Here is a 70,740-nt window from a genome sequence, read left to right as displayed (position 1 = left end):
CACCTAATTTGTCATTTTGCTACTCTTTCTGTCCAACTTTCGAGAAGTTTTAAGAAACCAAAAACTGAGGACAGAGAAATTCTGTTGCTTGACACCATATCAGCCTTCATGCATCACAGGCGGGACTGGGATCCTAGGACCTACCGCAGCACACATCTCTGAGCCAGCGGGGTATGGTGTAGCTGCAGAATAAGCCAGCATCCTTCGTGCAGGACTGCCAGAGGGAGACGAAACACGCTTTGTCTGTGAGTTTCACACGTGTTTCCCAAGCAGGTGGCAGAGGACCACCAAGCATGTCAGCACACCAAGATCAGTTCTGGCTTCTGCAGGGGAATACGCTCCGGAAATAACTAAGTTCTTTTGTTCACACCTCTGTTCCCAGTTTCCTTGTCCATCCTTCTCACAGTTACAACCCACAAAATCTCTGCTCTTGCCCTTCCCCACTTCAACCCTGACATCTCGGCATCTGAGCAAAGCATCTGTTTCAAACTCCCAGGTGGATCCTCAACACTGTGCTGTAGCACTGAGGCCCCAGTAAATCCTTGCTACTGGGAGGGCTGGTGCATGTCAGGAAGAGTGAAAATTTGGCTGCCAAAGAAACCTTTAACCTGATTCCAGGAAGAAGATGAAAAATTTTTGCTCAACTGCTAAAACAACCTACCGACCGACCCCCAAATCTTCAGTCCAAAACAGACAGCTGACTTGTCCACTGGAAGACTTCAGCAAAAAAAAAAAAAAAGTTTTGGAATAGTGGTGGGATAACTGTGACCAGCCAGGTGTGAGGCAATGAGCAACCCTAACTATAAATATGTAACGCCAAAGTTACTGCTGTAATAATCCAAAGTGCACAAACATAACATCACTAGACTCACATGAGGAAAAACCAATCCCCTGTCACCTTTATCAAACCGTACCTACGACCTCTGCCTGCACCGGCAATGTTGATGGGAATCTTCATGTTTTGTTGCCACAAGAAGGCAGGGATAGTGGTAGGGGGCAAGAACAAGGCTACGGGAGGAAAAAACCCGCATCAGCATCGTATCTCCACCTGTGCTTTTGGATATGCCTGTTACAGCTCTATGAAACTGGCCAGGACCAGCGAGCTCGAGGAAATCCATGATTCAGTTATCAGGTCCCCGCAGCGATGCGAACTATCGCAGCGTTACAGAAAACCTCATGAGTCACCAGGGCACTGACTACTGGCACTCGGCAATTTCAGGCCGTATTTTAGAAAGCAAAAACTAACACGTGTTGGCACTGGGGCTCTCCACGCAAGCTCTCTTTACGCCCTCCAGCCGGGGGTGGGCTCTGTCAGCCAAGGTGCCAAACGCAAGAGGAAGGGAAAGCGGCGCAGGGCAGCGCCCGAGCAGGGTCTCGACTGCCGTGCTCTGGGCAGCGGACAGGACACGCTGCCACACAGCCGGCGTCCTGCCGAGCCAGGCTGCCCGGGGAGGCTGGGACGCAGCACCACCTCCGCGCCCGCCACTCCAACGCTGCCCCGTCAGCGTTTCTCGGAGGATGCTTTTCCCCGCTTAAACGACTCCTTTCCAAGCGCCGAGGCAGCCCGCTTCCCCGCAGCCTCCCTCTCCCCCTCCGCCCCTACCTGGTTGCCCAGCACGGCCACGGCGCAGGCGGTGGAGACCTCGGTGGGGCCGAACCAGACGGAAGCGATGCGCGAGGGCAGCCCCAGGATGAAGACCTGGGCGACGGCGCAGACGGCCTGCGCGGCCAGCGTGAGGGGGTAGCGGCCGGGGGCCAGGCTCCCGCACTTGAGCCAGGCGCCCAGGCCGTTGAGGCCGGCTCCCAGCAGGGCGGTGAGGCGCAGGCCGCGGGCGTCCAGCAGCCAGGTGGCCGGCAGGATGAGCGGCACGTAGGCCACCATGTAGACCATGGAGAGCCAGTCTATCTGCGTGAAGGAGACGCCGTAGAAGCCGGCGAAGACGTTGCTGAGGATGCTGTACTGGATCCACTGGAAGGCGTTCACCAGCGAGTAGCAGCTGAAGACGGCCAGCACGGCCAGGCGCCGCCGCGACAGCCGCGTCTCCGGCCTCCCGCCGCCCGCCGCCAGCATGGCCTCGGCCTCCGCCCGCGCCCCGCCGCCCCCCGCCTCCTTGCCGGGGAGGAAGCCGTTGCAGCGCTGCGGGGCGGGCGCGGCGGCGGCCGCCGGCATCTCCCCGCTCTCCCCCTCCGCTTCCTCCTCCTCGCCGCCGTCCTCCACCATCTCGGCCGTCTCCCCGCCCAGCTTCCCCAGTGGCGGCGGGCGCAGCCCGGCTCTGCCCGCCAAGGTCACCCGGCTCCCGCTCCGCCGCCGACCCCGCTCCACCGCCGAGCCCACGCCGCCGCCGAGCCCACGCCGTTGCCGCCCCGCCCCGGCCCGGCCCGGCCCGACCCGGCGCGGCCGCCCGCCCCGGGGCTGGGCGGAGCGGAGCGGAGCGGGAGGCGGCACCGGGGAGCGCGGGGGGGCCTCGCCGGGCGGGGAGGCCCGGGGCGGGTTGGAGAAAGCGGTTGGCGCAGCCCTGGTTGCTGGGAAGGCGTTAGGTGTCTGTAGGAGTGTGTGTGTGTGCACATATTTTTTTATATATATATATATATATATATACACACATATACACCCGCACACACACTGCTTACACTCTGCTAAACCGAACCCATAAAGCCTCCCCGTGCAGGTGACTGAGAACCGAGTGAGGGTGGAATAGTGGCTGAGAACCATACCAGGCTGGAACGGTGTTAACAACCCTGCGACGTCCCCGAGGAAGGAGCAGCAGCAGCATCTCGTCGCTGCGGTTGCTTGCTTGGCCGGTGTGCCCTGCGCAGGCCAGGCCGAGCGGCCACAGGCGGCTGGTCCCTCGGTGGCTGTGGCGGCGGCTGTGCCACGGCCACACAGGCCATGCCGCTCGCAGCACGTCCAGGGAAAACCGCCGGCCTTCCCCTGCGATCACAAATTTGTCTCTTCTCATTCGTGGTACGGAGAAAGGTACCGATGTGTTGAGACAAGCGGCCAGAACTGCAGCGGAGGGTGGCCAGGACGGCTGGATGGCGAGGGCACATGCATCCGCCCCAGCCCCTCATTGCCTCCAGAGCCACCGGCAAAACGTTCCTTGTTTCAACTCAGCCCCTGAAAGCTGGTTTGACACCTACCCCAGAAAACTGGCTGGGCTCACGCGTGGAGGCGGTTAGATACCACTTCAGTAAGCAATCTGCCCTCAAACCCCGCTCAGTACGTGTCCACACAGGAGCAGCGTCTGGCAGCCCCCATCACAGTTTGCATACCACAGTAAAAAGATGGATTGTTCTCCAAAGAGCATTAGGAAAATACAGAAATATTTAAGTTTGTTAATGCTGTTAGAACTATTTCTCTGGCTTCTGTGGGAAATCATTCGGCGTGGGTTCAGCAAAGAACATACTGCACATTGTTCACGGGTATGTCGGAGCCTAATCAGATCTGTGTCTGTGCGGTAGATGCGTGTAGCCACCAGTCTTAAGTTCCCTCACAAATTAGAAGTTGGTATTTTACTCAAGATCAGGTGATCTATGTAAGCCACAGCTCCTGATCTTATTTACAGCATAAATAGTAATATGAACACATGCTTCAAAATATCAATTTGGCAGTGTTTGCTTTCCCTGAGCACTTTGCTGAGCGACAGTAGTGATGACTGCAGGCACCATGGATTTTTAGAGACTACTGGAAGTGAATCCTGAATTTGCATATCACAGGGGTGTGTTATAAACCTGCTTTTTTAAAAGCAAAGTTACCTATGTCAGATTCAGGCCCTTTTTGCCTCTTTCATTCATACCAAGGAAAAGTCTGATTTGTTTTTACTTTTCCTGCGTAAGATCAGATGCTGGGTAAGTTCTTCTGAATTCCTCTGCCTGACTTCACAGTTCTAGTACTATGTGCTGTATTTGCAGCCTTTTTAAAAACAGGACTTCAAGAGGAAGAAGTGAGGTGGGAACCGAAACAAACATTATCAAAGCGACAGAACAGCCGGCTTTCACTTCAGGAACTTACATCCATGTTACTCGTTGGTAGAAATAAGCTGAAAATACACCTGAGACTATATGCTACTGCTTCCAGCAATGCCAGTTCATGGTCACTGGGACCCAGTCATCCACACTGCTGAACTGCCACAGCGATCCCTGGCACTGGCTGTGGATGGGCCTGGGGGCTGGGGAAAGGACTGTGACACCTTGGTTGGGCTGTATAGATGTAGTGTTTGCATCCTAAACAACACTTGTTTTTCTGAAAGAAGGTGTAAACATTGATCTACATCTGACTTCACTTAATATTTTTTTTCTGTTGCATTTTGGATGACCTCAAAGTCGAACCAAAGAAACATTTACTCCTTAAAGACAGAGGAAAAAAGGCTTTGCTTTTCTCCCATTCTTCCTTTCCCCACTATTGTACTCTTGGCTCGGTACAGCAGGCAGAGCTGCTGCCAGCCAATACGCTCAGCATGAAGTCCGAATTCAGCGTGCTCTAGGATGGCCGGCACGCCTTGGGTTTCACTGCCACAGCGCCTGCAGAGCATCATCTCCTCTATCCGCCTGACGGTCCAGCACGCAGAGCGTCTTCTGCTCCCTGCACGGGGATCCTGCATGGAAGGAATAACTAGACATCGGGGAACTGTAGGGAAAAAGACCCTAAGCCTGGCAGTGGAAGCAGCACCTGCGTAAAACTTAGCTCACATAAAGAGAGGAGGCTTTTTTCCAGAAAGAAATAAGTTTATTTACAACAGATCAACACAAAGCCAAATCCACCTCTGCCACCACTGCCCTGGTCTTGGTGAAGTAAAGCTAGGTTGATTTTGATGAGGTACGGTCAATAGAATTCCATCTTTGAGGGTGTTTATTTACCAAAAGTACCTTCCTAAACAAGAAAGGAGAAGGCAAAACAAATTGACAGCATCAAGGCAAAGCTCTGATACTTAATCTCCTGACTTTTTGCGCAACTGTATTTCACAGGCTTCACAACCATTACTTCTGATTTGCATCCATTCATATGAGAAGCAGGGCCAAGGACGTAGCTGCCCAGCAAGAAAAGTTATCCTGTGAGAAACAGCTATTGCAAGAGTTCATTTAAAATGTGCGTCCTTGGATTTCTACATTTCATGGACAATTTATTAAGCTAAAAACAGAACACTGACGTCAAGGTCTACAGCACAAGTTTAGCTTCAGGCTGCTGCTATCCTTTTTTAGTTTACCCTTTAACTGAAAATTTAGGCTCTCCCTGAATATTCTTATTAGTGATAGAGCCAGGAATTACTGATGTATACTAAAACATTAACAAAGCTGTTTTCCTGAATGCACTAAAAAAGCTAAAATGTCTTATGCATCAGGCAGTCACTGGGAAGTAGCTGATACTAATTTACACCACAGCTATTATTTTCTTCTGCCCAAGTAGCAGATTTATTTGGACTGTGACTGTAGAATGTTGCCAAAATACCAAACATCTTCTAAAATAAAACTATAATTTTTATGTACAGCAGGCACACAGTTAAGACCTCCTGGCTCTTCTTTTTTTAATGTTTCAAACCATGTATTTCAGTCTCTACAGGAAAAATCTAAACATTATTTTGTAATGCATTTAGCTCTTGGTTATGGTTCTCAATGCAAAAATTGATCTCTCAGTGCAGGGAAAACTTCCATGTCAGGAATGCACCGGGTACTTGTCTTCCAGATGAGTCATTTAAACAAGAAAAATACAGCAGCTTCAGAAAGGGATTACAGAACAAAAGATCTGAAGTTCCAACTGAGCTAGAAAAGAACTATTCTAGCAGGATATTAAACAAACCTCAATAAGCTGAACTTGAAAGAAAGTAGTCAGAGAGTTACATGTTTAAATTTCTTGATTGAAAACTGTTAGAGAATACAGGGCAAAATGTAAACATCCTCTTCCTCCTATGCAGTCCTCATTCCAGCGACATTTGCCCACTGTCCCCACAAGATAAAGCCATAATCCCATACGGAGAATGAGCGCTTGCAACACAAGGCACTTAGCTGAAATTTGTTTCTGGCCACCTCAGTTTTGGAATATGACTGCCCACAGTAGGCAGGTTTGACAATGGTTGGATTCAATTTTTGATGTACTGACAGGAATATAGAAGTATACTCTTAAGTATCAGAGAAAAGTTCTGAATCACAAAATATGGGTAATGAACTCCTCTACCGTAAACAATAGAAATTTATGTTTCTGGGTGTATCAATCCATATGAAAGATGCAGAAATGTACATCTGGTACTTCTGTCGGGCTGCCAGCTGGTTTTCCTTTTGTAGTTAGATAACCATTTCATAAACGTAATGGAATTTTACCCCTGAGTTTCTCTCTAAAGCAAGCTGGGGAAAAAATTACATAAACAAAATAAATTTTGTGTACAAACAAATAATCATGTGAACACATAAAGTAGGTAAAATTTATTGGCGTCTTATTTGCCAAGATTAATGGGCTCTTCATGTATTACAAAAAGTGTAACTTCCATCTGAATCCTTTATACACAGTAAGAAAAGTGTATATGCCCACATAAATTAATAAAAAGCATGATCTACAGGAGGGTTGTCTTGGACGAACATTCTCATTTTTGACAAGCACTCATTCACTCAGGAGTTGGTTAACTTTGGGAAAAGCTTTGAGGCATTTTTTGTTGTTAGTTCACAAACTCCTTCTGCCGGTACTTGCCCTTCACCGCAGCAATGTGCTGGCAGACAATCCCAACTTCTCTGGTTCATTTCTTTCCTAAAAGATAATCTACAAAGCTCTTTTGTGAGAGAGATTGAGTGACATCTACCTGACCCACCAAAGGACCATGGGACAGAAGTGCATCTGAGTGGGTTGGCGCGGTTCACCTGTAGCCCGAGGAACAGCTGGGCTGCAGTTCCTGCCATCCGAAATAGTGCACCGGGGAGATATCGCAGGTTTCCACTGACACAACCCGTTTATCAACTCAGCACCTAAGAATTCAGTACCGTGAGAGGAATGGGTGCCTAAGAGTTTTCACTACCAGCTATAGCTGGATCCCAAGTACTAACTCAGGTGTAGCCTTCTGCGGATGCAGAATTTCCACTGAGAACTCCTGCTCCCTGCCCCATCTGCCTAGGAATACACAGCAATGCTTAAGCAATTAGCTGCTGAAACCACCTCTCAGAGCAACAAGGATAAAATGTCCTCTCCAATTCTAGGAGGTCTCAGATAACTTAAAAGTTACAACAGTTTAAAACACTACACCCATGAAAAAACACCACAACGTAACTTAAATTTTCCAGCTCTCTTTCACTACATGATTCACTGCAACTTACCTGCCCAGTCCATGCACAGACATCCCTCGAAAATGAAACGGAAGGGACATGTGAATTTGGAGCCATTAATAGCCTAATATAGGAATGCGCTTGTATTTTAGAGACAGATTGCCCACCCAAGCTTGGGAAATGTTGCTACTTTTACTACTGAGGAAAACCAAATATTTAGTAACAGCTTGAAGTTCCCAGTTTCTCTCTGAAGAGGTTATCAGCAGGAAGAGAGCCATGTTCTTTAAAGATCTACATCCATTTGATGGGGAAGATGCTGGCTGACCTCACCTTAACTAAAAATCAGCAGGAATTTTTTTGTTTAGACTGAATAACAATAAAATATGCCTGCCCAAGATGCTGGCTGCGACTGTACATGACGGAAAACATATTAACATTCCAGCAGCGTTAATGATTTTACCAGGAAGTCAGCCAGACAGACCCCAACAGGGACTCTCCTTGTTGGAACTCCTGTGTTGGGAAAGCACCCCAAGCATTCTCCAAAGACCCTTTTGAACAGTTGTCTTTTGCGGCACACCTAGCAAAATATAAACTATTTCAGATTAGCTGCAAACCCAGAATCTCTCACAGAAAATCTCCTCCCTTTTATTACCAGGGGAGACAAGCCCAGTGCCCCCATCAGCCAAGCCGTTACTGCCACAGTCACTGGCCAGTGGGCAGCTCCTCTGCTAGGACAACCCCAGAGCATCTAGAGCTTTTTGCATGAGTGACAACATCTGCTTCCTCCAGATGTTTAGAGAGCAGGGGAGAGCCTGGCCTTCTGCTTCCACCTCTTGCCTGCGTGCTGACCCACTCAACACTATGCCCAGTTCCTGATAGCACCACTGGGAATGGAGGGCACGCAGCACCTCCAGCACTCACCTGGCACCTGACAGCCCGGAGGTGTCCATGAATACATTCATCAATGATCTTTACTGGAGCAGTGGTCATACATCATCAGCCCAACCGCTGAAGTGTTGACTTACAAATTGTTTCTCTTTCTTGTGGGATCCCTGTGGCTCTTCCATATATATATAGAATCATATAATTGTTTAGGTTGGAAAAGACCTTTAAGATCACCGAGTCCAACCATTAACCTTGCACTGTCAAGTCCACCGCAAAACCATGTCCCTAAGTGCTCCATCTATACGTCTTTTAAATACGTCTAGGGATGGTGACTCCACCACTTCCCTGGGAAGCTTGTTCCAATGCTTGACAACCCCATCAGTGAAGAAATTTTTCCTAATATCCAATCTAAACCTCCCCTGGAGCAACTTGAGGCTGTTTAGTCTCATTCTATCACTTGTTACTTGGGAAAAGAGACCAACACCCACGACATCCACCCATATGTATATATGTATATTAGTTTTTTAAAAAATAATAAGACCAGGCCACTTGTAAATTTTCATAGCTCTAAGGTTCTTAAAGTGCATGAACTTTAGAGAGAATATGGGAAAAGGATTTTAAAGGAGCATAAACATCAGGACTAATCTAAATGTTTTTGACTATACTTCTTTGTTTGGAGCAAGAGAAGGGGAATCAGTCTCCAAGCAAATGTTCTGCAGTGCAATCTGTATAATTTACTTCTCTCACCAGTGCAGCCAGGAAAATAAATCAGCTAGAATAGCCCATGAGAAGGTCAGTCTCACTACAGCAATCAATACAGAAACATGTAAAATAAGTACCAGCTCTGCCAGAATGGCATTCAGACTGTTTAAGCCTTTGGAGATAATCCTACATTTCCAATGAACTGCAAACACAGGCTGAACAGAGTATTATGTTCCTTAAGACTCCAGACAGTACCAACAGCTTATAGCTTTTAGAAACCTTAGGAGGGAAATGAAGAGGAAATAAGTTGGGTCCTGAGAATAACTCTGCTTTGGGTGCTTACTTTTCTCCACTGGCTGTACAACAACCTTGGGCTCCTAGGAGCTGCATACAGGACAAAAGCGATGTTGGATGCCAGAAAGCAGACTCACAAAGCTGCTGAGAAGACACAGGTCAGTTTAATGCAGTGACGAAAGAACGGCACAGCCATGACCCGGCTGCCAGCCCAGATGCTCAGAAACATCCCAGCATCCCTCCTCCCAGCCTAAGTGAACGGACAGGGAGACCTCATTGTTGCCTCCTTCTACCTAGGCAGATTTGGCACTCTCTGTGACTCTCCTGTCAGCTCAGCCTTTGTCAGGGTAAATGTCTGAGTGCTGGAAGCAAAAGACTTCTTGCCTCCATCAGGCCAGAGGGAGGTGATGGAGCAGCCAGAGCCTGGGGCAAGAGCAGAGCTGGGCAGTGTTGGATAAGTGGTGGTTAAGGTGACAAGGGCTTGGCTTGGGAGGGGCTGCATTTTTGAGAGACCAAAGTTACTCACATGTTTGGGAAACATTCTTTCATTTACAAACACCAAACCATTTCACTGCGAATTTCATACTGAGCTTTCGGTTAGGCATTGAAATGTTAGGATTTTCCTGGGAATTACCGAAAAAAAAATTCAGTCTCTCATTTCAAAATGTGCAGTTTTGTTTGCAACAACAGGCTGTGGGAGGCTCAGCTTCAGGCTGCTACATGAGTTCTCTTTCTCACGAGTTTTTCCAAAATCCAAAAAATCCCAGGGTCTCATTTTCACTCCAAAGGAAAACAAGTTTAAGGGGGCATTGACGTTTTTCACGTTCTCCCTGCAGCCAGCCACAGCCAACCCCCCATCCCTGCTAGTATCACTTTTCCCTCTGCATTGATTCAGGTACTGGAAAATGATAGGTGGATGAGAAGGCAAAAGGCTGAGGCTCATGCAATCCAATTATAATCCTGCTGAAATGGCTTCCAGGATCTCTGCAAGGACTAACCTGATCACGTCTTGTAATGGCTGGAAGAAAAGAAAAATAATAGCCAGCTTGTACCTCTTCCAGAGTGACAGACTGTCTCCCAGCAAAGTTATGGAGCAGTACATCTTGAACATCTACAACGTACATAAGAAACCCAGGGAGCTGGGATCAGGCTGCAGAGTTGAGCAACCCAAACACTGCGTATCGGGTTTTCTTATAGCAGGACAAGAAGACTCCAAGATTACAGTCAGCACTACGGTCACTGAAAAATGCAAAGCTTGGATTTGTTAATCCTGCCCTCCATATGGTCAATGGCTGCTGAGATTCCCTCAGCCCACTAGGTAGGTAGGCAAGTACCAGCAAATTTTCTTCTTGTCAGTTGCCAGAGGACTGGTAATGGGCACATTTTTCAATTAGCACCTACCTGGTCCATACTGGGACTTGCAAATATGAGAAAAATCTTTGCTGTAATTGCTCAGCTACCTCTCTTCCAGGTCCACAGCCCCTTTTTTCTGTCCTGTTGTCTTCTGTGATACTTATATTTTAAGGCATGCATAAATCTAATTGTTTTTAAATGAGCGGAAAGGACATACTTATTTCCCCTTTAGTTAAGTAAAATTTGTAATATACACATCACTTAAAATAGTTCACAGGGAGAAAAAAACCTCATGAAATCATACTTTCTTGCCCTAATTCAAAAAACCCACTGTATTGAGCAATGCTAAGGCAGTAGCCATTTTGCTCCACTGCCTTCACCGTTCTCCCAGAAGTCACAGTGCTTTCCTTGGTCTGTTTCACTGATTTTCCATCTGACATACTTGTTCAGGTGTACTTAGTGATTACTTACATGACTAGGTTATTACTAAGCAGCACCCCTGTGCTTTCCACCCAGCTGTCTTGACATTACTGAGTATTAAGATGTACATTCAAGGCAAGGGTGCATTACCATCACCTCTGTGTAAGCAGAGGCAATGGGTGCAGGTCTTGTATGTGAGCAGAGTCGTCTCACAGATCACTTCCAAAGAATAAATTATTTCTAAGCCCGGGTCTTGTACCCACTGTTAAAAAAAACCAGGAGCAATGCCTACCTCCTCCTTCAGGAAAGCAAGCGCTTGTCTGCCAGCTGAGCAAAGATGCACGTTTCTGCTCAGTGCGAACACATGCCTCAGAAAGCAGGGTGACACTGAGCGAGTCCATTGCTTTTATCTTGAACTCTAGTTTGTTTACTTTTAGAAAGTGGTAGCCTTCCATTAGCAATAAAGAGCAGGTGTGGAGGTGAGCAGAGTTAAACGTGGCACTCGGAGCACAGTGGAGAGACAGGAGCACAGGTCACTCGGGGAGACAGCCACATGCGGTTCAGAGGAAGGCTTTGCACCCACTCTCTGCGAGCAGCCACGATAACTGTGGAAAAGCAACGCAGACCTGTTCTTTTTCCTTCTAGTCTTCCCTCTACTGTCACCAGTTTTGGTGGTGGTGGTGCACGCCACCAAACACAGACGAAGGTGTCAGCACTGAACAGCTGCCACGGAGGGCACTGCTTGATCTGCATCCTTCTGCTGTTGGGAGTGGGAGGGAAAGGACCTCACCTGGTCTGCAGTCACAGCTTGGCTCTACAGAGCAGGCAGTCTGGGGGAAGGATACTATCCTACAACGATTTCCCAAATCAGACATAGACAGACCTCCCTATTCATGGATTCAGATCCCTGCTCTTTGTGGATTTAGCGGCATAACACATGTCAGAAGTCACATGCAAAGGTAGTTTCAAGTCCACCTTTACAGTGACTCTCTCCTGATGCTGTTTTGAGCAGTCCCTTACAGCCGGAGGGCACAGAGCGAGCAGGGGCTGCTCTGACTTGCCCTGGGCCGGACAGAAACCAAAAGCACCAAGCTGAAATAAACACTCAGCCTTTTTCTCCAGCCCCACCTTTGTATCTGCAACGCCACGTCCAAAGGGTGTGGGTGGAATAGCTGGCAGTGGACTACACCCAAAACACCCTCTCCTGATGACTGAAACTGGCTTGTGGCCAGATTACACGGACGGCGCACCGCAAAGCAGCAGTGCTCCAGAAAACCTGATCTTCCATTTCCTCCATATACTTGTTTTCCAGCGATCACTGCTAGCCACATGTTATTTCATTTTTGTTGCTAGTTGCATCCATCTGAAGTTTAAGAGAGTCTTCCACAAGTGCTGGATTAGATTTAATTTGGTTTTACTCTGTCAGTGCCCTGGGCACCTACACAAATACAGCTATGACCCTTGCCCATGTGTATGCACTGCATGCAGCATTCTTACTTACAGTGATACAGTGTGTGCATGAAAACAAAGATCTTGGTACCGCTGAGGTCAATATTTATATCATGAAACTAAAATTAGTTTCTTTGTAACAACGTTTTCCCTAAATACTGATATGTTGGTATAGAAGAAAATCATATCTACAACAGAACAAGGGCTTTGAAACAGACCCAGACCTTACTTACAGCAATCTAACCCCAGTGATTTCTCAGGTTTACACAAAAATAACATAGTAGAGCTATGGATGTTGACGCATTAAGAGGTTTGCATAAGAAGAAAGTAAGTTTCTTTGTCCCATCCTCCCTCCTCCATTGCAAGGTACATATTATCAAGAGCTGAAACCTGAAGTTGAGTCAAGGAATTTTTAAGAATAACTGGACAGGAGGCACATCCATGTGGTGCAGCCTTGCACGGGCAAATAACTAGCAAAATTCCCTTGAGTTGAAAGCAGGCACTCTTTCATTTTTCTCCCCTTGCTTCAGTGGGAATCTTTCGTCTGCTACATCATGTAGCATGGGATAGAAAAGGAAGCCTTCAGAGTAGTTATCACAAGTCTAAATCCTGAGTGGTCATTTTAGGGGAGCATAACCCAGTTACCACTGAAAGGATGGTGTAGGTGCTAACAAAAATAGGTGAAGAACCGTAAAATGAAGTCTCCTTTCGGAGAAAGGCTGAGAAGTCTCCCACATCCTTAGCAGAAGCACAGCTGGAAAGGAACATTTTTCTAGTTCGCGACTGGCAAAGACACCACTCTCCTAGATGTAAGTGCTCGCAAGTATTGTTATTTTTTCATCTCAAGCTATTGAACAATTGGATAAACTCAAACTTCAAAACAACCTCTAGTGTTCTTTAGAGGATGCCTGTGGAGCTGTGATGCAGGAAACAGGTGTCGAGCCTAGTTAAAGTCCAGTGCACGAAGGAGACACTGTGTGAAAGGTTTCTGGCTCACATCAGCAAGTCCAGTGGTTTTGCTGTGGCCAGCTGCAGTGCAAGGACTCTTTGCTGCTCCTCGTGTTGCTGAGGTGTGGACATGAGCCCTGGAGTGAAGTCCAGCCCAACCCACACAAAGAGCCACTGAAGACTTCACAAAACACGATGAACTTCAAGCTGTGGGGAACTAATGACTTTACTAGCTTAATTTTCTCAGGATAGTGGCAGAAGCTCTTAGTAATGAAGAAATAGAGCAGAAAACAGCACCTTCCAAAAGGCAACATACCTGGAAACGTAGTAACACGTGAAGAATGAAAATCAAGAAAACGTGATGTCAGCTATGAAAATACTCCTGGTAAAGATCTAAAATATCTTCCCTAGCTTCCCTACAATATCTTCATTGCAGGAAACAAACGTTTCAGATATCTGTCAATACACCTTCCTTGTGGGATTTTTCAATTTTCATTTTTGTCCTGCATGAATCTTTAGCCATGAAAATAAAGGTTTGGGGTTTAAGCCCAACTCATTTCACATCTATCCGTGCAGAGGAATGTGAGCAGCCAGCAATTACAATGAGTTACACACACCTTAACACAGTTTGCATATAGTCAAATCAAGCAAACTCCAGTTATGCAGAAATCAGAGCAGGTTACCTCGCCAATAGCCACCAGCTTGTCTTTGTACTTCTCAAAGACAAGGAGGACAGATTCCACATCCTGTAATAAGCCGGCTCATGTGCTTTGTAAAGGCTGCTGGGTGCTAAACTGAGCCATGGCAAACAAAACCATGCACAACTGTATTATTGTGCATCTAGAAATGCAAATCATGAAAACAACAGTCCAGCACAGAGGGGACCAGTCTATGGTGTTACTGACAGCTTCTGAATAACTTTGCTCAGCCCTTTGGGAAGAAAATGAAAAAATAGATTCAAAGAGGGTTGAAGAGCTGCTAGTCCAGGTAACTCTGCTAATGAGCAGAGGAAGAAAGACCTCATTCTTCCTGATTTGGCTGAACTACGCCTCATCTTCTGAGAGCTGGGAAATCTCTGAGAAAGACATCTTGGCAACTTAGTAGGTCCCTGGCAGCCTGGTCCTGGGTGGTGTCCTTCCCAGAGCAAAGGCAGTCGTCAGTGCCAGGGAACAGGTCTCATTGAACCAACCTACCAGACCAGTCCCACAAATCAGTGCCTCTTCAGCCGAGCCCTTCACCACTCTGGGCAATTCAAGAGCACGGGGTCACGTTCAGGAGCTGCACCAGCAAACAGAAGACAGACACAACAGTTTCCCATGCTCCCTGTCCTCAGCTTTGGCCAAACTTCACTGTGGGCTTCCATCAATGAGACCTCCATCCAGTGCCACATGGGACAGAGGCTAAGAGGAACGGAGACTTCTCCCCATCCATGGGAGATGGGGGCAAGACAGCTTCTACCAGCAGGGCTCCTGCTGAACCTCAACTCCATCTGCCACTGGTGGCAACAGGATCAGCACTTACCCTCCTTGAGGTATGCCCCAGCGTTCACCTTCCCCTGCCACAATCTGCATCCGCTAAGCCAGCAGGGATGAAGAAAGATCACTGCATGCAGCTGCACCTCTACAAAAAAAAAGAGCGACCCGAGGACTCGAAGAGGAAGCTCTGATCATACTGACACCACAGCAACCTCCACGTGCTGGTCAGGAGAGAACATCTTTGGATAAATGGTGTCGTCCCCCCCCCCCCAGATTGTCAATGGATGTGCTGCACTCACTGGGAGCGCAGATGGGATTATTTCAGAGAGGGCTGACATCTGCTTGTACATATTATATACATTAGCCTGCTGCACATGCTCTTGCCATTGCCTCGAGTCAGCACAGAGATCTTGTGTAGTACAGAGTTGAGCTTCCACCCTGACTTTCTCAGGCAGGAATAATGACCCCCAAAGAGAAGGGAAGTTATCTAGCGATGCTTTGATTGGAGCTCCCCACATAGTGCTCCATTTAACTTCTTCCCACAGCGCTCCATTTGTTCGCTTCCTCCCTCTTTGTTGTGTGTCCAGAAGTGTTCTGAGCACAAAAATGCTCTCTCTATATATTTATAGCAATAAGCCAGTGCCAATCAGGACTTCAAAGCTGCCCTCTCCAGGCAGTGCACTTCACAAAGACAGACCTTCCTGCCAGATAATCCCAGGTCCTTTGCATTTGATGGGTTCACCAGTGGTTGTGTGTTGAGCAGACCCAGGAGGTCCCAAGCAGCAGGTCCAATTGAACCCAGGAGACACAGCATCTGACATACACACATTCCAATGGAAATCAGTTAACATGGTCATGCTGTCTCCTAGTCCACACCCACAACTCACAGTTTTTGACAACGGTCAACAAAATTTGGCAGCCAGACAGAGTTCTTGGAGGTACAAAGTTCCTACAAGGTTTGTGAGAGTTGGTGGCCAGGTAGATGACGCCAACCCTCTCTGTTGCCCCTTGAGGCTACCAAGAGAAGGCACACACCCAACTGCTGAGTCTGACGCCGGCAGCTATCCAAACCTGCGCAGCTCTGGGCTAATCTCAGCATGTGCTATTTCTTGCCCAAACAGCAATCCAACAAACACAGGGAGGCAACACGGAAAAGAGCTGGGGAAACTACTGGGTGGCCACAGGGGCACAGAATAAAGCTGAGGTGCTGTGGCGGGCAGAGACCAAAGGGTACACGGAAAGGCTGGTGGTACCATGGCAGCAATCAGGGACACACACAGGGAGCTGGAAATGCAGCACCGGCAGTACTGGGCCATAACGGGAGCATAACAGGACACAGGTAGGAGACTGAGACTGCTGTGGCGAGAAGGTCACAAATCCCTGGAGGAAAAAAGCTTTATTGGTTGTGCAGCTTGTGAGATAACTTGTCTTCTATCAGCGCAGGACACGTACTTTATCTACGCTGCAGATGGGCACTGACAAGGACCTAAGTGTCTGTTTGCACTCTTTGGTGACAGAGCGTCCCACCCTGGCGCAGCCAAAATAGCAGAGACAAAATCTGAACGTGCGGATTAAAGCAGTTAAACCCAGTGCCCACACCCTGTCACAGAAATACAGAATACACGTGGGAAGAAGCCAGGCACCACACCTGGACTGTGGTGCTGCACTGCCCATCTGCTCTGCTCCAAATCGGATGAATCCCAAAGCACGCCGTGACGGAGTTGGGATGCCTTTGGGGGGCAGGAGGAGGCGGGGACATGTCAGCTGCTATTCCCTGGCAGCAAGCATGGCACAGGTGCAGTAAATGCCAGCAGCTGCAAGGACCTTGTGGCAGATGGAGAGGACATCCGGCACGGCACTACAGGACAGAGCTCTGCTGCTGTTTAGCATGATGGGCTTCGTGGATGGGGACTAAACAGGGTGGGGAGCACCCACAGTTCTCCCACCTCTGCAGGCAGGCTTTTACAGCCAGCCCCAGACGCACTCCATGCACTGACCCAGCCTGCCTAGCAGGTGATACCCCTGGGGCATCACCAGTTCGATCACGCTGCCGGTGCTGTGACTTTTCCATCTCTCACCCCCTGCCCTTCCAAAACAGGGGGATGCAGCCCTGCTCCCTGCCACATCGGTGCTGCTTCGTGGTCTTTTGAGTGGTGGTACTCGCTCCCATGCTAGGAAGCTGAAGGTTTGCTCAGCCATGCCGCAGTGCTGGTGCTCTACCGTGGCAGGCCGGGCTCAGCTGTACGTAGCCACCAACCGTGGGCGTCACGCAGCCACCTCACCGACCCTCGAAGGCAGCGTGCATAGACACATTACCTCACCCAGGCATCACAGACATAACCCATGTATTTTCATGTTGACTGTCGCTTTGGTAGGACATCAGATACGTCCCCAAGCGCCATCGCAGAAGCAACTTGCTCTTCAGATCACAGCCCTTTGAAAACAGGTCAGATCTTCCTGTTCTGTGCATGTGCCACTTCTCCTCTACACTTTTTTTCAGCTTTGCCTTAAGTTCCTTGATGCCACCTGCGCACTTGCTGTGTGACAAGCGCTGCACGCACCAGCAGCTCTGTGCACCAAAGCCCTCTGTGGCAGCCAAGCCAAACGCCAGCACCCCTCATTATGCTGTTTTCTGGGGCAGAGAGGGGCTACACCTTGCTCCTACAGACTCCTCATCCCAGGGCCTTGTTTCTGCTTTTTTGGGTGAACCAAACCACCACCTTCATCAGCAGACCCAGGCGCAGCAGCAGCTCTGATCTTCTGTGTTTGCATTAAGCACCCCGTTGGCAGCATCTCTCTGTGCACAGCACCAAGCATTTGGGGAGATGGGTATCAGTTCCTGCCCCAGGCACGGGTTCATCACGGCCGTGATCCTCACTACGGTTTCTCACTGTTTTGTCATTCGCAGCAGCGAAAAGAGGGGCATCAAAATTTGCCGTGCAGCGGAGTGAGGGTTATCATGCCCGTGCCCCGATCGATTCACACCAATAGAAAAGCCGACCCCAGCAGGGGAAATGAATGCATGGATAACCACCTGCTGAAAAGGGAAACGCTGAGACAACCAGGCACTATGGCAATTCGTACCCTTTCTTTGATCTCAGCTGTATCTTTGTACTGCGTACAGAAAGCAAAGAGAAGAACAACAAATCTTTCTGCTAAGCCAGTAACTCTCAAATTCATTTTCCTGCTCTGTAACGGGAACAGAGGATTGAACCCCAGCCTGCATTAAAAAAACAAACAAAAGCAGAAGTTCATTAGTGATGAAAGTTGCATTTCCAGCCAATTATTTATTTGCTTTTGCCTCTAGAGAGCCTATCTATGCATTGCATAGGAGCCTGTTGGAAGCACCTCCACTGAAAGTCTTTGGTCAATTTGTTTAAACTCTTATCCCAATAAACAGCGGGACTAAACAGCATACCATCCACTTGGCCTCATCACCATCTCCTCGCTTGTTCCCATTGATACCTGTAAATGTAAAATTTATGGCTATCATATAAATGTAAAATTTATGAGTCTTCAATTCTGGCTTTTCACAGCATCACCATGTTGAAATCTGTAAAAACTCATCACCCTCGCAGTTTGTCCCAGAGTTCAGCAGATATGGGCCCTAAAGCAAGTTTCAGAAGAAAGGGCCTGGGAGGACGACCCTCCTGCAGCCTTGCAAAAGCTATTTGAGTGAGCACAGGCAGAGCCCTTAGACTCCTAGCTGTTGGTCCTGGACTCAGAGGGGATTTCCAGGGCCTGAGGCGTTCAAGTGACTCACGCTGAACTGCTACAGCCACTCCACTCTTGCAAGTCACTTGGCCTTCGGACAAAATTACTTCAGTCCTGCGAACAGCTTGGCGTGGGTGGCGAAAGGACGACGACACCAGCCAGCCAAGGAACTGCAATTTCAGTGTCCCTCCAGCCCCTGCTACTGACTCCAGGCGCTCACCGAACAAGGAAGGTGCAAAGCAGCTCTGTGCGATTTGGTAGCCATTGACGGCATGCCCTGGGCCACTGTTTTGTCTCTCTCAACAGACAAATCCACTTTAGAAGCTCTCTAGATCTACAAGCCCCACACCTCAGCCTGTGGAAAGTACCTTTATTTTATTACCGTCACCCTGCATCCCCCTCATTATTTATGCCCGGTGTTAAGCTACGCGCTCACCGTAAGGCCTTGCACGCGTGGGAGTCCCTAGTGCACACGGTGCATCTGTCTGCATTATTTTCAACCTGGAAAGAACCGAGCGACGTGGGGCTTTTTTTGCTAGCAGAAGCTGTAGCAGCCAGAGCTGCATCAGTAGCAGAGTACTGACTAATGAGCAAGGCACTCCGAAGGCACTAGTTATGCCAAAGAAATCACAAACCTTTTGTGATTTTTCTGTCACACCGTGTACATCCTGCAAGATAGAGAGACATGCGGAGTGATACAAAGTGCAATCAGATCTGCTGTTTGCAGCATCCCGGAGAAAGGTGATGGCTAAAGGTATCAGATAGAGCTTGGGACCTACGGCTTCCTGTGCTGCTGCAGACCATCTGTGCCATTCCACCTCTGCAAGACAGAGGTCACCAGGGCTGTTAGCATCCCCTAGGATTGACAGCATGACTGAAAAGAGAACTTGGGTTTCCACTAACTCTGTGCTTTCTCTCTCATTTCCCCTCAGGTTTCCCAAAAGCAAAACACGGCATCCAGCTAAATTTGCACCGGGTCCTTCCCCTGGTATGTCCCTGGACACTTCAGTGTCCTGTGCTACGCAGGAGGGGACGTGGCTTGTCCAGACAACCTGAGAGGCTGCAGCAGGGTTCGGCACGCTCACTGATATTGCTACGGGCAGCCTTTGTGGGGATGGAGGGTTTCACCGTGTGCAGCCACGCAGCTCCCCCACGAGCCACCCTGCCTCCAGACCAGGCGTTAGCCCGGGACTGCAGGCAGAAATGCAAGCTTTACCTTTCAAGGTAGCGACATAGGATGACTGCTTAGGGATCAACGATGTCTTCCAGCTTGGAAGCCACACTTCCTCCCCCTGCACGTTAGGGTTAGCACCACTCCTAAGTCAGTGGCTTAAAAAGTTGGGTTTCCTGTGCAAAGCAACAACAGACATTATTTTCAGTGCCTGCTGCCCCTCGGGCGCTGGCTGCAGGTGGCTGGGGCACAGCTCCACAGCAAAGCCAGCAGCACCAGGGAAAGGGTGGTACTGCTGATCCTTGTTCGATCTTAAGGATGCCAAGACAGCATGAGAATGATACTGTGTTTTCCTTTCGTGGAGCGCCAGGCCACCTAGACCATGACTCAGCTCAGGCGCTGCAGGTCTAAGGAGAGGACAAAGCGGGTCTGTTTTGTCACAGGCACCCTGCCAGGCTCACCCTACCCACGGCTGCTGCAATGCCAGGTTTCCCTCCCCCAGGGAGAAGCAACCCTGTGCCTCCTTCCCCACGCCACCGCTAGCACCTCCGATCTCTCCATGGCCCACGTGGGGCCACGCCAGCCTTGGTGGCCCACTGCCCAGCTAGGAGCTGCGGGACCTGAGCGTGTCGATAGGATTTTGTAGCGCTGCAGCAGCAACAGGGATTTGAGCGATGGGGCGAGCTACCATCTGACCGCGAGGATGAGCCTGAACCAGAGCAACGCTACCACCGCACAGAGAGAGGGATTGATTTTGAGCAGACTAAATAATTACAGAATCACAAAATGGTAGGGGTTGGAAGGGACCTCTGTCGGTCATCTAGTCCAACCCCCCTGCCGAAGCAGGGTCGCTTACAGCAGGCTGCACAGGACCTTGTCCAGACGGGACTTGAATATCTCCAGAGAAGGAGAATCCACAACCTCCTTGGGCAGCCTGTTCCAGGGCTCCATCACCCTGAGGGAAGAAGTTCTTCCTCATGTTCAGACAGAACTTCCTCTGCTTCAGTTTGTGCCCATTGCCCCTTGTCCTGTCACTGGGCACCACTGAAAAGAGTTTGGCCTCATCCTCCTGACACCCACCCTGCAGATATTTATAAGCATTTATTAGGTCCCCTCGCAGCCTTCTCTTCTTCAGGCTGAACAAGCCCAGCTCCCTCAGCCTCTCCTCATAGGAGAGATGCTCCAGTCCCCTCACCATCCTCGTAGCCCTCCGCTGGACTCTCTCCAGTAACTCCTCTTCTTTCTTGAAGTGGGGAGCCCAGAACTGGACACAGTACTCCAGATGGGGCCTCACTAGGGCAGCGTAGAGGGGAAGGAGAACCTCCCTCGACCTGCTGGCCACACTCCTCCTAATGCATCCCAGGATCCCATTGGCTTTCTTGGCAGCCAGGGCACACTGCTGGCTCAATTGATGCTCCTCTTTTTGCAAAACTAGTGCTTTCATCCAAGGCTAAGAATTTCACAGAGCATAATAATAACAAGGCCAAAACTCTGCAAATATTTGGGCATCACCTGGCTTTTTACAGGAGCATCTCCGTACATAACTGCCTTCCCATGCAATACCGGGAGCCTTCCTGTCACACAGGCAGCAGGAAGCATGTGTAAGGCTGCCTGCTATCACCCCTTCAGCATCTCTGATGATTATTATTGTGATTATTAATCATTAATGTCAATTACATTAACAGTCTTAAGACTGTTGCACACCTGTTCCCCAGCACCATCTGCAGGCAAACTCTGTCCTTCACCCAGTTTAGGCGAAACGGTGCCTCTAAATCCAGGATAACAAATGGCTCTGACTACTCTGGGTCAAACATTCAGCAAAGATTCAGGTGTTTGCTGCTCTGAATACCCTTCGTGATAGAAACACATTAGTCAAGCTTGGTTGTTTGCTGCAGTCCGAAAACTGCTGAGGAACATATGTCTAAACTTGGTAAAATAACTCTAGTCAAAAAGCAGAACACCACAGCTGTTCTGCTAAAGACCCAAAAATCCCTCCTGACAATGTGATTTTAAGAAATTGAAGAAGAAAATGTAAAGGAACAACTGAGGAAGGAAATGTAAATGAAAAATGTAAGGAAATGGAAAGGAAAAATGTAAGATGGGTATCACTTCCACTACAAGCTTTTCCTCCCTTTTATTTTTCTTTTCCTATGTGGGAGTTAATACCTTCTCTACTTGCATCCTCCTCAAGACAGGAAAACAACCTAAACCCTTGCCTTGCAGCCCTACACCCCAGCAGGCAGACATCAGGTAATTTCAGAACAGGGCATTACAAACCATTTTGCAAAGGGGCAACCAGTAAGATGCTCTAACCAGGGAGACAGAAAGGAGTCCAATCTGAGACATCACATAGGCACCCGGACCGTAGAAAACGTGCCCAAATCTTAAAGCCAAACGCTCTCACCATCGGCTGGTGTGATGCATGATTCTGTACCTGAGGTGGTCACAGACTAAGTCAATACTTGTGTATTTTCTTCTCTGAGACCGTAAAACTCTCCATAGGGAGACAAAGCCTCCTGTCCGCTTCCCTAGTGGCCCTCAGAACAACAGTGTCATACATAACTCACCTCATTCATTGCTGGTTTAGTCAGCAAAATTTTGATCAGTATTTCAATGGCCCACATCCACACAGGTGCTGCGAGGGACCACAGGATTCAGTTTTTAGGACACCAGCCAACATAGCAGAACCTACATCAGCCAGGTACCTCCAAGACCTCAAAAAATTGGGCTTGTCTTCAACAAGTCCTAAAAGAAGCTTTTGTATCACGAGTGGGCCCACAACTGCATGACTTTTAGCAGAAACTAAGGAATGAGGGGGACATTAAGCACTGCACAGCAGCCATCTCCCAGACTAGGAGCAGCTGAGCAAGCTGTCTGAGAAACAAACCTGACAATTCTATGGTGCTCTTCTTTACAAAGCAGTCATTCTTTGCAAACATTAACATTCAGAGACATGAGAGATGCAAATGAACAACCTGTCTTTATAGCATCCAGGAGATGACGATGGTGCACATCAAAGGTCTTTGAGAAACTCCCTATATTCATCCTATGCATCTATGTAATGTTCTGCTCACTTCTTGAACTTTCCAACAGCAAAACTCCATTTCAAGACAAGATGCACATTGTTTTTATTAACTACACCATAAATAATAGTTTCCGCAATATCACATATTTCAGTTTCTGAATCTATATCCGAAGAAAGTTCCGAAGTTTGGGAAATACTTTCAGTGCATTCTGTGTAGTCACTTCTATAACTTCTTCAACTGGAATTCCTTTAATTTTGGCAATATATTCTGCAGCAATGTGAATATTTTTTGGTTCATTTCTCACCTGAAAAAAAAAGAAAACAAAAACCAGACCAAATTGGAGATCCCTACAGATGACAGGTGATTCAGCCTCAGTCCTTCCCAACACAACTTCAGTCACATTGTGGCATCTGAGACAGAGAAATTACACGTATCTATTATTCTTGGATTATTTTTCCCTTTGCCCATTCCTAGAATTTTTTCTCCTTTCCCAGCCTCAGGAACAGAGACTTTTTAATCTCCACATTTTCACTCGGCAACGTCTTTCGTCCCTTGTCCATGCTTACACTGCTTCCCTCTCCCACACCAGTAACTGACCTCCATATGGCGTGGGTGCAGATATACACACACAGAAGTCTGCTCCCCCCCATTTACCTGTTTTTCAGGCCCCAGAGCAGGAGAGTCAGTTTCCAAGCACATACTTTCCAGAGGTAACAGTTTCACAAGCTTCTGCTTCTTGAAGAAAATAAGACAGCTATTAAATGCTTTATGCACTCAGACTTGTACAAAAAAGTGTATGCACGGAGGATATCCTCTGCATTTAAATGTCAAAAGACTTGGTTGAGTTGGCTGCTCAAAAAGTCCCTTCAAATAAGGATTGTCTTGTTTTCTAAATGTCTGAAGTACTATTATCTAAACACTGAATTTGTTGTTACTTCCTAAATCACGTTGTTATATTGCACAAAATACCCTATATTTAGAGTTGCCAATGCAATATTAATTTGCTGTTTTTCGGTATGTATGCTATTTGAGCACCTTTTCCCCATCTCTGCTTTTAACCCTCAACCCCACTTTGCATTCCTTTCTGCAAGTTCCTAACGTCATCCCATCTATACCCACCCCTCACACCCCCTCCACTTGAATCATGCCTTTTCCTTTCTTACACTTCTGGAGTTTATCAAAGAAAGTGACGATGATGCAGGAAGGAAACAGACTGCTGCCCCAAAATAAGCAGTGAGCATAGCTTGCGGCAGAGTAGAAATTAAGAGAGCAGTCGCACCAAATCAAGGGCTGAACCTTTAAGCAATTTAGCTGCTTCTTTGCTGGGCGCACCTTGTGATAATCACAATTTTTCAAAATGGTCTGTAATTTAGTCAGTTGTGAGTAGATTTCCTTTTGAACAGGAAAGTGTCACAGCACTGAGGTAGGAACTCGTCCTTTTCCGCGTGCCATGTCCCTACTCTGAAACAGTGACAGAGGCTTCCAAAGAAGAGTTCACCAGAAATCACATGCGAAAAAAAAAAGCACCTATTTTCTTAACCCTTGTTTCTCAGGAATAGCTGAACTGTTTTAGTCGAAATTTTCCCCCAAAAGTCTAGCTAAGGCAAAAGCCCCGGGCAGAAATTTAGCCAAAGTAAAAATGTGCAATGCTATAAGCAACTGAAACTTCTGTTGAGAAGTGTCAGGTGACAGCAATCGTATGCGAGTACTGTGAGTCCCACTTCAAACTGTACAGACTGTACAGACCAAGCGTATTCTTCAGCTGCACAGTAAAAACAGGCACATTTGCCATCATGATAAGCTGTCAGCTATTACCTGCAATCCCCAAGCATGAGCAAACCCCTTTAACCGTTACCTGTTCACTCCTTATAATGGAAGGAGGAATGGAAAAGAAGTATCCAGCTTTCACCCCTTCCATGGCTACAGACGGCTTCCCATCAAACGCATGGAGCAACACCTTCGTAGCACCTCAGGGAAAAGAAGCAAACCAGATCATTAGCAGTCGGTCTGTGACGTCAGCTTCCAATGGCACCTCGGTCCCATAAAGAATGAATACAGAAGCTCTGCACTATTCCTCCCAAGTTTTACATACACAAACTGATGTGAGAACATGGCATAACTGAAGAAATTCCGTTGACAAAAGCCATGATGGAGAAAATGCATTAGAAACGTACCTTGTTCCTTTAAGAGATTAATGGTTGGTCTTCCAGCTGAGCGGGAATGAACATTTCTGCACAGCAAGGAGAGGCTCGGCATTAGGAAATTCAGCAAAATAGTATTTTTTTTTGTAAACACAAATGAACTAACAGCAACTTCAGAAGAAAATAATTAATCTCTATTACAACTTTCATCAGGAAAAATCTAGAGACGTATATATGAATCATTTTAGCTACGGTGAAGATACAGCAACAACACAGAAAGGACAGGACACAGAAGACCACTGTATTCAAGTGCAAACATAGGGAAAATTCCATAATTAAATGTCAAACCGGAGACTGACAGGATAACTAATGCCAGTTTAATCCATGTAAGAAAAGTTCTGTGGGCTCTTAGTAATTATAAATCCTGGGAAATATTTCCACATTACTGAGATCTGGCAAATTCTCCTCCTAGTATAAACAAAACCTACAAAGGCAAATCCAGTCTTCTTGCTAACTCGATCTGCTTGATCAAAACCTGTCTTTGTCCTTCCTTCTGCTCATCCGTGCTGGCAAATCTGGGAGTGAAATCTAGTCCAACCTACAGTACAAGAAAAGAAGCGAAAAAAATTTACAGACCTAATGCTTAACTGAACTGCAATACTGTATGTAAAAGCAAAAAATGCTTCACAACTGCAAGGTGTTTCGAAATATATATACTGGAGACTGCAAGTAAAATGAGCTCAGCTGTAGCTTAACTCAGAAAGGAATCCATTCTCAACCATAAGTTTTTCAGCTATGAAAGTATTTGTGGGAAGATCGTTACTAACAAGGGTATTTAACATTTTAATCTGTAACTGGTATTATGGGGTTTTATATTCTATTGAATATTATTTCAGATTAAACCTAAAATCTGGATCTCCAACACCAGCAAAATTTCTGAGCTGAACATGTAGCTTTAGTCCTCTCTCTAGCAAAAATTACCCATAATTACACACTTTTTTGATTTAAACATGTTCAGGCAAAACTTAAAAGTTTGCCAAAGCAGCCCCATTCACAGTTACATCAACCAAAGTCCTTGATGTACAGCACAAGTACAACGTGGCAAGTTTAGCTACAAAGCTCTGCCAATAACGGCTTTTTCTGCAGCCAGTGCAGAACCAACCCACAAGTCCCTCCGGTACCAACACACACAAGAGGCAGACTCTACCCTAAAGCTTTCAAGCCTTGATTAGTTTATAAACAAATGTAAAACAGGAGACAACACATGGACACAGACAGATGAGAGGTCACAAGAAAAAAGGACGGTTCAAGTTGGTGAAGTGTACTGGAATCACAGCTTAGCCTAACTTTGTCAGGGAAGGAGGCAGGAGGGATCTGAATGAGGATAACAATGTGACTCGACACTTCACTGTGCTAGAGAACAGGTCAAAAGACATTCGGGCGTAAGATGATATAGTATGTAGTATAGTTACACAATTCTTCCTACTAAACCCACCAGTATAAAATCCATCTCTTTCCTAATAACAATAATAAAGGAAAAGAGGGAATCAGGCAAATCTATGAAGGAAAGCATATTAAGAGAATTACAAATCAGACTTAGTGCTTGTTCAGACTGATAGCAATACTTCTCACATACACAAAACCAAGTATTCACTAAGTATTTGTAGTCGTGGTGACAGATGCTGCCGAAGCCATAGACATTTACACAAGTTGTGGAATTCTACTTACCTCTCCGATCCCCACCAATTTATCTTTGTAGAGCTCTATAAGTGGCAATGCAGCATCCAGATCCTGCGAGAACAAATAAACGATGAAACCCTCACCACCCTTACAAGACGGCAGGGGTATGAACTCAGCGTTATGATTAAATTGGAGTTTCCTTCACTGTTCTTAAGTTTTTTACCTTAAGTCTTGCTGTTGCTGTGAGTTGTGCAGTCAGATTTTAGAAACCTGCAGGATTTCCCTTCTTTACTTAATGACTCTCCATTTCAAGTTATCTTTTTGCAGAAGCAGAAGGGGTAATTAAAGCACGGCCCATAAAAAGCCCGGTAACGTTACATGGCTGCAGATGGGTCTCCAGGTTTTTCAGGCTGAGGGCACAAGCGGTCACCTTCCACTTCCCAGGTGAACAGAGGGACGCCTGTGAGCGCACACGCGTGCTGCCCACAGTCAGCGAAGCGCTCACCTGGGGTTCTCAAAACTGTTTCGCTGCAGTAATGTGGCCAGACGACTCCAGTGAGCAATCACAGAATCACAGAATGTTCGGGGTTGGAAGGGACCTCTGTGGGTCATCTAGTCCAAGACCCCTGCCGAAGCAGGGTCACCTACAGCAGGCTGCACAGGACCTTGTCCAGGAGGGTCTTGAATATCTCCAGAGAACAAGACTCCACAACCTCCTTGGGCAGCCAGTTCCAGGGCTCCGTCACCCTCAGAGGGAAGAAATTCTTCCTCATGTTCAGACAGCACTTCCTCCGCTTCAGTTTGTGCCCGTTGCCCCCTGTCCTGTCGCTGGGCACCACTGAAAAGAGCTTGGCCCCATCCTCCTGACACCCACCCTGCAGATATTTATAAGCATTTATAAGGTCCCCTCGCAGCCTTTTCTTCAGGCTGAACATGCCCAGCTCGACTAAGACGGGCAAAGGGATGCGCTAAGAGACCCCGGGCCTCGCTCCGCCGGGTTTTCCGTTACCACCCAAGCGCAGAGAAACCACTGGGCAGACCTGAAGCTAAGCCGGGCAGAGGAGCGCACCCCGCCGCCCGCCCCGAGCCGCCCCGGCAGCCTCCCGCGGCCGCGCTGGCCGGACTCGCCCGCGCTCTACCTCCGCAGTCACGCCGCGCTGCTCCTCCGGCGACACCTCCTGCAGCGGGTGGACTCCCAGGCACGGCAGAACAAACCCCGGGAACCTAGACCCGGACCGGCGGCAAAGCCAGCTCCCAGTCAGAAGGCCGGGCCGGCCTCGGCAAGGCGGAGGCGCGGACCCGCGGCCGGGACACGGGTGCCCGCCAGCCCCCCCCCCCCCCCCCCCGCCGGCCCCGCACCTCTCCGACAGCTCCAGGACGCTGCGGAACTCCGCCGCCCGCTCCGACACCACCACCAGCGCCGAGACGCCCGCCTGCCGCAGGCAGAAGCCCCCGCCCCGCTGAGGCCGGCCCGGGAGCCGGACCTGAGCGGGGGGGGGCAGAGGGTCGCTGCCGGCCGCCTCACCTGCTCCGCCGCCCGCACCACGGCCGCCGCGTCCTGAGGGAGACGCGCACCGCCTTAGCGCCGGGGACGGGGCCGCCGCCGCCGCCGGCCCGCCCGCCCTTCCGCGCCTCACCGCCTGGAAGCAGGGCGCGGCGAGGTGGCAGTGGCAGTCCACCGGCCCCGCCGCCGCCGCCATGCCGCGCCGGGGTCTGAGGGGAAAGGGCGGGCAGGCTGCGGGTTCCGCTTCCGGGCCGGCATTTTCCCTCCGTCCGAGGCGGGAAATGGCGGCCGGCCCGGCACCCCCCTTGTTGCCGCCGCCGACGGAGGCGGGCGCGGGGCCGCCGCTCAGCCCTGCGGCCGCCGCCCGGCGCGACCCGCGGGTGCGGTGCTGCTCGCGGCGCGGGCTGGGCGAGGTGATGGCGCTGTGCGCGCCCTTCGTGCGGGCCCTGGCCCAGGGGCAGCCGGGCGGACCCGCCGCCGCGGGAGACGCGCTCTGGGTGAGGCTGGCGGGGAGCGGGGAGGCGCGGCGCCGCTGGGTGCCAGCCCTCGGGTTTGCGCGGCTGTTTCCCCCGAGGTGGCCGGGCCGGGCGGGGAGGCAGAGGGGCCTTGCCAGCTGCAGGCGTTGCGCGCCTGTGCCCCGGTGCCTGGAGGCTGGCTGCTGGAGCTCTGCGTCTCTTGCAGGACTTCGAAACGGCGGTGCGGGAGAACGTCACCATCGACGGGCAGCCCTGGGAGGAGGCCGCGGAGGGCTCCGAGCTGCAGAGCGGTATGCGCTGGCTTCCACCCGCTTCCTGCTGGGTGGTTTTGTTCTGGGTTTCGCGCGTGGTGGTTTCGGTCGGGCGGTTTTACCCCAGCTGCCCGTGGCAGTGAGGTGCTCACGGAGCAGGTGAGGTCGGACTCCAGCTCACGTGTGCCCGTGTGAATGTCAGAAGGGCTGCGCTGCAGGAGCGCGATTCTCACAGAGCAGCGTTCATAAAGGAGAAGAAGGGCAACCAAGAACGAGAAGAAGGGTAGCCAAGATGCGTAGGGACGTGTATCCAAGAGAGGAGTGAAGGGGAAAGTGCTTCATCTGAAGGACCGTTGTTTGTTTGACACTTCTATCAAGATCCGTGTAGATCTTGAGGCACAGGTTCCAGCTGTCACTGGTATGGTGCCTACCTAACTTGAAGGATCTGCTCTTGACTACTAGAGAGAAGTAGCATAGAGACTCCCAAAGTATCTGATACTAACATGGGAAAAATAAAGGTTTAGCTAAGTTTAATGGCAGCTGTCTTGCTGGAAAGTCTGCAGCGAGCTTTTAGAAAGCTGGTGTTTCAAAGCAAGATTTTTCATTCAGGAGGCTAGGAAAGAGCGTGTTCTATTTCATAGGCTTCTCTTATCGGAATAAAGGGAGTATGCAGTGTTAAATGGAATAGGCTAAGGCGGTCCGTTTTTAAGGTAGAACACAGCAACGGGATCCAAGTCTGGAGGCTTCCCACCCTCTCTGGGCAGTCAGTTTCTGTGTGTGACTTCCCCAATGGGGAAAATTTCCTTTCCTCTGGCCTATTGGAATTTCCTTTACTGTAACGGATCTGTTGCCTCTCCTCCTTTTTCTGCACACCTCTGAGAAGACCCTGGCTCTGTCCTCTCTAGAACCACCCTTTAGGTAGCTGAGGATAGCAGTTAAAGTACCCCCTAGCCTTCTCTTCTCCAGGCTGACCAAACCCCGCTCCCTCAGGTGCTGCTCATACACTGTGTACTCTGGGTGCCAGCCTGTTTGGTGTTCTTCCATTGGAATAGCTCCAGTACTCAATGATACAGACTCCCAGGACATCCAAGCTAGGATGTTACAGTCTAGGTAGGTGAGAATCCTGGCTGGAGCGTTGAGCTCAGAGGGTAGCGTTTAATGGTTCATACGTCTCCCTCAGGGCTGATTACAGGTGGAGTTCCTCAGGTGTCTATTCTGGCACCCGTTGTGTTTAATGTCTTTATCTGTGACCTGGAGGAAGAGATGGAAGGTGCCTTCACCCCATTTGCAGCTGACATGAATCAGGGTGGCACGCAGTGAATATACCCAAGGGCAGGCCCATTCAGGGGAACATAAACAGGCTGGAGGAACGCATCTATGGGAATCTCATGAAGTTCAACAAAGACAAAAAGCAAAGCCCTAAATCTGGGAAGGGGGGAGGAGGTTACTGAGAATATGGAGCCAGGGTATTTATTGAGGTGCACAGAGGCAAGGGTCATAAATCACAAGGGGAGGTTCTGACTTGCTGTAAGGAAGTAATAATTCACTATTAGGATAACTGAGCATTGGAAAAGGTTGCCTAGAGAGCTTGTGTAGTATCCAGCACTGGAGGCTTCCAAGAACCAGCTGGATGAAAGTCCGGAGTAACCTGGTTGGAACTGGGTGTTGCCCTGCTGTGAGCAGGAGGCTGGAGTCAGGAGAGACCTCCTGAGAGCCCTTCCAGCCTGAGTGAATTTGTGCTAGGGACGTTGGCCAAGATCTCTTTCGATCAAGAGATGCTAGTAGTATGTCTGTTGCTATTATTTAATACATAAATTAAGTGAATTCTTATAATTATTGCTAGATAGTCATATATGTGTAATATATACAGTATTTTAATAATAATTGTCTTTTGAGTAATAGTAGTGGAGATTCTTGGTAGTGTGGTGTCCAAAGAAAATTCATTTGCTTGCCTGTGTTAGCCTTAGATATTCTTTGCCTGTAACTGGATGCTTTTTACAGTTGCATGAAGCCGAAAATACAGGTATATTGAACTGGCTATGGAGAAGGAGCTCCTGAGTTGTTTTTTGGTCAGGAAGCTTCTGTGGTTGTAGTTCTAGAATGATAAAACTCCAAGTCCTTAGACTACAAAGTCACAAATGCACTGGTCTTGCAATGCAAAAGGCTGAACTGATTCAGGCTTACTTCACTAATTGCAGTTTGTTAAAAAATTCATGAGAGGATTTTCATGACAGGAAAACTTTGTCCAGTTTGATGTTATTTTCAGTAAGTTAGCCTTTGTCTCTAGAAGTCTAACTTTATGGCAGCTGAAATACTGTCATCTCCATACAGCTGGCATAAAGCAGGTATAAAGACTGTACTGTGCTTTTTAATTTGACATAAATGTACTCATTTGCCTATCTCTGATCCAGTTTGAATCACCAGGTGATTTGGTATTTTGTGCGTTCGGTGTTCACATTGACGAGTGGCTCAAGTCCTTCCCCTCTATACTTAAATGTTTTCGTGATGATCCTAAAAGAAACAAACCAACCAAAAGAAACCCACAGACCTTGATTTTTGCCTTTCTGAGGTGTACAATCTCCTGATTCTGCACAGATTGACCAAGAGAGGGTGCTCAAAATCCATTCTTTACCACTAGATTGAAAACGTTGCATGGTTTGCAAGTTGTGCTCAGGATTTGGTGGGGACAGTGAATTTAAATCCTAAGGACTTTGCAAAATTAAATTTAAAAAAAAATAAAAAGCAAGAATGTTGTCAATGTTTCAGATCTCCACCAGGGGAGAAAAATTATAGGAGTGTGCAGATGATAGAATACAGAAATATGGACTACCTTTCAGTTGTGCACAGTTAGAATATAAGATGGAGCGGTTAATTCTGTTTTCTTCTGTAACTCTTAATTTTTATCATTTGTAATGATGCTGTGTGATGTCAAGACAGTGCAGGCATTTACTAAATTTTGAAACCAGTTTTAAAATACTATCTTAAGCTTTTAAAATTGTTAAGCTTAATTGCAATCTTGAAGAAGCCAAGTACCTGTGGTAGGGTAGCAGTAGTCAAAACACTTCAGTCGAAGAGCTGAAAGTATGTTCTAGGTATTCAGTCTAATCTTGCAATTGGAAAAGCAAGCTATGAAAGTTAGCTCCCACCAGACACAGTCTCTTGGGCATGAGATGTTGAAAGCAGACGTGTATTGTTTTTTTGCAAACTCCATATGACTAGTCGTTGCAGATGTCCTGAGGATGCAGAATATTTCCAGGAACCGTGTTTCATTAAGATGGCTTTGTATATTGGCAAAAATTCACAGTTGAATTTAAAAATTAAAGTGCATATCTGTGCTCTGTGTGTTCTAAAATCAGTTAGGCTTCAAATTACTGTTTGGACAGTTGGTGTTTGTTTAGTACTTGTCAATTACACAGATAAACAATTTTTCTTGCTGCATCTTGCATTGCTTTTCAGTTGAAAACCAAGTTATCTCGAAAGATAGCCATTTCTTTGGGAGACTTTCTTCATAAATTCAGAGTTCATAGAGAAGTAGGCTTTTGATTCCCCCCCCCGATGGTTCTCCACCTACCCCCGCCCTCCAGCTCATTTACTGCAAAAGTAACTGGCCAACATCAAGTTGTGCTCCAAGCTCTATGTTTATCTCTTCAATGATAATCATGCATGATTTATTATTTCAGATCTAAAGCTTTTTTCTTTTCTTTGTAACTTTAACTCAAATTAAAAAAAAATATGCAGAAGTCCTACAATAACTTTGTGTGTTTATGATTTTTAGGTTCCAGCATTAAAATTCTAGAAGATCAATTTGATGAACTAATAGTAGAGACAGCAACAAAGCGTAAGCAGTGGCCTAAAAAGATACTGATGCATGCTATCCAAACCATGAAAGCAGAGCAAGAGATGTTGGTGAGTAACCTAAGATTTTCCAAAAACCTTTGCATGTAGTAGCTGCTGACCATGTGTAACTTGAAGAAATAAATCATCCGATGTTGACCTTTAAGCTTTTTCCCCGCAGTTGCTGTTGATTCTTTATCATGTAATGAAATTGTTTTTTTGAATTAATTGGTTCTTCCATAAAAATGAGGGTTACTACAAAGTGTTGTGGCTATGAGTGAATTTGGCCTGTGGCACTGTTCAGCAAGTTACTTAAGCAGATTGGTTCAACATGAGGACTCATGATTTGCAGGCCAGTGTACACCTGTCCATCTTGTCAGATCTGGGTTTCTGAAACCTTTGGCTGAGGGCTGGTTGAATTACTAAATGTTATGATACATACAGATATATATTATCATGTGCCATATATGACTGTTAAAAAGATGTCTGGTTTTTCCTAAGCACTTTTGTTGAGCTAATAACTGCATTGAGTAAGTATTTTGAGTAAAGAAAGAAAAAAAACGAAGTAATGTGGATTAATGAATAGGTGCAGGAATTTATCTCTTTTTTTTTTTTGACAGTGAGTGTAAAGTAATTACTGGCATTCAACAACCCAGTCATGTCCTTGGTTGCTAAATTTCTTTCCTGCAACTAGGTTAGGCCTGCCTTTTGCTTACCTGCTGATTAATTAGGAGTCAATATCCTTTGGAAGAAAGAGGACAAGAAGCAGTGGGCACAAGTGGAAATATAGGAAGTTCCATTTAACCATTAAAAAACCCAACCAACCGTGAGGGTAGTCAAACGCTGGCACAGGTTGCCCAGTGAGACTGTAGAGTCACCATCCTCGGAGGTATTGATGGTGAGACTGAAAACCTGACTGGAGGAGGCCCTGAGCAACCTGCTCCAGTTGGCCCTGCTTTCAGCAGGGAGTTGGATTAGAGTGTCTTCAGAGGCCCTTTCCAACTTCAGCTATTCTATGATTCTATACTAAAGAAGACAGAGATTTTTTTTTTTAGCAATTTGTTTTAGAGCCTGCGTTGCATTTTTGAGGACTAAAATTGACAAAAATAACTCTCAGGGTTAGCCAGAAGTAAAGGTGCATGGGTACATATTTGTCTTAAAATTTAGATATTTTCTAACATATATTGCCTTTTGTGATCTCTCTGTTTTGTCAATATATCAAGTATGTAAAACAAACAAAAAAACACTAAAATAAAATACGCTATTGCATAACACGGAGATTTAACAAGACCTGTTAATCTTTCTGCAGAAGGCAAACTGTGTTCTGCCTGAGTCCCAGAGCGGGTTAGTTATTAGAATGCCTCTTGTGCTACCTTTTTTCTGTTGCTGATCTCTTCAAATTTTACACCACTGCAACCAGATGATTATTTTAATTAAAAGTGTCTGCAAAATATAGGAAATATTTAGCTTATCTCTGTAAATGAAGTGGCCTTTTTTCCCCCTCTCAGCTGCTACTGTGAAGGTACTAGTGGTTTCTCTGCTTTTGGTTTAGGAATTTTTACATTCTTTTTTCGCCCTAGCTACTGCTGTGATGCATGTTTTTTGGGGCATAAAGAGCAGCTATGAAGACGCAGTATTTAACTGCAGTTTGTCTGGAGAGAACCGCTCATTTAGTGTGGTGGTCTCCCTGTAACTGCCAAAGCAAGCGATTGTCCTGTAGGTTTTCAGTCAATACGTTCCGTTATGTTTGAGGATAATGCAAGCAGTGTTTGTTCTGCTGCTTGGAGGTGTTACTGTAAACTTGCGAAGAAGATGTGTGTGTGAACTGTAAAGATTTGCTCTGGTAAAACTACAGGGAGGAATAATTAAGTTTTCTCCTACTTGCTTTTGGTTGAGGATCATTGAGGGATAGCTTCTGAAGTGAAGTAGGATGCTAACTTGCAGATGATGTAACTTACGTTCCCATGTCTTTGCTTTTTTTCTGTGTTCCCCTGTAGTTACTTACAATTCCACCATTAATATAACTAAATCTTAGCTGTATTCATTATTTGTTACTAGTTAACTTCATGTCACAATTGTCTGACGTCAAGTCACAAGACTCAGAGCAGGACCAAAAAGCCAGAGAGCCTGGTTTGTGAAGGACAGTGTTCTTACTTACGCATAAGTAATTGCAGGGCTAGAATGTAGTCATTTAAATAGTTTCTGTTTCTTAGCTTTTTGTCTTAATGTGCCCTTTGTTCGAGTTTGCTCCTCTGTGAAAGCGCACTGTTGTTGTGAATGGCTCCTTAGAAGCCAGAGCAGCTCTTTTTCCTCAGTTGTGCAGCAGGTGGCAATGCTTCTTCCAAAATGCCTGGATTTCAGTTTAGTTCTCATGCTTTAATAATTAGCATTCTGCAAACTAGAGCAGATTTTGGAGATGTGTGTGCAGTGAACTTAACTTTGTTAAGCAGACACTATTTCCAGTAACCGAGTATCTATAAACTGTACCTCTAATACACTGTTTATCTAAATAATTCCACCACCATCTCCTCGTGTAAGCCTTTCTGACTGCTATGTGTATGTTAGATATCTATTAAACCAAGGGGGTGTTTCAGAATTCTTCTTTTTTTGGATATGCAGAAGCTCTACCAGCCTGTCGTGACACCAGAAGAGATAAGATCGCAGCCTTCTCGAGGTAAAGATTTCATGGGGAGGGCAACTGTACTGAAGAAACACTGCCTGCCTTACTGGCTAGCTGTAAATGTTGAAGAAGTTTTCTTTCTTTGAACTTGTTTAAAATTATTGACTGTTTAAATAATTAACTAAAATAGCTAGAAGTTTGTTGTAACTGAATGTATTGCTGCATCAGTTTATTGTGTCCATTTCTCTTGTTCTAAGTGCTGTCTGCTGTTAGGCGCTGTACTTAAAGGCAGAAGCTGGCCGCTGTGTGGGCATTGGGTAGAGATTGTCACAGAGCTACCCTCAGTAGGTTTTGTTACTTCTTTCCTTCACCACTGGTGGAGGCCAGATGGGGAACTAGATGGATCGCTGACATTATGCTTTGACCATTCGTATGTTCCTTTTACATGAATACTAGAAATGCTTCAGTCTCTCTTCCCAATCAGTCAGTTTCTTCAGGGAATTGAAAGCAGTTGTGCAGTACTCAGTGATGGCAGTGTTGGCTCTCCTAACTTGCAAAGTAGGCGTCAAATTTTATCTTGCCTGTGTCATTTGTAAGGGTTGGTGAAGAAACAAAACTGCAAACAGCATCATAAGTTTGCTACATGCTTTTGAAAGGTTATTCCTTACACAGACTCCTTGGAACAAGGTGGTGTATTTTTGCAGTTGAAGACTGGGATGTGCTTTATTGAGGCTGGCCTTAAGAAGTGGAGAGTTCTGTCTTGTCTGTTCTGAAGTGTTGAAAAATCACAGAATTTACCGATGCTGTTCTAAGTTGAAAAGCGTGGATACAGAACCCTCCCTATGGATTACTGCACATAATGTAGAGCTGGTGTAGCAAGCAGTGGTGTTAAACAGAGTTTGAGAAGCTGAGGTTAATCTTCCAGTTCTCACCCTGCTGATCTGCCTTCACTCTAGGTGTCGTTTCCTCTTTGTGAACAGGAGACATTGCTTCCAGAAATGCCAGCCTGTGCAGCAAAGCAGCTGATGGGAGCAGTAAAGAGCGTCACTTCGTATCTGGGTTTCTTTCGGTTTCTAGTGTCCCGATTGATGCTGTTCTGATGCGAATCAACTACTTCTTGCAAGTCAGTAACTGCTTGCACCAAGGTGTTGCGTTTTGAGGTTAGGTAACAGCAAAGTCCCAGCCAAGATAACTAGCATAGAGTTTGTGCTGAATTTTAGTATTATGTAGTCTTTGGGAAGTTTATGTATCCTAGTTTAGCAAGTACAGTGGCCAGAAACTAAAATGTTTAGATTACTCAATACCTTTCATTTCCTTTTTTCATTTCCCTATGTTTTGGAAAGCCTTGAACACTGAGGAATATAGTGCTGTCCATGTAAGGCTGAACTCCTGCAGGCAAATTTCACTTAACTGTCTGTCAGTCTTTCTGTATAACTGGAATAATCCAAGTAATTATTTTTACTTAACCCGCTGCTTGCCATTTCATAGGGTCACCAATCTTCTAATCCCAATACTTCACTGTAAGAATGCTTCATTATGGACATGTCCTTCTTTTAGAGAATGTCCATTCCTAGGCCTCTGCGATGTGTTTAAAGAGCCTGCTATTGGGACTGGTTTTCCTTCCCAACTCTGAGTGATGGTGTATTTTAGTGTCCATCTCTGTACATGGATTGTGTGTTCCTAAGCCATGTCTGATTGGCACGTTGGGCGTGCGGAGAGATGAGTTAACAAAACACCATCTCTTGCTGCTTACTGCGTTTCAGGAGGGGATCAGTGTCACCCTGCGCTAGATTACAGTGACTGACTTAAATTATCTTCAGTAGCACTGATGAGATCAACTTCAAAGCAGAATGTTGTGTTTAGCCCTGAAAGGGTGTAGGGGTCTGTGCACCATCTAACGTCGTATCCTACTGCAGGCGCTGGTAAAACCCTACAGAAAAATAATAGTACTGAAGGCAAGGCTACTTAGCTCCCAGGAGCATGCTTGTTTCTCTGCTGATTTTAAGGTTTTGTTGATGGCATAGCATTGCAGACAGAATGATGGCAGAGAACATGCAAATCAGTTTTATAATAACTTAAAAGAGTTTAACTCTCGAGTAAAGAATTATTGTTGCTTGTAAATCAGTTGTCAAAAACGTATGTTGTGTTGATCTTATCATGTTGCTACTGTAATCAAATACACACCATTTCCCCCCACTATTCTACACCTGCTGTCTGCTTCAGTGTTCCTAAAAGCTTCCTTTTCTTTCTTGTCTTATTAACCCAGAAGAATTAATGCAGTTTATGTTGTTTACACTTGGTTCTTTTTTATTGTTGATGTTAATGCTTGGTAAGTTAAGCCAGGAGAAAAATGTAGCCTTTATTGTAAAAGCTGACTTGTTGGAGCTGTAAGGTTATTTTTTTCCTTCATCTTGTTTTCTCCACAGTTGTATTTATTCTCCTTCTTTCGTGCATTTTTATCAAATGTAATATGAGCTTGAAAGGTTTGAAAACAGACCTCTTTTTTTTCTTTGTAACTGTTCTCTTCCTTTATGTCAAATACTGTCTTTGTGTCTGATGTTTTGTATAAGCTGTAGGTTTTTCTAGTGAAGAACTTTGTGGCTTGCTGTAGTTGAGACTGCTAGACACTACCACATTTTCAGTGACAAAGAGTAATAATGGTAAGATAAAACAGACAAGCTGTCGTCCTCAATGCTGTAATGAAAGGGATGCGTTGCAGGTTTTATACAGGGACTCTGCTGCTTTTCTGTTTGATTTCTAAGAAGTCGATAGCAAGTGTTCAGGGGAGGGAGTCAGGTTTCAGAAGTTTATTTGGGCTTTATGTTTTTCTGTAGATGCTTACATCGCAGATCTGAAGCAGGTGGCAGAAATGACATCCAAACAGATCAGTGGAGCAATGAAGGTGAGATCTCTGTGTGCTCCAAGAGGGTATTTTTTTATTTCCTTGATCTGATAATGTGTCACAAAACCAAGAGTTCTAACTCATCTTCGTGATAGTTGTGTACACAAAAAGCCTGCGTATGTGCTTTTGAAGCAAGTGTGTCTTTAGGTTTGGGCTAGTGTAGTTGTAGTACAATGCTGTAAAGCATTCCCCCTCACACGGTAGTAAGGCAGATTACTCTGTGGCGACAGGAAGTCTTTTTAACAGAGATTTTAGAACTTGCAGCATCTGGAAAATAAAACTTCTTTTGGAGACCCGTACAACTTCATATAGCACGTGACTTATTACTTCAGCACTAGCTTTGACATGAACCGTGGTGTTGCTGTGATACTTACTTAGCTTAGAGATGTCATGGCAGAACACTTAAACTTGGCATGCTCTTTGCATGGTCTCTGAGTGCAGACCCTGGTTCCTGTTAGGCTGGTAGCTCTGAGTTCCCAACCTTCACCCGCCATCCAGAGGATTATCTGTGCAGCCGCTGGAGCTTTTTTGCCTGTCAGAATCCAATTAGTGTGTTTCATTCATTGTAACCGTTGCTTTTCCCGTGTAACTTGAGACGCTTGGGTTTGTTTTCACAGTCTCTCCCAGCGCTGATAGAAAGAGCAGAAGGTTTTTCCCAAGCGTTGACTTTGCAGCCAGTCTTGGAACTCTGCAAGCTGCGGCAAGAAGTCTTTGCCGATTGCAAGGTGAAGGAGGAAAATAGTGTCCAACATTTTGTATCACCAGGAGAAGTCACGCCAACAGACGCCGATACCGGTAAAAATCCTTGTGTTTTGCTGAAAAGAAAAAAACCTGCAGATTCACCAGAAAGAAGACGTTACCCGCTTCGACGGAGGAAAATTACTCTCAGTGCATGAATTTATCATTTAGTATTTTCAGATTGGAAACTCAGTTGTACTGCTGCTCAGTGTGCTCAGTTGTTTTTCTTAAACCTTAGTCTCCCCTCTAACTCCGTGCTGTACATGGCAGCTTTCTTAATCATTTAGTCTTTGATCCTTTCCAGTATTTCTGTTTTTACTGTTACATTGATGGTATATGAAAGCCTACGCATACCAGTAGCATCTGACATCCAACAAGTGTATTTGCCGATTAACGTTCATTTTTTCCTCATTTATTCCAGCATTAACTCGAGTCCTCACGCTTCTCAGACTTGGGCACATGCTTCATGTATATGGGCAGTGTTTTAGTAAACCACTGAGTGCTCATTAACATTAAGCATGTCTCTGAAGAGGCTGGAGAATGTTTAGTCCTAATGCACTTGCATTTATTTCTGAGTCTGGTGGCTATTTTTTTAAATAAATAAATTTAAAAGAAATTCACGCTGGAGCGTGTTGGAAACACCAGATTTGCTATGATGTTACAGTTTTTAGAAAATCCACATACAAATGTGGCATTGGTGCCGGCTATTCCACCCTTCCGGAATTTAGGTCAGCTGGGCTTATTTATAGCCATGCTTGTTTAAACTTGGATTTTTAGTAATTGTATGTATTTACTTGCAGTGTGCCCTTCTGAGCAAGGGTTCGACCATCCACACCTTACCATTTGCTATTTCGTTTGTGTGATCCAATTATGCAGTCTGGGGGTTTCCTGGACAATATTTCTACACATTACAGGATCTTCGCTTGGGTCATGTATGCAGTTGTGATGTTTGACTAAACTTTAAAGATCAGTATAGGCTACCAGTAAATGGCATTAAGTTGAGCTAGCTTTGTTTCCCCCCCCTTCTTTACGCATGAGTACCTAGACAATTGCAGAGTAGTACTGAGCTGAGCATTGTGCCTTAACCGTTCATAGCTTTTTCTGGTTTATGATTGCATGTGCTTGCAGTAAATACTCCTGTCTAAGACGTAGTGTATTTCTCCCACTGTAAATGGGTGGGGTTTTTTAAAAGCTTTATTAATGAAATGTACTGTGGTAAGAAAAGAGGTCTGGCTTAATGTCTAAGAGACTGAAAATTTTGAAGAAAACGTGACAGATTTTAGGATCATTTATTTCATAAAGGTGAGCACCTGTACTGAGACTTTGTATATTTAATCCTATGTAAATACTTGTTTCCCATCGCTTTTGTATATACAAACATGTTTTTATACAGAGTAAATTAAATCAATTAAGAAAGATCAAAGTTTCGGATAACGTTGTGGGTTCTAATCCTGGAATAGACGGCGACTGAACAGTGAGTGTACTTCAGAAGGCATCTGTGTTAAATTTTGGCTCGAGTAACTGAAGTAGTTCCACTTACCGCCTTTGAACTCACAGCTGTTATTAATCTCGGGGCTACAAAGCGTCTCATGTCGGAGGGGACAGGATGTGAGAGGGACTGGAGCTGCGAAGCTGTGGAACGTGTGACTGGGACGGTTTTTCACACAGCGAGCTGCTATTCTAGCGGCTTTGAGTATGCGTGCTCGGTGCTGGGTTGAAAATCCCCACCGTGGCCTCCTTCACTAAGATCCACAGATACTCTTTAATCCGAGTGTTCCTAGGCTAAGATGGGCCCTGCAAGATTTTGTATGTCTCCCGTGATAATATTCGAACATTTTCTGTGTTAATGGGAAGACTCCCTGATAGTGTCTCCAAATAATGATAGGCCAGTACCGAAAATAGGAGTAGGCACGTCTCTTGGAAGAGGTCCTATCAAAAATGGCCAAGGTAGGACAAATGCCGTGAGAAATAAGGAGGGAGAGCACTGTGGATGAAGACTTAATAAGTGAATTAATGAATTTACCCTACAGTGCGTGTTAGTGTTGAGGCATTGCAGGAGGGTTGGTCTGCGCGGGGTTTGAAGGAGGAGAGAGCGGATGCTCTGAGCTGGGGCAGTCGGGCCTTGCTCCATCGCCCTTGTTTCAGCCGCACCTGGGTGGAAAAAGGAAAACGCGCCTGGAAACGCTGGCCAAATAAACGGTGTAAAGGAGGATAAAGGAAACAATCAGTGAGGATTCCGAGTGCGACATACAAACTGTGAATTTACAGATCTCTGATGGCTGCTTTTGGCCCGGCGGCAATGGAAGCGGCAATGGAAGGTGTTGGAGGACTTCCCTCTACATGCACATTCTGTGATCAGCTAAACTCAGTGCTTCAGGGTTCAGCAATTTTCCAAATAGTTATTAAAAATTTCTACAAGTGATACCTGCAACTAGCGGTGCCTGGCATCTGTTCTTCCCACTGGCAGAAATACACAAAATGCGTTGTTTTCTTCCCCGTTCCCGTAGTGTTTTGTCCTTCAGTTAACTTTTCATAGAAATCAGCAGTGTTGTGCAAGACGAGTGCCTAATCAGGCTTCTACCGAAATGTCACAACATCCAAGCTTCTTATTTTTAACTTGAGGCGAATTGGTATTGCATCAAGAAATGTCTGGCAGTTTTCCTTTATATAGCCTTTGAATTTTGTAAGACAGCTCAGTGGCGATGGATGGTCGGGAACATTTCTCAGCAGTGTTTGAATTTCCTGGCTGGCTGGGGTGAGATGGAAGGTCTCGCTGTTTGCTGGCATGGTGGTGGTCGTTGTGCTGTCAGCGGCGTGCTGATCGCTCGTGAGGGCGAGCCAGCCCTACCCGGGAAAAACTTGCGGATCGGAGCGGTGCCCACGCACGCTTTTGCTGTGTGTAGTTTTCGAATAAATGGGATTATGACCGGTGGGCAGGGAAGCTCCTCTTCCAGAAAGCTTCCCATGGACGCCAATGTCTGTTGGGGAGCCCGGGCGCACCGGTGCTCTGAGACGTGCCGTTCTTCGGAACGGTGCTCAGCTGCGTTCAGCCACTCCAGCCCGCATGTGTGTAGGCTGCCTCGGTGCAGACAAAAATTGCTGATAAACTGCCATTGCAGAACGTAAACTCGGCTGAGTAGTCTGCTTTCTGGGCTTGTTTTCTCTCCTGCATAGAAACGCTCTGCCTTTACTGCTGCGTTACCTGGAATTACTGTGTAGGCATTTCTACAGATGTACCAGAGATAGCTTTAATACTAAGCAGAAACTCGTTCCCACAAGCAAATTATGACTTTTCATTTCCTTTGCCACTTTGAACAAGAGCAGACCGTGCTCAGGCTCAAGGGGACCGTCCCGTGACTTGTCCCATACCCGTGGGATCCTGGAAACCTCACTCGGCAGCTGCCGGGAGTTACTCAGTGAAGTAGGTACTTGTTCGGTACTAAGGAATTCTCGGTAAGCTGCTCGGGACTTGGTGCTGTTCGCTAGCCGGCTTGTGCAGCTGCCGTTGCTCCTGGAAAAGCACGAGAGCTTTGTGTGGGGTCGAAGGCCCCCTGTGGAAGGGGGCTTTTGTCCCTGCAGGTCACTCCGAAGGGCTGCTGAGGTATTTTGTCTGCACGGTTCGTAGATTTTATTGCAAGAGAACATAGCTGTTCTCTGAGCTTATGGAAATACCGGCTTCTCGTCCTGTTTGTGTCAACGGTGCTTAACCTACACAGGCGGCAAGGAGCCCGGTGCTCTCTTCCTAAGCGCCTGTCCCAACGAAGTTCCCACTCGTGCCCATATTTTTACTCCTTCTCTTTCACTGCATGATGTGTAGCTAACCTGAGACTGGGCTGTTCCGAAAGAGTGGTTGAGAGCGCTTCACCCTCTAATCGCTGGGCGCCTGGAGGTGAGGGCGGCCTTCTGGGAGGTGCCGGTTTGCATCCCCCCAGCTGGAGAGCGGCACCGAACCCGTACCTTCCACCGCCTTGGCCAGCGCCCTGGCGTCAGCATGTTGGATGCCGGAGGAAGGGAGAAGCAAGACTGCTTTTGGAGAAACCAGGGGGTTGTAAGATGCTTGGGAGATGCGGCGGGGTGTGGGGATGCAGGGTGCGTCGAGGCACTTTGGCAAGGGGGCCACGCTGGGTGGTGGGTCCCTGTGGCCTTGAGGGTGAGGAAGGCTCACAGGTACTCAGTCCTCCGGGGCCAGAGCAGCTCTGAGGAAGGGCAAAAGCAAAGGTGTGGGTAGCCTGGAAGACAGAGACACGAGCTGCTTTGAGCTGGAACAGCTGCAGAGAAGAAGCGCTTCCCACCGGGGAAGCCCAGCTCAGGTTCTTCAGCAATGCTGACGGTCCCGGAGCCCACCAGGAATCCCGTGGCACAGCGCAGGCTTCAGTTCGACTCTCTCTCGCCTTCGGCACGCACTGTGAGCCAGATCTTCCTGAAAGGACAGCCTATATTTACTCACTTGGCAAACTTGGTAACCTCATCTGCGTCTAAGCTGCATGACTCAAACTTCTGGGGAAACCAGAAAAATAGGGAAGTATCCAATTTATTGAGATACCTGGGGCTCCGTGACCGACTGCCCCGCAGGCCGGGGGCTCCTGCCCTCCTCCCACGGCTGCCTTTGCCCCGGTGAGTTGGGCACAGCCCGGAGCGCGTGTCGGGTACCGCTCACAGGTACGTCTGCGGGCGCCGTCGCAGTGCCCGTCACTGGGCGCGCTCCCCTGCTTCCGAGCGGGGGGGCGAAGGTAACGGGTCGGTTGGCACCACGCGGGGAAGCGTTTGGAGGGTCACAGGAAGCGTTGTTCCGCCCGGACACCGTCGGACAGAGCCATTTCTGTCGGTGGCAGCCGCCTCTTCATCGGCCTCTGCCTGGCTTCGCCTTTCCCAGAAGCGCGTGGCATTTCCTTGTCGTTTAAGGGAATGGGGCGAGGAGCGAAAGTGAAAATCGCCTGATCCCGGCACCGGGAGCGCCGGCCCCAGCCGGCTGCCGCTGCCCCGGGGAGCGGGGAAACCGCGGGGCCGTTGTTCGGCGGGCGCGGGCCGGGGCTGTCCGGGGGATTTTCGGGCGGCTCCTGCCCGGCAGCGCCGCGCCCCGGGGGTGCGGGTTTCCCCCGGCTCCCGGGGGCCGAGCAGGCTCCGCGCTCCCGGGGGACGGGGCGCCCTTCCCGGCGCGGGGGGGGCGGTCGCGGGGTTCCCGGTTCCCCGGGGCGCGGCGCGGGTGCCGCCGGGCGCCATGTGACGGCCACGCGGGCGGCGCGGGGCGGCTCGGCTCGGCTCGGCGGGGGGGGACGGGGCGCGGCTCCGCCCCGGGCCGGGGGGTGCCAGGTGCCGGGGCGGCGCGTGCCGCGCCCCGCCCACGCCCCGCGGGCCGGGGGAGCCCAGCGGCGCCGAGCGCGGCGGCCCCGGGCGGCTCCGCGGGCGGCGGGATGTCCTGCGCCCTCCCGGCGGCGGGCCGGAGCGCGGCGGCCGAGGGCGGGCAGCAGGTAGGGCCGAGGGCAGGGCGGCGGGGCCGGCGCCGCGGGCGGCACATGGGGCTGAGTCACGCCGGGCGGCGCGGCGCGGCGCCGGGGGTGCCCGCTGTCCCCCCGGGCATCGGCCCGTCCCTTCCCGGGTTGCCGGCGCTCGGCGGGGTCCGGGCAGCCGGGAGGGCGGCGGAGCGGGGCTGCGCTTCTCCCCCCCTCGCCTCTCACCCCTCCGTCTCGCTGCGGCGAGGCGGGTGTCGAAGGGCGCCCGTGGGGCTCCGCTGCGGGGCCCGGCAGGGCAGGGGGATGCGGTGCCCGGCGCAGGCACCGGGCGGTCGGCGGGAGGTGCTGGGGAGCGGGGAGCGGGTGTTCGGCAGCCGCCGCACGCCTGGCTCGGGGACGCCTCCCTGCGCACCTGAGCAGCCGGCGCGATGCTGCTGGCTTGTGTCTTCCAGAGCCAGGAGGAAGATGACAGGAAGGTGAGGAGGAGAGAAAAAAACCGAGTCGCTGCCCAGAGGAGCCGGAAGAAGCAGACTCAGAAAGCAGATAAACTTCACGAGGTGAACGGGCGCTGGGCGTTCTGCAGGCACGGCTTGGGTGCCGAGCGCGGGACTCGGCGGTAAACGGGGTGCTGGGGCAGGCGCGGGCCCGTCTTCGCCCCAGTCCCGCTGGCAGAGCTGCGGGGACAGGCGTGCTGCGGGGTGCCCGGCCAAGAGCTCCGGGCGCTGGTGCTGGCGTCGGACGGTGCGGCTGTGCCGTTGGTGGCACTGCCAGGGGGAGAGGGACGTGGTCCTGCCCTGGCCTCAGCCCCCCTCTCCTGTCTGGTATTCCTGTGGCCACCCAGCGAACCGCTCTGCTGGGCGAAACCAGACCCATTTTCTTCTGGATTAGCATGAAGCCGGTCGCGTTCGCTACGGCGGCGGATGAACGCTTGCTGCCTGACCGGGCAGAAGGAGGGGACCATGCTCCTTGGTGGCAGTGCTGGCTTAAGTCAATTCTAAAACGACGGTGTGAGGCAGAAATACCCAGTTGAAAAGGCTTCTTAGGAACTTCAAAACCTCCAGGCGTGAGAGCTCGGTTCAGTTAGCTGTTATACTTGTATGCTCTGATAAATAACAGTGGGTGTTTCCAAAAAAAACATGAAAGTAACTGATTCTTCCAGAAACTCTGAATACTTTTTCTCAGTATCACAGTGTGGTGCAGTTTTCTCGTGCCCCCAGCGCAAACGCCGGAGAACAGGAATCCCCTTTCTCTGGTTTTGGATGTTGCCTCACACAGCGGTGCTTTTGTTGTAGCTAGGGCTCTTGGGGTAGGTGTCAGTTCTGCTGCTGCGACTGCGGCTGAGTCAGTTGTTCAGCTCTGGAGGTTCATCGCAGGCTCTGCTCTCTCCCAGCGTGGAAGGATCTGCCGACAGTCAGCAGAGGCCAAGAGGGACAGTGTGGGGAGTTTTGGGTTTGGTTTTTCCCAGATCTCCTCTGAGTCAGAGCCTGAGAAAGCCAGGTGCAGGGTACTTCTGGAAGGGGGTAACCCCTGGCTTTTGTGGAATCATTTCTGGGCCCTGTGCCGTGCTGCAGCCTCTCTGATGTTCCTCCTGGACTTGAGGATCTCCCTCACACTGGGAATCTTCATTCTCAGGCACACAGCTTTTCCCAGGTGCAGGCAGATGTGGTTGAATAGAAATTCCATAACAATTTTGTATTCTCATCCCTGAAAATGGGACAGAGCAAGGGAAGAGTAACAGCCCAAAACCCAGCCTCATGGGGTTTGGGGTGACAAGAGGTGAGCAGAGCCAGAGTCAGGGATGGACAGCTTGGCTGGAGTCTGGCTACGATAACGTGTTAGGAGGATCATGCCTGTGTTACTCTGTGGGTAAGAGGCTGCAGGGTGCAAGGGAGGGCAAGGGGATCCACACTCCTGCAGCAAAGGGCAGCAGAGGCAGTGCCAGGCTGCCCAGAGGAGCGTTGGCATGAGAGGCTCTCCCTGCTGCCTGGTAAACAGGCCTTTTAAGGCATGTGTAGGCTTTGAAGTTTGCTCTGAAGCTTTCCCAGGGCGGTGAGATTGAGTGGGTGAGTGTTGAGCCCTAGGCCAGCGGCAAGGTGCAGACACCTGCAGGTTTTCCGTGGGCTGGCTCTGAACCTCTAGCCCCCTTCTTGTTGGGATGAGAAGTCTTGACAGCAGGGACACTTGAAGCATGCAGTTAGCAAAAAACGTGACACGTGAGTCTAACATCGTCACGGATATATGCTGCGGAGCATCTCAAAACTCCCCCGCAGTTAACAGCAGCTTATTCATTGCCAGAGAAGCCTTAGCTCAAAAGCTGCCTGGGTCAGGGATAACCAAGGCAGTGGTCAGGCCTTCTGGTGACAAACAGGCTGGGAACAAGCTGGCACGACGCTCCCCTCCTCCCGCTCTTGAGTTCCCGGGCATCCGAGCAGAGCAGGTGGCTACGAGCCCCGGCCGGGCTGGAGGAGCGTGGCTGGCACCGGGCGCCTTGTGCTCGGTGGGCGTCTCTGCCGCACCTGGGTAAACTTTAGCAGGCATGGTGGTGATGGGTTGATGGTTGGACTTGATGACCTTAGAGGTCTTTTCCAGCCTGAATGATTCTATGATTCTGCAAAACGGCCTCTCTCCACAATGGGCTGGGGCAGAGGCTGCCCTTTCCTCACCTGGAATGCCAGGCACCAGGTTCTCTGGGCACCTACCTGTGCTCGGTGTTTTCATTTTCTCTGCTCTGATGGTGCAGAGCTGCCCTGCTGGGCACCTTCCCAGCAGAGGTGGCCTGGCCCAGGGCAGGAAGAGGCCATGGCAGGACGCAGCCACCCGCACCTGCAGCCCTGGGCTGCTGGGGACCCCCGGGGGTCAGCGGCACCTCCTGGTCTTCGGGGCCACGAAAGGGATCGCAGCATGGGCAGGGCACAGGTTGTAGAGCTCTTGCCCTGTTCCAGCACCCAGGCTGTGTCTGTCTTACCTTAGCATTTTGCACATTGTAATAAGAAACCACGCAGTTTTTCTACAGTTACATGAATATACTCAAGGTGGAAGCACTGAAAGGAATGTTTTGACTAAGAGTAGGCATTTTTTTTTTCTTTTCTCCTTCCAGGAATATGAGTCTCTTGAGCAAGAAAATACCTCCCTGAAAAGAGAAATCGGAAAGCTAACAGATGAAATGAAACACTTGAGTGAAGTGTTGAAGGATCATGAAAAGATCTGTCCACTGTTGCACTGCACCATGAACTTTGTGACCGTACCAAGGCCTGATGCACTCGCCAGCTGCCTGCCAAGATGAGAGCTCTCCTCAATCACATTGAAATGTGATGTGTGAAAGTGCCATTAACGGGAGATTTGAAGAACTGCCTACTTACAGTGCAGGTCTTCCATCAAAGAGGGCTAGATTTGACCATGCAGCTCTTCTCCGCGTCGAGGTGTTATAGCCTTCTGAATCTCAGGAAAACACCAGTATGGAAAAAAGACAATTTGAACTGCAACTTCGTATTTGGTAGAATCTTCGAACCACAGTTTTGCATTCAGAAATGTTAAAGTGCGGTGCAGCCCACCGTCGCGCAATGGAATGTAGACAGGGAGAAGTACCGACCTTGGGCTGGGATGCCTTTCTCCCACACGTCCGCTGCCAGTAAGCCTTTGTCACTTGTCGTCCGTGTATATCACATGCTGGCTGCTGGATTTTTTTTTTTTTCCCCTCTAAACAGGTTTGGTTAATAAAAGTGATGTCCCATCTTAAGATGTTCTCAACCTTCTTCAATAATCGGTGTCTTTATAACGTCTCTACTTTTTCTTTACTGGTCAAATCCAAAGTCTAATGCTAATCTTCCTGTCAGTTGTTTTATTATTTGCTTATCACTTCTTCATTGGTTTCTCTTTTGAAGTGTGTGTAACAAATGAGTTTTCGCAGTCTTCATTTCTTTAATATCCCCAATCATCAGCCCTGCCAGCCATAGTTCTTGGAATGTTTTATATCCTAAAATACGGCTTGGCCAGTTTCTAATGATGATTGTCTGCTCTGTGTGGAAGAAAAGCAAAACAGCGTTTGTTGGTTCTACACTTTGTTTTAAAAAGCAGATTTTAAAATTTACCATTTTAATGCACCCACTGGAAATTTAAAAAGTATCCTCATCCTTCATCTTGCGTATTGCTTCTGGTAAATTATGTCTGTGGATAGAAGAAATAGAGTTTAGCTAAGCGTTTTGTTCTATGGCCACACTAAAGAAGTTTGATAACTTCTTGCAAGAAAAAGATTATGTTTTCTTAAACTTTTTTCTTTTTTAACAAAAAGGAAGAATTATGACAATGTTAGTGAGAAATGTACAGAAAAACGTGTTTACTTTCTCTGAAGATTCTTAGTAGTGTCAAGCTATAGAAATATGAATGCCGTAGTCTCCGATCCAGCAAAGACAGTTTTCCTCACAGTATTTCCCAGTCAAAGAGCACCTTTGGATAATAAAAAGCTCCACCCCTTTGCCAGCTCTCTCACTTCAGCATTTGGATTTTTTTCAGTTCAGCTTGGGGGATTAATTTCTGCCCTCACTGGGACCATAGCATTTATCAGCAGAATATGATCTGAAATGTCTGAAAGATTTTTTGTTGTTGTTTTTTTTTAGCTTCATTGGTGGAATGATGCCTTGCTGATGGCTGCTAAGATAGAATTGAGGAAACTGTGTAGTCAGCTGCCTTCTGAAGGGCCCTCTCATGCTATTGTCTTAGGCTAGAAACTCAAGATAACAGGCATGAGCTGTTGGTTTCTTTAAAAGTTTTTGTTAGGTTGTTCCCAAGAGAATTTTCCGGCATTTGCAGAAGCCATCTACAGCCTCAATGCAGTCTTCAAAGTTTCTTATGGTCCTGTAAGGACTGCGTCATCCCGCAAAGATGTGTGCAGGCCCTGCCGAGGAACATGAAAGTTTTGGGACACTTCAAAATACGCATTTTGGATAATGTCCTCGGTACGATTCTGCGTGTCACCCTTAAGAAAGGAAGCTATCTTAAGCATCTTCATCCACCCACCTGGATTCCATCAGGCCCTGAATGCCACTCTGCAATTTGGGCAGAGTAGAGGTATAATGGAGAAGGAGGAGCGTAGTGGAAACAAACAACATTCACTCTGGGAAAATTCATTATAGCTTAGGATGGAGGGAGAGCGAGAGAGGATGTATCACGTTTCTTAACTAGGCATGTGCAACTGGTCTGAGGCTGGGAATAGAAAGTAGCTGGTGGAGGTCAGGGCTGGTGCAAAAGCATGGTCTCTCCTATGGAGATCTGCAGACCCTTGAAAATGGAAGGAAAGATCAACCACCTTGTCCAAGACAATCCATCCCAGCAGAATTTGTCTAAAGATTTTTGTCCTACACATGCTTCCTTCTAGAAGTAGAAGTCTAGTTCCCTGTGTAAAATTGTCCTCCTTAAACATTTATTCTTCTAAACCTCTGTCTAGAAACTGGCTCCAGCGTATCATTTGGTAGTCCAAGTTCTGTTGTACACTTTTCACCAGTAAGCACTATTCTTGTTCTGTGATGCAAGCTTTAGTCCACTGTTTCTGCACTGGAGTTTATGGGTTCATTAACTGTATAATGTCTGTGCAGAGTGTACAGGGGATGACAGCTGAATTCACAGCAACGTTGTGTGCTGGCAACAGCAACCGAAGTGCGAGGTTACGCTGCTATTCCTTGGAAGGGCTGGGAGCCACGCAGGGGCCCTCGTTGCCACCAGCTCCTTCCCACAGCTGCAGGGTGCAGCTCCAGCCTGCGCATCATGGCCATTAATAACAGCGGGCTTTGAACCCTCCAGGGCCTGGCTGCTTCTTCCTCCTTCGTCTATTGCATCACTTTTCTTCCCAGCACTATTTCCAAAGGGCCTGATGCATCATTCTTCTGTTTAATAGATTAACCGAGGCATCTCGCACAAACAGTATATTGTGTGACTAATATTCAAAGACAGCTGGGAACCCCAAGCAAAAGAAGTGAACACAATTCGGGTCCCAAGCCAAATAAACCAAACATTCTGATACATTTGTAGAATTAATGTCATAGCTGAATCATGGGTTGAAAGGGGTGATGGACTGTTAAAGCACAGGCTTACATATCCTTAAGCAAACGACACGCATCCAGGCTGATTACACTCTTTGCAGGAGCTGTTCATAAGGGTATTGATTTACAGAGAGTTTCAAAACTGAAAGTATCTTCTGGAGCCTGGGATAATTGTTACGTGAATAAGGAACCAGAAAGGAGAACAGAAAGGAAAAGGCCCGTTTGTTAAGGAAGCCACAGAAAGTTCTTTTTAAATCCAAACCTCTCCTTTGCAGCAGGGTATTACACCGTCACAAAAAATGTTTCATACCTATATATGGCTAAAATACCGTTTGATGTATCCTAGCTTCAGAAAGCTTCCAGTTAGTTTGACTTGTTCCCAGCGAATGTGGTGTGTATTACATTCACATGATTTTCTGACATGGGTCTATAGGGAAGATCTTTTCTATGTTCAGATGGTGCTTCATGTGAGGAGTACTGTGAACTGCAGTCTTGTTTGTGGATGCGTAATGCAGGTGGGGGTTGCCAGGAAAGCTGGATTTTGCATCTTAGGTTCACAATGAAGGTTACAGTTTGTCTAGATTTGGTTAGTGTGGATTTCCTTTTTGTGTTTTCTGTGACTCTAATAGAAGCAAAATGCTCAGTGCAAACTTACCCACAGACAAAAGCATGCGTTCTGGGAGCAGACTGCGTCCAATTCAGCTATTTGTCTGTTCATTTCTTTCAGCTGTTGTTGGGTCAGATTTTAAAAATATTTTTAAAAGATAATTTTAGCCTCCAAAGGTAAAAAAATCAACAGAAAGACAAAGTCAAGCTTCCCAAAACTGCTAGTGTGAATATAACAAAGATCAACTATTATACCTCAAGAGAGCTGATTAGAAAGTCTTACTCCTTCCCACTGATGTTTTAGATTCATGTCTGTGAACGTTTGCAAGTGTCTTCACGTACTCATCCAGAGTCTTGCGAAGAATACACCTTTAAAAAACCTATTTAGAACAGCCTGTTCTACAGACTTCCTGTTCTTTTCCCTGGTACCTTTTACTGTCGCCTGCTGCTCCTGCTGCAATACCTGCTGATCTCATCTACATTTGGTACTTGCGGTACCCTTTGTATTCTCTCATCATTTTATTTCAAATGCCACTTTTTTTTTCCTTCTTCCTGTTTCCTTCTGTTCTTGCGTAGCTTGGTGACAACATCGCTTACAGTTATCGGTATTAGAGGAACAAGGCTAATCTGTAGGAGCTTATAGAAATTGAACTTCACTGGTATGCCCTGTGTGTGATTAAAGGCTTTGATGTGTGGCTCGTTTTGTCAGCTGAATATTAAGGAAGGTGTCTGTGCAGTCTTTTAAAATGTACTTAAAAGTGACATAACCTTTACTCTAGCCTATAAAACCCATACTGTTTCCTGTCCATAGATGAACGCTTTGCTGCATGGCATTTGGGGTTTCCATCTGTGAATCAGTCTAGAATTTCTGCCTCAGTGAAAGTGATAGATAAAACAACCATTAAAAAAAAAAAAATCCCTTCTCTCTTCTTCCCATCAGTGCAGTGATACAATTCCTGTCACAGGAAGGAAGCATGTCTGATAAGCAGGAGAAGTGTTGGGTTTATTTACTGTTACGAAGACTACTGATATTCTCTTTATAGGACAGTAGGAGTTTTCTGTTTGTAAGCCCTGGGTTACTGTCAAGTGGTCACTGGAGAAACGTTTTACACATACATACAGCATGTGGTGTGGGCACACATCCATAAGGGAGTGAAAGAATTTGGATTAATTCTTTGCGGAAACGTGCGGTTTGCATCGATTTCACTGGAAGTAGAAACAGTCCTACAGCTGGCTCAGAGGACATGTGGGACTACGCTTACTGACTTGGGTAATATTTAACTCAAGAATAGCTACAGGCTAACGTGAAGTGGATAATTCTTAATAAGGAAACCATAGTAACAATCATGCCTGGGACTGCACGCTCCTTTTCTGGGACTCATTCAGGTTTTTTTTCTAGATAGTTCCAATGGAAAAATCCATAACAATAGAGTAGTATTTTTTTTTCCTACTGTAGAATTTTTAAACCGTGACATCAAATGTGAGGGCTTGACTATGCTGGAAATCGCTGGCATAGCTTTTGCAAATAATCTGTCCTCTACTAGTTATGTGTTTGGTCTGCTCTAAGGGAGTCATTATAGTTATCTTCAGAAGTGGATAAGCTAAACCACAAAGGGCTGTCTTGGTATAGGATGAAAACATTCATTTGAGGAGTTAGTACCGAATGACTACTGTGCTTCAATTTCACAGCTTATCCTGAAGCAGCTTCTTCATGTAGCCAAATAGAGAATGATATCTCTAATAGGTGTGTTTGTTTTAAATCTGCATTAGAAGAGTTTTTATTGTATGTGTTTAGTAAGTTCTATAGACTGCCAGTATAGCTTGCTGCACTCATCCGGGCACTGTCCAATTAAGTCTACCACCGACCATTTGGAGACATCTATGCAGAACTCAGCTCTGCATAGATGTCTCCAGTTATCTGGAAGACCTTTCCCCTTTAACTGTCTCATAATGAACTTGTTGTCATGTTTTCATTATTCTATATTACAAAAATGTCAAAACTCTTGAGATTTTAAACAAGGTTCATAAATAATCTCTCTTAGGATAAACAATTAAGGTTTGTCTTCCCATTGTAAAGTAAGTTTTGAGAGTACTGATTTGTTATCTGTCTTAGGTAAAATAATTGAGGATAAGGAATAAGCAACAAGACTCTGCTTAAATATTTGATGCAATGCTATATAAGATACAATTACTTTAGCTGGACATTATGTGAAATAGTACAAGAATTGAAAAATAACCAGAGAACAAGCTGAAGGAAAATGGCAACTGTTTTTTTTGAAAAGGGAGCTGTCAAGCTAAAGAATGGTTTATAAGTGCACGTTCTCAAGGACTGATCACAGACCACTCCTGTTTAGTGTCTTTGGTAAGGACTTTGGATACAAAGGAACCGTTAGTACAGATGAAGATTGAAATACCATGCAAAAGAAACTGCATGACCTTGCAGAAGAGAACAGAAATGCCGTAATAATTAATCATAGAATCATGGAATCACAGAATCGTAGAACAGCCAAGGCTGGAAGGGACCTCAAAAGACCATGTGGTCCAGCCTTTTGTGGGAAACGGAATCTAGATGAGATTGTCTAGCACCCTGTCATGATGCAAAGCATACAGTCACAAACTTGAAGAACTATTAACAGGAATTTCTGTCTCAAGGTAGAGACTCATCAGTTGGAAATCACAATGGAGTGAACAAGCAAAGACATACTAATCAGTAACTGATGCTGAGGCACCAATGCAGTGGGGCAAAAGGGAAGTTAAATAGGAACTCAGATGCGTAGTAGTGGGGTTATTTCTTTATTTGTGTATTTATGTTCTTAAAGGGAGAAATATCAGCGTAATTATGCAAGGCCCTGGCAAAACCTCATCTGAAATTCTGCATGCATTTCTGTTCAACCATGATAAAGAAAGATGAACCAAAATTAGCACAGGTACAAGGAAGGGCTGCTAGGAAGATTAAGGGAATGAGGAATCTATTTTTCTGAGACTTCGTTTTAGACAAATAATGTGTTAGAAGTGGTAGGATCACTGTCTATGTAATTAAAGCAGAGTAAAGATCATGTAAGGGAAAGAGCTATTGTAGATAAGAAGTAATGTTAGCAGAAGAGTGACTAGGTATAATTTGCACATATTTTTGAGCTAGATATGTGAAGAAGTTTCTACCTGTGAGAAGAAAGATGTTCAGGAATAGCCTTCCAACAGAAATGGTGTATGTGAGCAGGTTTGTAGGTAGGCATGTATGTGTGCAACCTGCTTAGTTTTAGGATGAAGCTACATTATTTGATGTGAGACCAACTGAGTATATGGGTGATCCAAAATATTTCCTCCTGTCCCATGTCCTTGTTCTCTTTGAAGAAGGCTTGCAATTGATCTTTAAAAACAAGAAGATCCTAAAACAAACAGAACAAAACAAAGAAAAGCAGCCCCCTGAGGTCCCTGAATCTCACATCATTATCTAGAAGCTCCTTTTGACAGGAGAGCTAACACAGGTGTAAGGTTTTGTTGGAGGCAGAGTCTCTTATCAAACTGAAATCTTTGATAACATCCAGGTAAGGAAAGAGCAGAAAAGAAAAAGATTATGGGTTTGTTTTTTTTAAATGCCTACCATTGAACCGTGGTACATTCCCAGAAAAATCAGAAAACTGTTCACAGACAAACAGAAACAAAATCTAACAGGAATTTGGGGGATTTCCCAAACTGTTTAGTTGTTTACTTTAAAAGCTGAATTACACCAGCTTCACAAATACGCATTTTACAGAGGACTGCAGGCAATTTTTGTTTCTCTTACGTCCAGTTCATTGATTAAATATATAAACAGGATGTCTTTAAGAGCAGAAAGTTTTAAAACAGGATTTGATACTAAGCAAGAGATCTGATAGTTCCCTTTTAGCTATTTGAGTTTCATCTTTGCTTATCAGAGCTGTTTTAGGGTACCGTAATTTCCAAGTGCACTATTGGGTTGCGAGGTAAATAATCTCTAGAGATGAATATTTTTTCTTTCTTTTTTACTGTAAATGACAATAGTACATAGGCTAGAAATTTCCCTTGTAAATTCTGGTCATCCCATTTGTTTGTTAAGTTCCAGTATGGACTCAGGACCTATTCTGTCAGTGCATGGAGAGGTTACGCACCCGTGCTCATGCCTTTCTAGGGGTAGGTGATCCATCAGCTGTGTTTAAGGACTTGATTAATGGCCAAGAGCCATCAAATTTGAAAGAGACTTTTTGATCATACAGGTGAGGAAATTGACAACAACTTACGTATTGTTGATATAAGAACAGAAGTCCCTTTTTCCAGGTGAATAAAATGCTGGGGGAGCCTGTCTTGGTTTGAGCCTTTGCCTGCTGGTACTTCCACACTTCTCCTGTCTGGAGTTTCAGAGAACTCAGGGAGTCTTGAGCAGTCGGTGAGGTCAGCCCACGCAGAGTAGCTTGCAGCAGGGACAGGATCTAATTGTATATACAATTCAAATAGAAGAGTATAAATGGGGATATGGGTGATTGAGAGGTTATGTGACTAGTCAGGCTTTTTATGAGCAATTCTAAATGATGCTCACATGTGAACACATCTGTATTTTTACCATCATGTTAAGAAACTGTGATCAAAACATTTTCCCCATAAATTATTAGATTATCAGCTTTTTATATCAAGTTGATTGATATTTTACAAAATTCAAAGTGTTATACTTAATTTATATGAAAACCAATTCCTACAGTTTTCACTAGCTGGTTTTCCATCATTATTTGTTTCCATTTATTTTCTTCACCTTTCCAGCTACAAATTCAGGAACAACGTACAATTGAAGATAACTACTTTGAACTGAAGTTATAGCTTTTATAATGATTGGGGAAAATGGAACTATTTTACTTTTTAAAACCAGCTATGTACATTCAAAAGAAAAAATGGAGGATGTGTTTTCAATTTCACGTTTATCGCAGTACGTGACATCAGATGCATATGGAGAGACTCCTAGCTGTCATTTTCTTGGTTTGCTCTCACAAACTTGAAGAATATAATATTACAAATAGTGACACAAGGATATTAAACTGTTGCATGATTTCTTAATAGAAAGTTACACATTCTGCTTACTTGTTCTATACCTAAACACTAGCATTTCAAGAGCAGTAACTCAGTTGCTAAGTGCATATTAAAAGTAACAGTGAGTGAGAAAGCAATAGTCTATCCCAAGTCAATATGCAGTCTCTACCTTTTTTTTCTTAGAAACATTCCAGTTTCCATAATAATAACAATAATGACTTTTTTCCTTTTTTTTTTGCGTTACACTATGCATTTTCAAATACCATTTAATGAGCAAATGCTCTTCATTTAGGTCTATCATGCTTTGCAAAGTACATTGCTGTTGGTCCTTTATTAGGTTAAATCTATCTCTTTCCAGCACCATCTGCCCATTTTACCTACGAAGAACGTAAGTTCTTCAAGGCGGAGAATTTTTTGCACTGAGTAGCCAGTTCAGGGAAATGTTCCAGTACTTTCCTGGTCTTTCCGTGCACTGATACACTTGAACAAAACTCGTCTGTGATTACTCATGCTTTGTCATGCAATAATGAAGGCTGTGGGAACATCAGGCTGCATCATGTGGCCTGAAATGGTCGGTTCTGTGTTTCATGGGTTGAGGCTTCCTAATAATTCAGGGATGCTTTCCAAAGCCACTTACCTTTTTATCAGCCATAGGCCCTGCCCTGTGGCAGCTGATCCCCTGTACACATTGATTTTAGTTTTACTTACCATCCCTTCACAATACATAGTATCGGTTCATACTTGGCTCAGGTTGGGATATCTGAACCGTAATAATTCAGTGTGATTTTGTTTTCACTTTACTGAAATATTTTCCTAACTACAACAGAGTTATGTCAGTGTTATGCACATGTATAGTGCATATTTCCTCAGTTTAACTCTGCTCTTACTTGGAGCACCTTCACCACTGTCATCAGCCACCTGGCACCCAAAAGGCAGGCCATGGAACATGGCGACTCGTGTACAGTGATTACTCTGTTTAAAAAACATGTCTGGTCCTGCAGCATGTGCAAGAAGCTCGGCGCATCCACATGGTGGTCTGTATAGGCAAAATCTACTGCTCCTTTAAAGGAGCATAGCCTGAAAGGTTATCCCTTAATGAGAGAAATGAAAACCATAATTTTCTGCTTCAGGGTTCCTTTTTGTAGTTTAGCAGCTAGATTCCTGCATTATATCTGTTCTCTCTAAAATGGCTTTATAACATGTTCTGTTTGCCAGCACAGTATTAAACGGTCCCCAGACACTGTTTTAACTCGTCATGTTTTCTGCACTGTACCTCACTTTGTAATTACTGCCTCCCATTGCCAATAACTCTTGCCCTCCAGAAGGCCCTGTTTAAGACTGAGTAATAAAATACTGAGAGATTAATACTCGGTTGATGACAGATCATTTAATGCAGTTCTTACCAAAACTCTCCAGCGTCTAGGAAATTGGCAGAATGCAGCTGATGGCTGCTTTCTGATGTCATTCAATTAGCAAGCAACAGTTAGTTCTCTGAGGTTATTCTCCAGAGTCTAATGGAGCAGATTTCTTTTTAAACTGAAGTCCTCTCAGGGAATGCACGAGGTGAGTTTAATTCATGTGTATTTGGCATGAAAGTGGATCTTCTTACATTGCAAACCAAGACTTGCATTACTGTCTCAGCACTGCAGTTAGTAAATTTAAATATTTTCATTTAATTGTGTGCTGATACTCCCAGTGAGAGCACAAGAGCTTTGCGTGCATGGATCCATATTCAGGTTCTGGAGTTGCACGTTGCAGTCTAGATTTTCTCAAAATCTTATGGGAAATTCTAAACAGCTGTGTATGTTAGCAAGCACTTGGATGATTTGCCTTACTGATTTCAAAATTGTAGTCCCAAAAGCTTAACTAATACGATAAAACATCACACCTGTTTCTTTCCCTATGCCCCCCCCCTTATGTTACTTTGGCAATACAAAGGAATTTTAAAATGGGTGTGGATGACATTTACCTAATTTACAAGCTGATTTGAGTAGGGATGTTCATGTGGGTACATTCCAGCTGAGTAAGAGCACTGATAAATTGGCTCTTTGGCTCTGGTAAATTTAGCAACTATGGTTTTTACTGCATGGATATCAGTCTGCTCTTCTGCCATTGCTTACCAGAACTGACAGAAGAGAACATACCCCTGCTTAACCTACTTCAGTTCTCACTCAGATGCCTTGGTTCCTTTGAAAGGCCACTGATGCTTTAAGGTAAGACATTGCAGTATCCTTATTTGTGTTTTATTACTGATAGAGTCAAAGAGTGAGAAGTTTTGGTTTTAAGTTTGTGAGAAGTGCTGGCATGAAACCTGCTTCTCCCCATCCCCCCCAGTCAGTGGGGTTTGTCATCAGGGACTGCCTTTCTGCCAGGGTTTCAGCCAGGGTGCTCAGTGCCTGCTCAGTGTGGGGAAAGAGCAAGGGAAAAGGCAGAGATCTCAGACATCCCAAGGAAAAAATGAGCTCTGGTTGCCTCTGAAATCCACCTAGACTAGAAATTCATGCCGTATTAGCACTGTTTCAGTTTATTTTCAGGGTGTATGGATGTAATGTGTAAAAGCACTATTAGCAATCCTTGGTTTGAGAGAGTAGGTGCACAAACAGTTCTGTGGGTGGCAACATCGTCTAAAGCAGGTCTTACCAGCTCACCCCCGCCCATCTCCCATATTGCTGCCCTCCCATGGTGCCAGCACAATGCTTATGGGCTGCATAATAATCCCGGTCAGTGAACTGTAGTAGGTCGAAAAGTAATCTTGCGTGAAAAAAGAGCCTTTTTTTGAGCGTTGGCTGCCTTATCCTGTTCACAGAATGGCCCAGCTGAAAGAGGGGAGCTTAGGTGGGGGAATGCCTTGAATTGGTAGGTCGTGCTTGCTACTGAATTCTTGTGTCATGAACCCCTTCACCCTCATTTGTCATCCAGTATTTGTATGCATAAACGAGACAGATTATCTGTCATTTGATAGCTGCATACATATCTCAGCTGGCTTGTTAACATGCTTCAGTAATAGCTGAACTCTTGGACATTAATAGGGGGTTGCGATGCTATCACTCCTTTCCTGAATTGACCGCTCTCCTGCAGATGAAGAAGACAAGCTGGTTACTCAGAACTATATTCTTAATGGTCATAATTTCTCTGGAACTTTATTGATTCAGATTTAATAACCTGAAAAGATTCCTCTCCTCCTCTTGGGAATAAGCAAGGTAGAAAAAACATTGGAAGAATTTATGACTGATTTAGAAGTTTTTCTGTGATGAGAATGATGACTTTTGATTTTGTATATGGAGGTACTATTTCTGGTAGTATCTTCTTGGGTATTTTGTGAACTTTTACTGTCACACTTGTCTTTATTTTTAAAGAAATTAATGCTTTCAAGAGAGGGACTTTAAGTGATAAATCATTTTCACCTCTGTCTTATTTGGAAGCGAGTACTTTTTGTAGTTTGCTCATACTTTCTTTATTACAGAAGGAGTTGAAAAATGTACAGTAGTGGAAAAAATGTCTTACACAGCATCTGCTGTACAGAACAGTTATTCCCAAGCCATGAGGCAGGACTCCCAGGCAAGATGTTAGTCTGACATGCAGGAATATGCTCCACAGGACTCCTCTGGGAGCTGCAAAACATTAACAATTTTGTCAGCTCCCAAAAAGGCCACTCAGAACACTAAGCGTTCCTACTGAATCATGTGTACTTTTCTCATACACACCCTTTATTTCAGTTCTTTATGATTTTTCCAGTGATAATCATGTAAAAATTAAACCGATAGGCTAGTATGAATTCCTTAAACACTCGCCTTTCATAGTATTGGTTAAGGGTTTGGAACAATCACATGAAAAGTTTACACCAAACTCGCTGCCTTGGGGGACAAGGTGGTGAGCCCCTGAATGTGTATTGTTCTTGCTGAGTAGGCATGACCAGTACAGTCCAGGATTTATGCACCTTTCTAAGAGGTCTTCTAAGACTGAAGGAGCAGTGAAGTGTTGGCTACAGGTTGGACAAGTAGCTGTAAAATACGGAACTGTCTTAAGATAAAGCTGTTTAAAAGAGAAATTGCACCTGATATAAAATATGTTCTGCTTCCAGTTGAGAAAGAATGGTTTGGGGTAACTTTTTTCCAAAAGTGCTTAATCATCGTGCTAGCGAGTTTACATGCCTGCTTTTAAAAAGCAGTTACACATTCCTTTGCTCAGCATTTCAAAGACATGGCTTAAGTTGTGGGGGCCCTTTCTGTCAAGATGACCTTGGAGACCTTGGAGATGTTTGTTACCACCTTCTTGCCAGAAGTTACCAGTCCCATAGCAGAATCAGCAGAGCAGATTATTCTTGTCTAGTAATGATCAAACTATTCCTTGATGTCCCTCCCAATCTTTGTACTGAAGTGGCTACAGACGGCTTACCTGATTTGTTATACGTACTCTCTTCTGGGATGCTTACTTTTTAAATCACTGTAACTGCTTGCTCTGAGGGAACATACAAACCTGAGAGCGCGTCTGCGCAGCACAAGGCAATGTGCAATAAATGAAGTCACTCAGTGCGATAAGCAATGCGGATGAATTGGCAGGATGGGATAGTTAGCCTTGCTGAGCAGCAGAAATAACTGTTCAGGTTCTTGTTATTCAGGACAATAACAGTGCCTATAGGGAAACTGCGCGGCATTTTCAGTTAGGTGACTTCAACAAGATCGATGTGCTGCAGTCCTCTTCTTCCGCTATAAAAACCAGTGCTTGCTAAGATGGCCATCCCATTTTGGGGATTTCATAGAATGGTAAGGGTTGGAAGGGACCTTAAAGATCATCTGTTTCCAACCCCCCTGCCATGAGCAGGGACATCTTCCACTAGACCAGGTTGCTCAGAGCTCCATCCAACCTGGCCTTGAACACTTCCAGGGAGGGGGCATCCACAGCTTCTATGGGCAACCTGTGTCAGTGCCTCACCACCCTCATGGTGAAGAATTTCTTCCTCATATCTAATCTAAATCTGCCCTCTTTTAGCTTAGAGCCATTCCCCCTTGTCCTATCACTACACACCCTTGTGAAAAGTCCCTCTCCATCCTTCCTGTAGGCCCCTTCAGGTACTGGAAGGCTGCAATAAGGTCACCCTGGAGCCTTCTCTTCTCCAGGCTGAACACCCCAACTCCCTCAGCCTGTCCTCATAGGAGAGGTTGTGCTTCTGGGTGTGCCATGAGGACGCACGTTACAGGTGTTGGCTCGGGGTGCTCTGATGGTTCACCCCTAACTCTGCGGCCCGGTACTTTCGGTCACTGCGCACGGCAGTAGCTGCACAGCCATGACTTGAAATGCTTGGCCCGCACAAGGCGATGGCATCTCCTCCAGGCAGCAGAACAGGCTCAGCGGACGCAGGCTTGTTCTCTGCCTGTCGCCGCCATTGTCTTTATGTTCTGCTCTCACAGGGGCAGCTCGCCGGGCCACACCTGAAAGCCATCAGAAATACCCAGCCACGAAATACGGTCTATAAATTGCCTTCGGGGACTCTCCATCCAGATAACCGGCAGGGTCAGAATTTTCATTTACAGGATCTGGGCTCGCTGACACCAGGGGAAGTCCCTGCGCGTACCATAACGCGGCGCGGGCACGACCTGCCTGGAAGTTACACCGCGCTCTGCCTCCGCGCTCCGGCCCGCTCGCCGGGCCTCACCCGGGCAGGGCCTGGGTCCGAGCCCCGCACCCGGCCTCGGGAAGCCGCAGCCGACGGCCGCCCCGAGCTCCACCACGCTGGGCTGGGGCGGGCCGGGGCAGAGCAGCGGGCGGGCGGCGGTGCCCCTCGCCGCGCCCTCCCCTCAGGCGCTCCCCGCACCGGCCTGCCGCCCCCCGCCCCGCGGCGGGGAGGCCGTGAGGGGCGGCCGGGCCCCGCTCCCCCGTCCCCCCCTGGCACGGCGCGGGTAGCCGGGGCCGCAGTGTCCCCTGGCGGCGGCGCGCCCGGCCGGCCCGGCGGAAAGCGAAAGCCTTTCGGGTAAAGCCTGGAGTTTCGGGATGATGGCGGAGAGCCCGACGCTTCTCCGGCGGAGCGGGGGCGGGGAGCGCGGGGAGGTCCCGGTCCCGCAGGCCGGGCCTCTCGGCGGAGGGCTCGGGGCTGGGCGCGCTGCCGTGAGGCAAGCCCGTGCGGGGTTCGGGCCAGGGTAACGTTTTTATTGTAAGATTAAAACCAGCAAAGTTAGGTGACTTCAACAAGATCGATGTGCTGCAGTCCTCTTCTTCCCCTATAAAAGCCAGTGCTTGCTAAGGTGGCCATCGCATTTTGGGGATTTCATAGAATGGTAAGGGTTGGAAGGGACCTTAAAACGGCCTTAATGCTCCGCGTCTGCCCGCGTGGCCGAAGGCGGCCAGACCCCGCACCGCTACCAGAGAGCGGTCATCCTTCCGACAGAAATCCCAACGGCCTTGGAGTGCCCAGTCCGGGACTCTGCTCCGTGCCGGCTTGTCCTTAGACGGCCCAGCTCCGCGCGGCTTGCTGCATGCGACGCTGCTTCAAATTGAAATACGCGAATCGCATCACGACAGTGCGACAGGGACTGAGGGCTTAATGCAAGCGTGATGTAAAAGGCTGGCACAAGCCGCGCAGGATAGCTGCATCGTTTTGGCGCCGGTCCCTATCCTTTGCTGACACGGTGCCGAGTGAATCTAAGAAGCAAAGCGCGTAATCTTTCAAAGAACTGTGCTTGCCGTCTGAGGGATGGAGGAGGAAACGGAAAGGCTAGTTACACTTGGATATGAAGTGTTAATGCGCTGATTTTTAGTTAGGGGGGGAGAAGGAATGGGGTTGCTATGAGTAAAGTGCATTTGAAAGCTCGTTTCACTTCTGCTTTGGCACTGTCTGCCATCCAGCGAGTATCTGGTTACTGCCTTTGAGCTGTTCACAGGAGCTGATCTGGGGACGGTTTGATTGAGAAACTCGTACTGGAAATACCACATTTCATAGAAGGAGACGGCGAATAGAAACCCTGCGTTTAGGCTCTATCGTATTTCTCACTATCTGTACTAGAAATTAAATACCCCACAGCTTTGTGATTCAGTGTTGTGCTACTCATAGCATGCCCACAGTTTATGTTGAAGCAGTGGAAGTGCTATGCGTGTGTGTGAATTAAAAGGTCTCCATATGAGCTAGGCTTTTCTGGGTTTGAGCGATCAAGTTAGGTACAAGAACCAAGCCACTCATTAGAGGACTAGTGGAAGACTAGATTGCAAAAACCGAATTTTGTTGTTGTATCTGTTGGAATCAGCCAGCAGTTTCATTTGTGCTGAAGTCCCTGTTATTAGGGGGAGAAACCTTCATCATCTGTGTTGCCTATGAAAAGAACCAATTGTTCCCCTCTACTTGTCCAGGGTGTCTGATATTTTCTTTCATGATCTTCATTCCTGTGGATGGTGACTATTTCCCTTAGAGAAGTCGAGGGAGATGCAAGAAACTGTCTTCGTCCACAGGCTGTGTATGCTGATCTATGATTTATCAGAAGTGGAGGTGTTTCTTGGAAATCACAGAATGGTAGGGGTTGGAAGGGACCGCTGTGGGTCATCTAGTCCAACCCCCCTGCCGAAGCAGGGTCACCTACAGCAGGCTGCAGAGGACCTTGTCCAGGCGGGTCTTGAATATCTCCAGAGAAGGAGACTCCACAACCTCCCTGGGCAGCCTGTTCCAGTGCTCCGTCACCCTCAGAGGGAAGAAGTTCTTCCTCATGTTCAGACGGAACTTCCTGTGCTCAGAATCATCTTCTGAAAATGTTAATCTCTGAGGGAGCCCTGAAATAATTTTTCTCTCTTCTTATATTTTTCCCTTACATTTTGTCTGCAGATTATGTTGCTGTTTATCACTGTTCCTATGTAAAAAGAAGGCAAATATATTTTCCTCTGCCTGAAATAGTCTCAGAGCTTTTTGGCACAATTTCCCATCTTTACCAACTCAGGATGGTAGGATATAACCCCCAGAGCCAAACCAGTTTCTTGTATCATTCCATCCAGTAAGTATTGCTGGCACATCCGTGCAAGGTATGTTTGCAAACATTTGCCTTGTTTTTGACTCTGGTAAAATTATGTTCTGTGTTCTGTCTCTACTGTTATGAATCTCCATTTACTTAGTAGAGCAAAGAGAATCCTCTTACCGCTCTTTGTGAAGAAATGTCTACCTCTGAGATTTTTATGGAAAAAAAAGCTGGAACAGGTTGCCCAGAGAGGTTATGGATTCTCCTTCTCTGGAGATATTCAAGACCCGTCTGGACGAGGTCCTGTGCAGCCTGTTCTAGGTGACCGTGCTTCAGCAGGGGGCTTGGACTAGATGATCCACAGGGGTCCCTTCCAACCCCTAACGTTCTGATCCTGTGATTCTGCAAAATGAATCCAGATTTTCTGAAATGACTGTGCACTTTCAGTCTATGATTTTGGCTCACTAGTTGTCTGTGTAACCATCTGAAAACTTACAGGCAGGAGAAAGTTTCAGATATATATTAGCAAGAAAATTACACCTGCTTCTGGGAGATGAACTAAAACACGGACTGTCCTGAAGTCCAGATTGGTCAGAATTTGTTTGAAAGGCTGAATGGCATAATTTTGCCTTGGTTTGTTTCTTAGCAGATTGATGCAAGGTGAGGTAATAAGAAGCTTTCTATCTGTGCCAAGGCTTAAGAAGCCAACCTCAAGCTCACTGTGCTGCTTTGCTCCTTGCGAAGCCTTACATTGCAGGGGTTGGTTTGCCCATGTCCGGTAGGAACAGTTACGTAGTGGTCAGAGTTTACTGAAAATCAGAACTGGTCCTGTAAAACAATAGCAATAGGTGGGGGTTTTTATAGTGCGAGGAGCTTGAAACAGACTCTTTTGCTCATGATTTTTTTTGATTAAGATTTTTTTTCTATTTAAAAACAAAACAGTTTTCACTCTTAGTAATGAAATGATCCACTTAATGAGAATGCGTGGAATACTATAGATCTCCCCGCAGGTTTCTTGGCCTCAACTTCCCATTCATTTAAAACAGGAAAACCATTCATTTAAAAAAATAAAATCATTTTGTCATCAAACCTCCCTGGTCCCCACTCATAAGTCGGGAATTGAAACGACCCTCTACCCTGCCAATCTTTTACTAGGCAGGATTTTAGTGCTTCAGAGAATTGTCCACTACTCTCTATTTGTTTTGTTGCACAAGAAAACCACAAATTCATGTGTGGTTTCTAAGCACTGGTTATTTCGATGGATTCTGAGACAAGTTTTACACTGACTTAAATCATGGTGCAAGTTTCTCATTGTAAGTAAACTATTTCTAAAAGAGGAGTATGTGATAAAATAAAGTAACTTGAGCTAATTCAGCACTCTGCAAACATGCAAAACAAGTGTAATGAAGATGCCCAAGAGGAAAAATTGTGGGAAGATAGCCTATATATTTGGGGAGAACTGCTTAAACTCCCCTAGTAGTTATTCATGTCGCCACAGGCTGGGCATTAGCTACTGCTGGAACAATTGCCGTTAGCGATGCACTCAGCCTCTCAGCAGAAGCTACGGAGCAGACACTGCAGCAGCACTGGGGAGTGTGGCTGGGTTTGAAGGAACTGGTGACGTCTTGGGTTGAGCTGGGAGTATTGGGAGCTGCAGGAAAAAGAATCCATTGATAGATGTGCTGGTGGCTTGTGTTTCGAGTAGGGAGGTGGGGGTCCAGAGTAGGAGGGAAGGCTAGGATGAGGCCAGAACTGAAAAAGAGCCAGAGAGGGAAAACTGCAGTTTTCTAACTTCGCTTACCCTTTACTGTAACATTTCAAAGTTCTGTTCATCCAGAAAGACAGAATGCAAGAGAAATGCTTTATTTCCCTCTTGGCCTTCACCTGTCTCTGCCAGAACAGTTTTCGTGACCCTCTTGGGATGAGGGAGTATTTGTTTTCCAGTTTAAACTGTAGTTTGCCTGCTGAGGAGGGTGGATACAGATAATTGAGAGCTTGCAGGGAAAAACTTATAACCCGTAGTCACAGTGTGTCTTACTGAGGCTGCTACTGCCATCTCTGCTGGTGGTTTCTGCCATAAGGCAGATAATACTATATTCACTTTACAAGCCAGTACATGTTAAATTTGTGCAGGTCACTCTGCCCAGCACCCATCTGTGATCAGTTTCTGTGACCTGTAAGTTGATTCTCATCTGCATACTCTGAAGAATAACCACTGAAGTCAATGACTTGCTTCTCTTAGACACCAGGATTGCAGTTTGTACTACCATTTAGTCACTGTTAAATTTGACCCATAAAGTTTTTGGAGATCCGTATGCCTGCCCTGCTTCTGAATTTAGCTCACTGCACTCTTAGTAAGTAAAAGTCTGGAAGGAACAAAAAGAGACCTCCCTCTGAAATTTAATCCAGATCACACACATGGTATGGTACAGAGCAAGAACCACAGAGTCCTCTGCCAGTCCTAGATCTTATAAAATCTGAATGCACCAGTAATCACTGAGGTTATTTTTAAATGTTTAACATGACTCTTGAAGGCATATACATATTTAACATCTGTATCTTTTTAAAGTATTATTTATTCTAATATGTCACAGCTCTGGCAGTAATTTTGTGTTAATTGCTCAGAACAGGCTGAACTTTGAGGGGATTGTGAATTTAAGTATGACATTTACTGGGGTGGTTTTTTTTTCAAATTTACACATACTGAATAGTCAACTAACCTGACATCATTGGGAGCTCAGGATGGTTGGTGACTGTCTATTTCACTCCACAGATGTAGATTTATTACCATGAGTCAGAGAAGTAGAATTACCTTTTCATGAGACTGGAGTGATCTGTCTTTCTGTGTAAGATGCTACTATGGTAATGTTGGTCGTGTTACTAGGGTGACCTGAAAACATTAACCAAGTGTTTTACACGGAATTAATTTTAAAGGAAACTGGCCATTACCTTGTGTTCCTTTACTAATGCATATGCTTATCCATACTGAGAAATATTCTTTAGTATTTGAATTTTAATTCAAGAACTAAAGCACCTTAATGGTGCTTAAATCCCCAAAACAATTTAAGCACCATAAAGGTCACCGTAATACCAGTTCTCTGCAGTCTAGCCCTAAACTTCGGTGCAGCCAGGCATGCACAAACATCAGGATTCATCATCTGCATCTTCATTCTGTGTGGTTGCACAGACCCGTAGCTCTAGCAATACGCTCTGGGTGGGAATTTGCCTTCCTGTCTGACCATTGGGATCTGATGTGGCATTCGTTCTGAGCGCGCACACACATTTCATAGAATTATAGACTGGTTTGGGTTGGAAGAGACCTTAAAGACCATTGAGTTCCAGCCCCCCTACCATGGGCAGGGGCACTTTCTGCTAGACCAGGTTGCTCAAAGCCTCATCCAACCTGGCCTTAAACACTTCCAGGTAGGGACATCGAGCTATGCCATGGGAGCTGTGTGTGTAGAAGGCTCGCTTAAGCAATTTGCACTCAAATAGTTTTTCCGCAATGACTATGTGGATGGCATGTGGCAGAGGATGGGCAGTGGATGTTGAAATCTCCCCTTAAAACCACAAGGTTCTTTATCAATGCTCACAGCTTTTTTTGGTGGGATGTCTTGTCCAGTCCTTGCGACATTCACATTCTTCTTTCACTCGTGTGCACAGGAGTAGTATGCTAATGCTTCACTACTTAAGGAGCAGTGTGAAATGCCAGACTTAGCTGGCTAGCCTGTCAGCAGCTAGGACGCTGATTGTATGTCTGTGAGCAGCAGAACTAGAGGCTTGGCAAAGAGAACAGGATCCTATAGTGCACTCACTATATTCAGAGTGAAGGGGTCAGTTATGAAAGAATTTAATTTTGTCTACTTTTGCTTGTGACAGCTCAGCTTTCAGAGGGAATCTGGTTTCCAGGATATAGTAATTGCGTTGCTGTTTCTGAGCTAGTCGTGTCCAGAACAAGCCTCTCTCTACTTTAGAAAATTGTTGCTAAATAACTGTTCCAACAATCATGAGTGCTGATAGGGCACTATGCGAGCAATTTGGATCACGAGACAACTAAATGCATCTTAAAGTGCCTGGGGAAAGGAAAAAAAAAAAAACACTCCGAGTGTCTTTAAATGGAACTATATTTTTGGGAAGAGATAGAAAATGGCCCTTTGACCATGTTCTAGGTCCTTCTTCTCTGATGCACTTGTTGCTGTCCATGGAAAGTATTGTCATTTCTCTGGAATTTAAGTATGTGTCATACGTGCCATAGTCATTAGGTTGGAGTTTCTAGGGGAGAGAAAGACGAGAAACCAAACAAGTGGTTGATTCAGATCTGTCCCCCTGCCTAGCCCCTTACCATTTCCTTTACAATCAAGCAAATCTCTTTTATGCTTTTTTGATTGCACAGGTGCTTCTGCTGCTCAGACATGGCCTTGGGTATGCTGATGCCTTAAGCAAATGTAGGATTGTACCTACTCTTTCCTGTGTCACTCTGTCTCAGAAAACACTGGTCCCTCCAGCCAATTCTTCCTCCAAGTGGAAGGCTTGATACTCATTTGTCTGAAATTAGTGCCTTTGGTTCCCAGATGCACACTGGGAATGGGTGTCTGCAGCTCATAGAGCCCCAGGTTCAGTGACACGGTAAAATGAATCTGCTGTTCCTGCCTCAGGGTGAAAGGGTGAGGGGCTGACTGACTGCACATGAAGGTCTGCTGTAGGGAGGTATTTGAAGTTAAGAGCTGACACTGCTCAGTAGTAGTTTTCTGTCTTGTTTTCAAGATGGTGCTAGAAATAGTCATCATCTTAACTTGTGCTAGCTGCTTTTGCTGCTGTGGTCACAGTGTTCATGAGGACCTGAGGAGCTCAAACTGCTTCTTTGGATAGAAGATACAGTTCCTTGTTTAGTTTTACCTTTTTCTCATCAGTGGTTTCTGCCACAGTGACCTATTCTGCAAAGAAGTATTATTATTATAAAGAATTCTGCAAGATTACTATATCCACTCTCAAATGTTTTTACAGAATTCTTGCCTGAACTGAACAGGACTTGGACATGTCTGGCAAAAAAAATGCATTAGCTCTCACACTGGTTAAAATCATTACCACCTAAAGCATTCATTTTCCCAAAGGCATCCATGACACCTTGTGTAATTTGGACATTTATTTACAATATCAATTATGTGATGCACAGACTTCTAGGTTTATTGTAGTCCCTTGTAAATCTTCTGGAACCCTAAGTGTGTGGATACCTGTTCATTTGAGTTTGTAACTGTGGTTTTCTTCAGTAAATAGAATCATAGAATGGTTTGGGTTGGAAGGGACCTTAAAGATCATCTGTTTCCAACCCCCCTGCCATGAGCAGGGACACCTTCCACTACACCAGCTTCCTCAAAGCTCCATCCAGCCTGGCCTTGAATGCTTCCAGGGAGGGGGCATCCACAGCTTCTCTGGGCAACCTGTTCCAGTGCCTCACCACCCTCATAGTGAAGAATTTATTCCTAATATCTAATCTAAACCTACGCTCTTTCAGCTTGAAGCCATTACCCCTTGTCCTATTGCTCCACGCCCTTGTCAAAAGTCCCTCTCCAGCTTTCTTGTAGGTCCCTTCAGGTACTGGAAGGCTGCTATAAGTTCTCCCTGAAACCTTCCCTGCGCCAGGCTAAACAGCCCCAACTGTCTCAGCTTTTCCTCATAGGAGAGGTGTTCCAGCCCTCAGATCATTTTTGTGGTCTTCTTCTGGCCCCGCTCCAGTCCAACAGGTCCATGTCTTTCCTGTGCTAAGGGCTCCAGAGCTGGATGCAGGACTCCAGGTTGGTTCTTACCAGAGCAGAGTAGAGGGGTAGAATCACTTCACCCAACATACTGGCCACACTTCTCTTGATGCAGCCCAGGATATGGCTGGCCTTCTGGGCTGCAAACGCACACTGCCGGGTCATGCTGAGCTTCTCGTCAACCAGCACTCCCAAGTCCTTCTCCTTAGGGCTGCTCTCAGTCTGGTCTCTGCCCAGCATGTGTTTGTGCTTGGGATTGCCCCAACCCATGTGCGGGACCTTGCACCTGGCCTTGTTGAACTTCATGAGGTTTGCCCAGGCCCACCTCTCAAGCCTGTCAAGGTCCCTCTGGATGTCATCCCTGCCCTCCAGCATGTTGACCACACCACACAGCTTGTTGTGGTCAGCAAACTTGCTGAGGGTGCACTCAATCCCCATCATTGACAAAGATGTTGAACAGCACCGGTCCCAGTACTGACCCCTGAGGAACGCCACTCGTCACTGATCTCTACATGGACATTGAGCCATTGACTGCAACTGTTTGAGTGTGACCATCCAGCCAATTCCTTATACACTGAGTGATCCATCCATCAAATCCATGTCTCTCCAATTTAGAGACAAGCATGTTGTGCAGGATAGCGTCAAATGCTTTGCTTAAGTCCAGGTAGTTGCTCTTCCCTTATCCACCAATGCAGTAACGTCATTGTAGAAGACCACCAAATTTGTTAGGCACGATTTGCCTTTAGTGAAGTCATGTTGGCTGTCACCAGTCACCTCCTTAAGTTCCACGTGCCTTAGCATAGTTTCCAGGACGATCTGCTCCATGATCTTGCTGGGCACAGAGGTGAGACTGACTGGCCTGTAGTTCCCTGGGTCTTCCTTTTTACTCTTTTTAAAAATGAGGGTTATGTTTCCCCTTTTCCAGTCACTGGAAACTTCACCAGACTGCCACGATTTCTCAAATATGATGGATAGTGGCTTAGCAACTTCATCTGCCCATTCCCTTGGAACGCATGGAAGCACCTCATCAGGTCCCATGGACTTGTGCACCTTTGGTTTCCTTAGATGGCCTCGAACCGGATCTTCTCCTACAGTGGGTGGTTCTTCAT

At 46.7% G+C, this 70,740-nt stretch overlaps 3 protein-coding genes across 4 annotated transcripts in view; 1 reads left to right on the top strand and 2 right to left on the bottom strand.

The window, feature by feature from the left end:
* The window catches only part of FLVCR1 (FLVCR choline and heme transporter 1), a 14,579-nt gene extending 12,358 nt beyond the window's left edge, over nt 1-2,221 (bottom strand). Inside the window, exon 1 of the mRNA XM_075412974.1 lies at nt 1,604-2,221. Within this exon, the coding sequence (XP_075269089.1) occupies nt 1,604-2,221 (618 nt within the window). The remainder of the gene's footprint in view (nt 1-1,603) is intronic.
* Nucleotides 2,222-22,756: 20,535 nt separating this feature from the next.
* TATDN3 (TatD DNase domain containing 3) lies at nt 22,757-28,262 on the bottom strand. The gene is given in 11 exon segments (XM_075412971.1): nt 22,757-22,983; nt 23,334-23,414; nt 24,535-24,647; nt 24,854-24,909; nt 25,309-25,418; nt 26,549-26,611; nt 27,640-27,724; nt 27,860-27,933; nt 28,026-28,058; nt 28,138-28,202; nt 28,205-28,262. Coding segments are annotated over 11 exon segments (882 nt in total). The 3' UTR covers nt 22,757-22,839.
* Nucleotides 28,263-28,373: 111 nt separating this feature from the next.
* NSL1 (NSL1 component of MIS12 kinetochore complex) lies at nt 28,374-47,467 on the top strand. Of its 2 annotated transcripts, none has more exons than XM_075412973.1 (7): nt 28,374-28,501; nt 28,686-28,770; nt 32,507-32,637; nt 35,185-35,239; nt 38,020-38,087; nt 38,705-38,882; nt 47,373-47,467. In XM_075412973.1, the coding sequence occupies exons 1-7, from the start codon at nt 28,421-28,423 to the stop codon at nt 47,378-47,380; spliced, it is 606 nt and encodes a 201-aa protein (XP_075269088.1). In that variant the 5' UTR covers nt 28,374-28,420; the 3' UTR covers nt 47,381-47,467. The 2 variants fall into 2 exon arrangements, with proteins under 2 accessions (XP_075269088.1, XP_075269087.1); XM_075412972.1 differs by lacking the exon at nt 47,373-47,467 and adding an exon at nt 44,728-44,826.
* Nucleotides 47,468-70,740: the final 23,273 nt, after the last annotated feature.

This window comes from Opisthocomus hoazin, chromosome 2, assembly GCF_030867145.1.
Source record: "Opisthocomus hoazin isolate bOpiHoa1 chromosome 2, bOpiHoa1.hap1, whole genome shotgun sequence".
Lineage (NCBI taxonomy): Eukaryota > Metazoa > Chordata > Aves > Opisthocomiformes > Opisthocomidae > Opisthocomus > Opisthocomus hoazin.
The sequence above is the reverse complement of the archived record's forward strand: the minus strand, read 5'-3'. Positions and strand labels throughout refer to the sequence as shown.

What these genes read in the sequence shown, in the direction of transcription:
- NSL1 (XM_075412972.1), top strand. Translation starts at nt 28,421, where the DNA reads ATGGCGCTGTGCGCGCCCTTCGTGCGGGCCCTGGCCCAGGGGCAGCCG. An exon ending in AAGATCGCAGCCTTCTCGAG is followed by an intron (nt 35,240 to 38,019) that starts GTAAAGATTTCA and finishes GTTTTTCTGTAG; the next exon opens with ATGCTTACATCGCAGATCTG. An exon ending in AGATCAGTGGAGCAATGAAG is followed by an intron (nt 38,088 to 38,704) that starts GTGAGATCTCTG and finishes TTGTTTTCACAG; the next exon opens with TCTCTCCCAGCGCTGATAGA.